The 72,089-nt window shown below is 41.8% G+C and overlaps 1 protein-coding gene across 1 annotated transcript; it reads left to right on the top strand.

Moving 5' to 3' along the window:
• The first annotated feature begins 14,168 nt into the window (after positions 1-14,168).
• Positions 14,169-51,260, top strand: LOC124775568. Its single transcript, XM_047250398.1, has 4 exons — positions 14,169-14,464; positions 41,546-41,737; positions 45,419-45,539; positions 51,009-51,260. Exons 1-4 carry the CDS (start codon positions 14,169-14,171, stop codon positions 51,258-51,260), a joined length of 861 nt encoding a protein of 286 aa, XP_047106354.1.
• The last annotated feature ends 20,829 nt before the right edge of the window (positions 51,261-72,089 follow it).

A 72,089-nucleotide genomic window follows, 5' to 3' on the forward strand; every position in this document is an offset into this window, starting at 1 on the left:
TAATCATACAATAAAGGATCCTTCTTTCTATGTATTCGCAATACATTACATTTGTCTATGTTAAGGGTCAGTTGCCACTCCCTGCACCAAGTGCCTATCCGCTGCAGATCTTCCTGCATTTCGCTACAATTTTCTAATGCTGCAACTTCTCTGTATACTACAGCATCATCCGCGAAAAGCCGCATGGAACTTCCGACACTATCTACTAGGTCATTTATATATATTGTGAAAAGCAATGGTCTCATAACACTCCCCTGTGGCACGTCAGAGGTTACTTTAACGTCTGTAGACGTCTCTCCATTGATAACAACATGCTGTGTTCTGTTTGCTAAAAACTCTTCAATCCAGCCACACAGCTGGTGTGATATTCCGTAGGCTCTTACTTTGTTTATCAGGCGACAGTGCGGAACTGTATCGAACGCCTTCCGGAAGTCAAGAAAAATAGCATCTACCTGGGAGCCTGTATCTAATATTTTCTGGGTCTCATGAACAAATAAAGCGAGTTGGGTCTCACACGATCGCTGTTTCCGGAATCCATGTTGATTCCTACATAGTAGATTCTGGGTTTCCAGAAATGACATGATACGCGAGCAAAAAACATGTTCTAAAATTCTACAAGAGATCGACGTCAGAGATATAGGTCTATAGTTTTGCGCATCTGCTCGACGACCCTTCTTGAAGACTGGGACTACCTGTGCTCTTTTCCAATCATTTGGAACCCTCCGTTCCTCTAGAGACTTGCGGTACACGGCTGTTAGAAGGGGGGCAAGTTCTTTCGCGTACTCTGTGTAGAATCGAATTGGTATCCCATCAGGTCCAGTGGACTTTCCTCTGTTGAGTGATTCCAGTTGCTTTTCTATTCCTTGGACACTTATTTCGATGTCAGCCATTTTTTCGTTTGTGCGAGGATTTAGAGAAGGAACTGCAGTGCGGTCTTCCTCTGTGAAACAGCTTTGGAAAAAGGTGTTTAGTATTTCAGCTTTACGCGTGTCATCCTCTGTTTCAATGCCATCATCATCCCGTAGTGTCTGGATATGCTGTTTCGAGCCACTTACTGATTTAACGTAAGACCAGAACTTCCTAGGATTTTCTGTCAAGTCGGTACATAGAATTTTACTTTCGAATTCAATGAACGCTTCACGCATAGCCCTCCTTACGCTAACTTTGAAATCGTTTAGCTTCTGTTTGTCTGAGAGGTTTTGGCTGCGTTTAAACTTGGAGTGGAGCTCTCTTTGCTTTCGCAGTAGTTTCCTAACTTTGTTGTTGTACCACGGTGGGTTTTTCCCGTCCCTCACAGTTTTACTCGGCACGTACCTGTCTAAAACGCATTTTACGATTGCCTTGAACTTTTTCCATAAACACTCAACATTGTCAGTGTCGGAACAGAAATTTTCGTTTTGATCTGTTAGGTAGTCTGAAATCTGCCTTCTATTACTCTTGCTAAACAGATAAACCTTCCTCCCTTTTTTTATATTCCTATTAACTTCCATATTCAGGGATGCTGCAACGGCCTTATGATCACTGATTCCCTGTTCTGTACATACAGAGTCGAAAAGTTCGGGTCTGTTTGTTATCAGTAGGTCCAAGATGTTATCTCCACGAGTCGGTTCTCTGTTTAATTGCTCGAGGTAATTTTCGGATAGTGCACTCAGTATAATGTCACTCGATGCTCTGTCCCTACCACCCGTCCTAAACATCTGAGTGTCCCAGTCTATATCTGGTAAATTGAAATCTCCACCTAAGACTATAACATGCTGAGAAAATTTATGTGAAATGTATTCCAAATTTTCTCTCTGTTGTTCTGCCACTAATGCTGCTGAGTCGGGAGGTCGGTAAAAGGAGCCAATTATTAACCTAGTTCGGTTGTTTAGTGTAACCTCCACCCATAATAATTCACAGGAACTATCCACTTCTACTTCACTACAGGATAAACTACTACTAACAGCGACGAACACTCCACCACCGGTTGCATGCACTCTATCCTTTCTAAACACCGTCTGTACCTTTGTAAAAATTTCGGCAGATTTTATCTCTGGCTTAAGCCAGCTTTCTGTACCTATAACGATTTCAGCTTCGGTGCTTTCTATCAGCGCTTGAAGTTCCGGTACTTTACCAACGCAGCTTCGACAGTTGACAATTACAATACCGATTGCTGCTTGGTCCCCGCATGTCCTGACTTTGCCCCGCACCCGTTGAGGCTGTTGCCCTTTCTGTACTTGCCCAAGGCCATCTAACCTAAAAAAACCGCCCAGCCCACGCCACACAACCCCTGCTACCCGTGTAGCCGCTTGTTGCGTGTAGTGGACTCCTGACCTATCCAGCGGAACCCGAAACCCCACCACCCTATGGCGCAAGTCGAGGAATCTGCAGCCCACACGGTCGCAGAACCGTCTCAGCCTCTGATTCAGACCCTATCACTATTGCCTATTTATGTGCCACACGCTGTATTTGTTTTTCAAGGATCAGCTGCCAATCCCTGCACTAAGCTTCGATCCTCTGCAGGTCTTCCTGCATTTTGCTACAGTTCTCTGTGACGATGTCGCGCTTATTAAATGAACTCGTGATTAAACGCACTGACACCATCGTTACTTCACTTCCTGAGGATTCTTCCAAACAATCTGTTTTGCCCCTGCCTTAACTGCGATTAGTTTCATGTAGACTTTCTACTTTAGTTTAAATGGCTCCCTATGTATACTCCCAGATATTAAATGGATGTTACCTCTGTTTCACTGATTGTCCTGCAACTGTGCAATCACTATTGCCTATTTATGTGCCACACGCTGTATTTGTTTTTCAAGGATCAGCTGCCAATCCCTGCACTAAGCTTCGATCCTCTGCAGGTCTTCCTGCATTTTGCTACAGTTCTCTGTGACGATGTCGCGCTTATTAAATGAACTCGTGATTAAACGCACTGACACCATCGTTACTTCACTTCCTGAGGATTCTTCCAAACAATCTGTTTTGCCCCTGCCTTAACTGCGATTAGTTTCATGTAGACTTTCTACTTTAGTTTAAATGGCTCCCTATGTATACTCCCAGATATTAAATGGATGTTACCTCTGTTTCACTGATTGTCCTGCAACTGTGCAATCACTATTGCCTATTTATGTGCCACACGCTGTATTTGTTTTTCAAGGATCAGCTGCCAATCCCTGCACTAAGCTTCGATCCTCTGCAGGTCTTCCTGCATTTTGCTACAGTTTTCTACTGTTTCGACCTCTTTGTACGCATATAACAGTGTTATTCGCAAACAACCTCCTGACGCTTCCAACGTTATCAACGAGGTCATTTATGCACCGTTCATCCAAAAAGGTGTGTCAGTTGTGACAGCCGTGGATGGTCTCCCCGACCATTGCAAATCGTGGAGCTCCGCCGAACTGCCTTCTGGTGACCTCACCCTCCATGCCCAGCGACTAATTGTACCTCTCTCGATAGCAGATGCTCCATAGACTTTGCACAACCGTTTGTGAATATTCCTCGCAGTTTTATTTCTCTGCAGCGAGAAATTCAATGGCGGCACGTTGGTTGTAACGTACATCACCTACAGAAGCCATTTTGAAACTGTCCTGCAGCTACGCTATTTGTCGGAAGTGAAGGAAACTTGGCGCGCTCACTCAGTAGACTTCAAATAACACATACGTAACGTTACGCATTCGCAGCATTGTTTTCGGCTGAGAAAAAAATGCGCTGCATTACTCTCTCGACAACCCTCGTACATGCGCTGATAAAAATAAAGTTCTGACCATGAGCCTAGAGCGCATGCCCTATACAATCTCCCATACTGTTTTATAATTAATTCCCTTTCAAAACATTCTAATAACAATGAAGAGGCTGTAATGTGTGAACACTTGTAATATGTGAACACTTTTGAACGACACAATTTATTCCACCTTAAATTCAAGTATCACGCCCCTACTTGTTCTGATTGCACTAACACTACAACTGCAATTAACCATCTATCACGAGCTTATATGAGTTTTCCATTGCTGATTCATTACTGTGTGATCGCATTTTCATTACACAACAAATCCTCCGATACAGAATTTATCCTGAGCTTCAAAATCATTATTTTTAGCAACGATCACTTTGCTTCCACACAAATGCTTTATACTCAGATTACGGCACTAATCTTTTCACAAAATAATTCACTTTTTTGCGGTAAGCGCAGGCACTCGGCAGCTGCCGTGCAAGCATGCAGCTCGACTAACTCACTCCTTTGCGCCATGAGACCTGCAGGCCCCAACTTCTGCCTTCTAAAACTATAGGGCGCCCCCGTCAGCGACATTGCTGCGCTGGATCGAAGAAGCGTAAAGGTCGATTCGATCCTTCAAGTATAGCGTCGATATTGGTACACTTACAAAGTCATTAAAGGCTTGGAGCAAATACTGACAGCTGGCTTCCAAAATTAGTAAATGTAATTTAATACGAGAAAATAGACAAAATTACACGATATTAGGCCGCTGGTGGATCATTTGAAAAGAGGCGAAACTACGACACTACATGCTTCCCGTTAGCAACTGCCCTGTTTGTGTGTTGCTTGGAACGCAGAAGGCGAGCGCCTGTGTGTGCTGCTACGAGCAGTGCACTTTGGCGCGGTACCCGCAGTAGTTCAATGCGTACAGTTTCTTTCGCTATGTTCGCTAGGAAACTAGTTGAGATGTACTTGCATTCACTCACACTAACAATTCCTGTCGGTTTCGAAATCGACTGTCGTTAACAAGGCGTGAGACGCGCCTGCGGTCCTTATTGGTTAGGATCGTTTTACGGCATGTGTTCCTTATCGTGTTACGTGGCTAAGAATGGTACTGCATTGCTTGTAGCCACGTTGCACGGTCCTCGTTGATACACCAACAAATCGGCCACCTTAATGGTGTTGCCCGGGGCATATTCAAATAGGACTGCTCCTTTCTGTCACGTCTATCCATCTTGATGCTCTGATTCCATACAAACGACAACCACACACACACACACACACACACAGGTGCGCGCGCACGCGCGCGCGAGATGTAGCGTCACATGACCACCTAGTAAAGGTTCTCCACCATCTACAGAGCTCCCGAGCGATAAGGGTGCTTTTTTTAAATGGTGACTAATACGAGGGGCGTTCAATAAGCAATGCAACACATTTTTTCTCTGCCAGTTTCTGTCGAAAAAATGCGGAATTCGTTGTGGGATACCGTGGAGTATTTCCGCCCCAACCTCTGTATCTCCATGGAGTTCCCATCGTTGGCGGTGTTATAGGTAACCTTCAAAATGGCGTCTGTAACTGATGTGCGTACCAAGCGGACAGCTGTCATTGAGTTTCCTTTGGCGGGAAACCAGAACATCGCAGATATTCAGAGGCGCTTGCAGCATGTCTACGGAGACCTGGCAGTGAACAAAAGCACAGTGAGTCGTTGGGCGAGGCGTCTGTCATCATCGCAACAAGATCGCACAAACCTGTCCGATTTCCCGAGTGCCGGCCAGCAGCACACAGCAGTAGCTTCTGCAGCGTTGGAATATGCGGACTGTCTCATTCGAGGTGATAGACGGATCACAATCAAACACCTCGCTGCTCAACTGGACATTTCTGTTGGTAGTGCCGCGCGGGGTTAGCCGAGTGGTCTAAGGCGCTGCAGTCATGGACTGTGAGGCTGGTCCCGGCGGAGGTTCGAGTCCTCCCTCGGGCATGGGTGTGTGTGAAGAAAAATTTCAACGCCACACCCTCAGTCGGTAAAGCTATGGTGACGGTCTTCTAGGATTCTGAAGGGGTTTAATGTCCTCGTGGTGCAATTATCAACCCTGAAGTACGAGGGTCACTCCAAAAGAAATGCACACTATTTTTGTAAAAATACAGTTTTCATTCTGCATGTGTGAAAGTTTTACAGTGTGTAGATACATCCTTCCTGCTTCTTTTCAAACTTAGTTCAACCTGCTCCCGTGCGTGGCGCCGTCACAGCATGTCTTCAAGATGGCTGCTAGACTTGACGTTCGTCAGAAGCAACGTGCTGTCATAGAATTCCCGTGCTGTGAAAACGAGACAGTGGGAAACATCCACAAGAGGTTGAAAAAGGTGTATGGAGATGTTGCTGTCGATTGCAGTACAGTTAGTCGGTGCGCAAGCAGGTTACGTGATGAAAGCGGGCACGGCAATATTGAGGACTGTCCTCGCAGCGGCAGGCCTCGTATTGCACACACTCTAGACAATGTGCAGAGAGTTAACGAATTGGTGACTGCTGACAGACGCATCACAGTGAACGAATTGTCACGCTACGTTTGGATAGGGGAAGGAAGTGTTTGCAGAATACTGAAAGTGTTGGCGTTAAAGAAGGTTTGTGCCAGGTGGGTTCCCAGGATGCTGACAGTGGCTCACACAGAAACAAGAAAAACGGTATGCAGCGAACTTTTGGAACAGTACGAGAATGGTGGAGATGAATTTCATGGAAGAATTATGACAGGTGATGAAACATGGCTCCATCATTTTTCACCAGAGACGAAGAGGTAATCAATGGAGTGGCATCATGCAAATTCACCCAAGGAAAAAAAATTCAAAACCACGCCTCCTGCTGGATAAGTTATAGCTACGGTGTTTTTCGTTTCCGAAGGACCCTTGCTTGTGGACATCATGCCAAGTGGAACCACCATAAATTCTGATGCATATGTGACGACACTGAAGAAACTTCAAGCTCGACTGAGCCGTGTTCGAACACATCGGCAAAAGCAGGATGTTTTGCTGTTGCACGACAATGCACAGCCACATGTCAGTCAAAAAACCGTGGAAGCGATCACAAAACTCGCATGGACAACACTGAAACACCCGCCTTACAGTCCTGACCTGGCTCCATGTGACTATCATCTCTTTGGGAAACTGAAAGACTCTCTTCGTGGAACAAGGTTTGAAGATGATGACTCCCTTGTGCACGCTGCCAAACAGTGGCTCCAACAGGTTGGTCCAGAAGTTTACCGTGCGGGTATACAGGCGCTGGTTGCAAGATGGCGTAAGGCAGTTGAGAGGAATGGAAATTATGTGAAGAAATGAAAATATTGTTCCTGAAGGATGTATCTACACAGTGTAAAACTTTCAAACGTGTAAAATAAAAGATGGATTTTAAAAAAATAGTGTGCATTTCTTTTGGAGTTACCCTCGTATATGGTGCTTCGTTGGCTGTTCTTCTTCATCCGCCCTACAGCGTGGATCTCATACCTTCTGACTCCCATCTGTTTGGCCCAATGGAGGATGCAGGGAAGCAGTATGTGGATGATGGGGATGTTATTGATGCCGGCCGCGGTGGCCGAGCGGTTCTAGGCGTTTCAGTCAGGAACCGCGCGACTGCTACGGTCGCAGGTTCGAATCCTGCCTTGGGCATGGATGTGTGTGATGTCCTTAGGTTAGTTAGGTTTAAGTAGTTCTAAGTTCTAGGGGACTGATGACCTCAGATGTTAAGTCCCATAGCTCTCAGAGCCATTTGAACCATCTTTGACGTTACTGATGCAGGAAGACCTTGGCTCCGACGTAGGCCAGTAGAGTGGTACCATGCGGACATACAGGCCCTGCTAGTGAAGTCGCAGTGAACGGAGATTCTCTTGAGGGTTTTCTAGCCGAAAGAGTGGGAATAATATGACGTAGTGGAATCCTGAATAAACCAACCTGCTTTCGGAACAAAATGTGTTGTATCACTCATTGAACGCCCCTCGCATGTTGCCCAGTGGGCTGGGATTGCCGGAATGCTAGAAGGTCTTTGGAGAATAGCTGCTTATTTAACAAATTCAACACTGCTGTCTCTACTCGTTGACTGTGTAGGTGAACTGGCGATTTTCTAGTAAATTTAAAGAGTAATTAGACAATAGTAAGCATCTGAGAGGCATACATCTAGCATCATTTTAAACACCGTATTTTATAGATTAGGTTATACTTGCTTATATATATATATATATATATATATATATATATATATATATATATATATATATTGACATCACTACTGGTGTATTAACATTGCCAAAAATATAAAAAAAACTCCCTCCTGCTCCCCCCCCCCACCCTCCTGGAAATGAGTTTTACATCTGCTAACATAGATTTCAAGTAAAAACTGAAACAAAAATATAACTTCACAAGTACATATTTATTTAATATTTTATGACAAAAAATTATGAAACATAATTTACTTCCAAATAGTAGTATTGAAAAGACAAGAGCCCAGCATTGCAATCTTTGTGGCTTGATAATTACGCTTCCTTTCCTTACCTGTTTAACAGTCTCTTTCTTTCCTCGGTCAGAGCAAACTTCATACAGCGGGATGCGGCGTTTGTTGTGTTGGCTTTTCTGGAAAATGGCATCCAGGATCTGCCTGGCCTGTGGTTGGTGTTGATCCCAGTGATTGAATGATCGACTGTCTCCTCTTGCAGCTACCAAGTGCATTCCATCTTTTTTTATAAATCCCACTAGAGGTATCTTCTACTTGGTGACATTTTTGTACAAAACAAATCCATTCACAGTAGAATTAGGAAAATTTGAAAGAAAACTTCTTTCTACCACCTTACTGTTTTGCTAAGGGATGGGTAGCAGCTGCAACGCTGATTGACGCAGTTTGCACCAGTCTTGTTCACGCTATTCTCTACGAGACTGTTTGCCTTTATTGTTCCTGTAAAACCTCCTTTTGTTCCTCATGATTGTTCTGACAGCTAGTGTCTGATGTTCCTATAACATGTTCAGTAAAGGCACACAAAGTTCGCGTCAAGTTGGAAGGTGGTCCGATTTTCAACCGTTCTGCTCATCCCACTCCAATGGCCACTGGCAGCCAATAATACACTACTGGGGCCATTAAAATTGCTACACCAAGAAGAAATGCAGATGTTAAACGGGTATTCATTGGACAAATATATTATACTAGAACTGACATGTGATTACATTTTCATGCAATTTGGGTGCATAGATACTGAGAAATCAGTACCCAGAACAACCACCTCTAGCCGTAATAACGGCCTTCATACGCCTGGGAATTAAGTCAAACAGATCTTGGATGGCGTGTACAGGTACAGCTGCCCATGCAGCTTCAACACGATACCACAGTTCATCAAGAGTAGTGACTGGCGTATTGCGACGACCCAGTTGCTCGGTCACCATTGACCAGACGTTTTCAACTGATGAGAGATCTGGAGAATGTGCTGGCCAGGGCAGCAGTCTAACATTTTCTGTATCCAGAAAGGCCCGCACAGGACCTGCAACACGCGCTCGTTCATTATCCTGCTGAAATGTAGGGTTTCGAAGGGATCGAATGAAGGATAGAGCCATGGGTCGTAACACATCTGAAATGTAACGTCCACTGTTCAAAGTGCCGTCAATGCGAACAAGAGGTGACCGAGACGTGTAACCAATGGCACCCCATACCATCACGCCGGGTGATACGCCAGTATGGCGGTGACGTATATACGCTTCCAATGTGCGTTCATCGCGATGTCGCCAAACACGGATGCGACCATCATGATGCTGTAAACAGAACCTGGATTCATCCGAAAAAATGAAGTTTTTGCCATTCGTGCACCCAGGTTCGTCGTTGAGTATACCATCGCAGGCGCTCCTGTCCGTGATGCAGCGTCAAGGGTAACCACAGCAATGGTCTCCGAGCTGATAGTCCATGCTGCTGCAAACGTCGTCGAACTGTTCGTGCAGATAGTCGTTGTCTTGCAAACGTCCCCATCTGTTGACTCAGGGATCGAGACGTGGCTGCACGATTCGCTACAGCCGTGCGGATAAGATGCCTGCCATCTCGACTGCTAGTGATACGAGGCCGTTGCGATCCAGCACGGCGTTCCGTATTACCCTCCTGAACCCACCGATTCCATACTCTGCTAACAGTCATTGGATCTCGACCAACGCAAGCAGCAATGTCGCGATACGATAAACCGCAATCGTTACAGGCTGCAATCCGACCTTTATCAAAGTCGGAAACGTTATGGTATGCATTTCTCCTCCTTACACGAGGCATCACAACAACGTTTCACCAGGCAACGCCGGTCAACTGCTGTTTGTGTATGAGAAATCAGTTGGAAACTTTCCTCTTGTCAGCACTGGCGCCAACCTTGTATGAACGCTCTGAAAAGCTAATCATTTGCATATCACAGCATCTTCTTCCTGTCGGTTAAATTTCGCGTCTGTAGCACGTCATCTTCGTGGTGTAGCAATTTTAATGGCCAGTTGCGTATTCATTCTCTTTCCAAGCGGCTAGACAGCAAAAAATCTCGCTCCTACATGCTACACTGTTGCCTTCCTTTGCGACAACTGAATTATGCAACTTCTAGTTTTTTTTCTTTTTTGTTTTTTTTTTTTTTTTTTTTTTTTTTTTTTTTTTTTTTTTTTTTTTTTTTTAGCAGTATAAGTGTGAATGTGTGTCTGTAAATGTTTAAGTGCGATTTAAAAAAAAAAAGCCAGGTGACGGCAATAAATGTGAAGCGCTTCACAAGCGGGCGAGGGGGATTATTTATCGCAATTGTAACTTTTTCAAACATGAATTTGAAAGCAGGTCTCCTACTGTTGACATTTGAAGACACAAGAACGGACTCCAGAAAACATGTGTCGGCAAGAGAACTGTAAAGAGAATTATAAACGAAAGTGTCAGAGCTGCAGGAACCATACAAAAAGATGGTTTCATGTCACCTGGAAAGCATCGAAATCGCAAGGATTGTTTTAACAACGATGTTTTAAAGTGCTCCATGTGAATGATGAATCCCCAACATCACATAAACGTGTCACAATTATGCAGGAGGAGATTAGCTTCAATGGTAAGCGCTTTGTCAATGTAAAGAATTTTAAAATACGTTGGTTCCTTATATGCGTATTAGGAAGAGAGTTTTTAGTTCAAAGAAATGACATAGGTGCAGCACAAACTACATCAGATATAAAGATTCACAATACAAGAGGTGGAGGTAGTTCAACAGTGTATTATTTTGATGAAACATGGGCCAATTAGAATCATTCCAGAAAGATCTGCTGGAAAATGAGTGATGGTACTGGCAGTTTTAAGGTTTTCATAGGAATAGGTTCTCAGATAACTATTCTGCATGCTGATTCTTCTTCTGGTTTTGTTTCTGAGAGTACGAGTAATCTTGTATTCACATGTAAGAAAAACAGCAGTGAATACCATTCAGAAATGAACGCTGTCAGTTTCGTGACGTGATTCACAAATCTTGTCATACCTTGCTTCGAAGTCGGTCATCGCCAGTTATAATTCAACTGTCACAGAGAAAACACCAAGTATAAACACCAGAAAAGCGGCAAGTTTTCCCTGGCTTAAAAAATAAATACATTAAGCACAGTATAAATAAGATTCCTGCTGATCTCCTGTAGCTCGTTAACTTATACAAGTCACATGACAAAACGTACAAACTTGACTTCCTTGCACATGAATGGAGTCACTCAGTTCTGCGTTTTCGCATGTGTTACTGTCAGTGTTGCCCTATGGAATTAATTTTGGCAAAGGATAAGGCTACTTGGTAGAATAAAAGTTCAAGATAACGTCCACTGAATCACTTGTGCATGAGGCAATAGACAACATCCCACCTGTAGCATAGGTACAGTCTGTGCGGCATGCTGAAAAGAATAATTTGACTGGGAGGTGATGATGGATATAAGCCTTGAACCTATCATCGTAAATTTATAATCAAATTGTTCGGAAACAGACTCAAGTAGAAGTGGGGGTGGTATTGCGATGTAGAATTTGGAACAAAGTAATAATATTTCTTACTTTTAAAGACACATGGTTTAAAAAATGGGTTTGTCAACATATCAGTTGCATACATAATAATGCAGACTTCCTAGCCTTTTTGATTAGGACTTGGTATTCTTTGAATTATGCAGACTATAAAGTTCAACTTATTTCCCAAGGAGAAGTTAAGCTTCTCCCATCATGTTGTATGCTCTAATAACATGGGAGAATGCAGCTGGAGAAATTCGTCAAAAGTCCGATATTTCCACATGTAAACCCCTGTCATTTTCAAGGCACGAACTGGATAATGACCTAAAATGACAGTAACTGTTACTGGCCGAGATATTGGTGGTTTTCGATTTTATCGATCATCGTTCCCTGGAGTTATTTGCAGATGATGGTTAATTGCTTGCTTGTTCAATGAATTATAAAGGGAGTCTCTCACTGTAATGTCGAACATGTTAGTTTACTATCATAATGCTTGGCAACAGCGAAAAATAGTCTTTTCATTAGTCTTTCCCACCACTAATTGTTTTTTACGCTCAGTGATTACACTTAACTACAGTCAAACGCATCGATACACACACCTTATACACATTTTTAAAAATTCTATTGAGTAAAAGCAGTTGTCAAGCAAATATAAATATTTCGGTTTGTGCTTGAAGTTAATTTTATTGTGTATTAAATTTTTACTTATAACACACTTCAAATCGCAATAAATGATAATTATGACAAACAGTTTCAGTGATCTTGTCGTTAGTCAATTATCATTTAAAGAAAAATTGTACTTCACATCTTCACAAAGCTGTGTCAGGTGTTCTCGCCTCCCAACATCACGCAGAGTAAATCTGTGAAAAAGTGGACGCAACGTCGTTTCTCTCATGACGACTGATCGAAATTGGTTTTAATATTTGTTATTCCCCTCATAGATTTCAACGTATAATACGATATACCGTAGGCAGCAATGCAGTTCGGCAAGGTGGATTTCGTTTGCCCGCTCTCTGCTGCCGTGCATGCGCAGTTCTTATCTCTCCACTGCTCCGCCTCTATGCACGGAAGCCCCCCCGTCTTATGTGACGCGAGCTAAAGTAACATTTCAGTGAAAGGGAAAGCCGTCCATATGGCCAACAAAAGCGCGCCTGTTTGGCATACGGGCATAGTGCTGAATGTATAAAAAAAATGTGCCTGTGATTTAAGCAAATTATTCTCGCTTACGTCTCATATTTTTTATCAACCCAAGACCTTTTTGAACGTCTGTCATGGTTGCTGTTGTTGTGGTCTTCAGTCCAGAGACTGGTTTGATGCAGCTCTCCATGCTACTCTATCCTGTGCAAGGTTCTTCATCTCCTAGTACCTACTGCAACCTACATCCTTCTGAATCTGCTTAGGGTATTCCTCTCTTGGTCTCCCTCTACGATTTGTACCCTCCAATACTAAATTGGTGATCCCTTGATGCCTCAGAATATGCCCTACCAACCGATCCCTTCTTCTAGTCAAGTTGTGCCACAAACTAATCTTCTCCCAAATTCTATTCAATACCTCCTCATTAGTTATGTGATCTACCCATCTAATCTTCAGCATTCTTCTGTAGCACCACATTTCAAATGCTTCTATTTTCTTCCTGTCTAAACTATTTACCGGCCACGTTTCACTTCCATACAACGCTACACTTTATACAAATACTTTGAGAAAGGACTTCCTGACACTTAAATCTATACTCGATGTTAACAAATTTATCTTCTTCAGAAACGCTTTCCTTGCCATTGCCAGTCTACATTTTATATCCTCTCTACTTCGTCCATCATCAGTTATTTTGCTCCCCAAATAGCAAAACTCATTTACTACTTTAAGCGTCTCATTTCCTAAGCTAATTCCCGCAGTATCACCCGATTTAATTCGACTACATTCCACTATCCTCGTTTTGCTTTTGTTGATGTTCATCTTATATTCTCCTTTCAAGACACGGTCCATTCCCTTCAGCTGCTCTTCCAGGTCCTTTGCTGTCTCTGACAGAATTACAGTCATCGGCGAACCTCAAAGTGATTATTTCTTCTCCATGGATTTTAATTCCAACTCCGAATTTTTCTTTTGTTTCCTTTACCGCTTGCTCAATATACAGATTGAATAACATCGGGGATAGGCTACAACCCTGTCTCACTCCCTTCCCAACCACTACTTCCCTTTCATGTCCCTCGACTCTTATAACTGCCATCTGGTTTCTGTACAAATTGTAAATAGCCTTTCGCTTCCTGTATTTTACCCCTGCCACCTTTAGAATTTGAAAGAGAGTATTCCAGTCAACATTGTCAAAAGCTTTCTCTAAGTCTACAAATTCTAGAAACGTAGTTTTGCCTTTCCTTAATCTATTTTCTAAGTCGTAGGGTCAGTGTTGCCTCACGTGTTCCAACATGTATGTGTCATGGTAGTGCAGTAAAAAGGAGGAGGAGCCAGTTACGGACGAAGCATGTGTTCTGCTGCAGGTGAAGCATGAAGTTCTGGACGGTGACGTGCGTGCTGGCGGCGCTGGCGGCGGCGTGCAGCATTAGCGCCGCCAGCGCACCCCCGCGGCGGCCCTCGCTGGCCGTCAGCAACGCCGTCCTGCGCTCTCTGGCCCGCTTGCCCAGGGCCGAGGCGGTGCGTCGTTTCCGCAACCTCGTGCTTGGACACCAGCGCAACGCTATCGATGACGCCATCATCCAGCTGCTCGAAGAGCTCAGGTCCATCATCCCCGAGCCCGTATCCATTTCTCACGTCGACGTCGATCTCCAGTCGTCTATCTTGGAGTAAGTGCAGTTTACAGTTTTGTGTGTTCTGTGGATCACATAAGCACCAACTTGTCACGATGTGAAATGTGTCAGTAGGTTTACGGGTAAAAAACATTTTCTCTGTCGAAATACGACTACGTACTGGCCATTCACGTAACTGGATTTTTTTTAAAAATCTTGTCTACAACAAAATTTGCTAAATGCACCCACACCATATACACACACTGAAGTGACAAAAGTCATGGGATACCTCCTAATATCCTGTCGCACTTCCTTTTGCATGGCATAGTGCAGAAACTCGACATGGCATGTACCAGGTGTGCCGGTATGAAATGAGCGTTAAGATACAAATGTGTCGATAGGGAACATTTGTTGTGAACGAGCGTTAATTTTTTTTTTTTGTTTGGTTGGTATGTCATCTGTCAAAGATATTTAGTATACATCAAGTCATGGAACAAACAACATAATATGTTTTCATCGTGTTAACAATGTCGAATTTTGTACCAGAAAATGATGATTTGTGGAAAGCAGAATTTTTTGTTTTAATTTGAAAAAAAGTGCTGCAGAGTCGCGTCGAATGCTTGTCGAGGTATATGGTGATCATGCTCTATCAGAAGCAACATGCAAAAGATGGTTTCAACGGTTCAGAAATAATGATTTTGATGTAAGAAATGAAGAACCTAGAAGACCGCCAAAAAGTTCGAAGACGCCGAATTGCAAGCAATACTGGATGAAGATTATACTTTGAGTCAGATGCAAATGGCAGCAATGCTAAATGTTGCACAACAAACAATTTCTGACCGTTTGAAAGTTATGGGAAAGATCCAAAAGTGTGGAAAATGGGTGCTACATGAAATGAATGAAAGACAGATGGAAAACCGAAAAACCATTTCTCAAATTTAGCTTCACAGACATGAAAAGAAATCAATTTTGCATCGAATTGTTACTGGCGATGAAAAATGGATTTATTTTAAGAATCCTAAACAAGAAAAATCATGGATTAATCCAGGACAACCATCAACATCGACTGCAAAACCAGATCGATTCGGCAAGAAGACAATGCGGTGCTTGGTGGGATCAGAAACGTGTAGTGTATCATTAGCTTCTAAAACCTGGTGAAACTGTGAATACTAATCGCTACAGATAACAAATGATCAATTTGAACTACGTATTGATCGAAAAAAGACCAGAATGGGCCAGAAGACATGGCAAAGTAATTTTTTTACACGACAATGCACCTGCACACAAATCAAAACTGGTTCAGGATACAATCAAAACACTTGGCTGGGAGCTGCTACCCCACCCGCCGTATTCACCAGACTTGGCCCCTTCCGACTACCATCTGTTTTCATCAATGGGACACGCATTGGCTGGGAACACTTCGATTCCTACGAAGAAGCCGACAATTGGGTGTCTGATTGGTTTGCTTCAAAAGACGAACATTTCGATTGGCGTGCTGTCCACAAATTGCCAGAAAGGTGGTCAAAATGTATAGAAAGCAATGGTCAGTACTTTGAATAAAATGTTTTTACTTTTCAATTTAAAATTAGTGTTTCATTTTCACAAAAAACGCTCATTTCATACCGGTACACCTGGTACTTAATAGATCAAAGACCCCTGGAGAAATATTGAGCTTTGCTGTCTCTAGAGCTGTCCATAAATGCAGAGGTGTTGCTGTTGCAGGATTTTGTGCACGAAATGATCTCTCGATTATGTCCCGTAAATATTTGATGGGATTCATGACGGGCGATCTGAGTGGCAAAATCATCTGCTCGAACTGTCCAGAATGTTCTTCAAACCAATCACAAACGTGTGGCCCGCTGACATGGCGCATTGTCATCCATGAAAATTCCATTGTTGTTTGGGAACATGAAGTCCATAAATGGTTGAAAATGGTCTCCAGGTAGACAAATATTGACTGTAAATGACTATTTCCAGTCAATGATCGGTTCGTTTGGACCAGGGGACGCAGTCTATTCCCTAAAAACAGGGCCCACACCATTAAGAGCCACAACCAGCTTACACAGTGCCTTGTTTACAACTTTGTTCCATGGCTTTGTGGAGTCTGTGCCACACTCAGAACATACCATCAGTTCTTAGCAAGTGAAATCGGGACTCATTTGACCAGGCTGTCGTCTAGGTTCCAACCGACATGGTCACGAGCGTAGGAGAGACCTGCAGGCGCTGTCATGCTATTAGCAAAGGCTATCATGTCGGTCGTCTGCTGCTATAGCCCATTAACGCCAAAATTTGCCGCACTGCTGTAACGGATACGGTCATCGTACGTCCCACATTGATTTCTGCGGTTATTTCACGCAGTGCTGTTGTCTGTTAGCACTGACAACTCTACGCATACGCCACTGCTCTCAGTCGTTAAGTAAATGGCTCTGAGCACTATGGGACTTAGCATCTGTGGTCATCAGTCCCCTAGAACTTAGAACTACTTAAACCTAACTAACCTAAGGACATCACAAACATCCATGCCCGAGGCAGGATTCGAACCTGCGACCGTAGCAGTCCCGCGGTTCCGGACTGAGCGCCTAGAACCGCTAGACCACCGCGGCCGGCCGTTAAGTGAAAGCCGTTAACTAATGCGTTGTCCGTGGTGAGAGGTAATCCCTGAAATTTCGTATTATCGGCACACACTTGACACAATGGATCTCGGAATACTGAATTCCCTAACGATTTCCGAAATGGACTGCCCCATGCGTCTAGCTCCAACTAACATTCTGCGTTGAAAGTTCCCGTTGTGCGACCATAATCACGTCCAAAACCTTTTCAGATGAATCATGTGAGTGCAAATGTTTTCTCCACTAAGGTACTGCCCTTTTACACCTTGTGTACACAATGCTACAGCCATCTGTATATGTGCATATCACTATCCCTTGACTTTTATTACGTCAGTGTAATATCAACTCAGGAATTCCTATATGGGGTAGGAGTTGTCAAGTACAAATGATTTTATTTTGTACAACTTCGTAACTCACAATGGAGGTCGCCAAACGTCTGTATTGCTGCATACTTTGCTACTTCCTGAGCAAGAGTAAGAATAAGATTAAATATAGTGGAGAATATTTTTGTTCCTAGTGTTATACTAATGAATATTACTATTATATTGAAATTCGCAGCAAACATCATAAGAGAGCAAATGCACCGAGAAGCTATAGTTGATATGCCCATATTTTTAAATGGCTGCCTACATGACGTTCGCAAATGATCACCTGATATTATCCTTACAGCAAGTTTATTAACAATGAATAATTTGTATGTCAATGGAATTGCACCAGCAACTGAATGGAAGTGTGCAAAATAACCCAATTTTCTAATTCCTTCATCATCAAAATCAACAATTACAAGTGCAGAACATTTTGGTGAACTCAAGCATTTGAGAAGATCTAGACTATGGGATTTCCAATTAAAGTTGGGATCCCTTCCCTTTTCCCAGGCTGTATTGTCACTGATGACTATACACTGGCTGACAAAAATACTGAAACACCCAGGAGGGGAGGAAGGAACGAGACGAAACTTCATACGCTGAGATCGTATGTGACGTTATTTCAGTGATTACAATATCGAGTCAAATTGACAAAGAACTTGGCAAGACAAGCCCACTTATCCGTATGATGTTGCACCCACTCTCATTGCTGATTCAGTTGGGATACATGCATTGTGACGGAGTTGATATCAGAAATGGTCCCACACGTGTTCTGTCAGGACAGCTCTGAGGATCTTGCTGGCCCTGGGAGTACCTCAACATCATGCAGGCAATTCCTACAGACATGTGTCATGTGAGGACGAGCATTGTCACGTTGGAAAATAGCAACACGAAACAGTCACCTGAGAGGTAACAATTGAAGACACACGATGTTCGTGACGTACCACTGAGCCATCCGAATTCCCTCAGACACTACGATGACCTAAAGTCGTAAGTAACGGCCCCACACGCTATGATGCCAAGAGTAAAAATGTTGTGCCTCTCAAAAACATTAGAAGAATGGCGCCACACCCTGAGTCTCCGCCATACTCGCCAACAATGGCCATAGAGGTAGTGTAGAACCGTAATTCATTGATGAACACAATGCGATGTCATTCATCAGCAGACCTTGCTCCCTAGTTGCAGCACCACTCCAAATGCAGTCTACGTGTGAGACCGTAATACCCTAGTCCGTCTGCTACTAGTCTTTGACAGATGTTGTGAGATAACACAAAAGGTTGCAGAGCATCCATTACTTGTTCTTGGATGGCAGGGCAGTTGTGGAGGGATTACATAGTGCTTGGCGCGCATAGGAAGTAATCGACCAGAAAGTTGACAACGATTATGCCTGCCCTCACGTTCTTATTCAGTTGAACATTGGGCTACTAACACATCCAAATGTCCCACAAATCTGGATATTATACGATTCAACTAGCCAGCCAGATGGAAACCCACAATGAGGCCCATTTCAAACTCTGTAAGGTGCTGATAACGCCATCTCACATGAGTAGATGGCATCTCCATGTCATTTACAGTTATCACTCCCCGTAGATACCCTACGAGGCTCGGGAATAACATTACACACGAGCAACGTTAATGCATTCTGGTAGTCATTCTACCTGTCGCAAAGAACTGCAACTCTAATCATTTACATATCCACTAGCGGCGTGTATATGGACGAAGTTACACTCAAATCCGACCTTTCTTCCAGGTGCTTCACTTTTTTGTCAAGCGGGTTTTTTTCCATGTCAAATGATAGGCCATTTACCGAGAACCAATAAATAATAATTCAAAATTTTTCATTTACTGCTTAAAGCTCTATTTGGCTTCATTATGAGCTTGCATCCTTGAAACCCACCTGGAATAAAATTAACTTTTCCACTGCATTAGAACGCATTTTGAAAACATCGATCATGCAGAACCCAGCGGAATTCTTCACACACACACGCACACACACACACACACACACACACACACACACACACACATACATACACACACAATGTACATTCAGTGTTTCTACACTTTCAAAAAGAATGAAAGTAGCACACAAATGCCTGCTACAGAACTTACATTTGCGCGTCATAAGTAATCACGTTCGCTACTGGACTTCGAACTTTTTGCTGAAGGGAACATAACGTGATATTTTTATGTAGTCTTTCAGATACACGAGTTCACAGTACGCAGTGAGATGCGTGATAGTCGTTAGTGCTGTTGTTTATTAATGAGGGTAGCGTTAGCTGCAATCTTACTTCCCACAGGCGACACGATCGTCTAGAATAAAAATTACCAATCAAAATTGTAGTCATCAACTCTCGGAGAGACCTTGATAAAATATCCGATTGGTGCCAAGATTGGCAGCTAGCTCTTGTCATAGAAAAATGTAAAGTTGGGAACTTAACAAAATGTGAAACTGTAGTTGCCTCGTAGCAGACGATTAAGGAGTTTGTTGCAGTCAACCTTCTCACAAAAATATCTGGAAGAAACGAAATGTGTAGTGGTCGCATAATATCAGCTGTCGGTAAAGCATATGGCTGTACCTGGAAGCAGCCACAGTTTGCCTGCAAAAAGACGTCGGTTGCAGACCACTTCGATGGATTATAATAGAACACCGAAGCAACCTACATCTCGTTTGTCTAGCAGGAGAAACCGAGCTTAAGCTTGTACAAAGATGACAGTACGAATGAATATAATTTCTTTGAATCGCCAGAGAGTGTAACAAACAGACTCCAGATGACAATGGAGCATGTTTTTCGATTTCATACATGTTAGAATGTGACCATACTTCATCGGAATAACGACACTTGAGGATAACTGCTAAGTCACAACTGAATTGTAAATAAAAGTACAATACAATTGAGAACTAGATAATCTGATTGAAATAAAAATGCTGAAATTCCTATCTGTCCATAGTCCATATATAACATAGACCGCATATGTACCCATCTCTGTCACGTGACTCTGGGCAGAAAGCTGAGTTCCTGCCATTACGCCCTGTGTAAAGTGGAGCTGACAGTTACAGTTTCCCTCATTTATAGCTGAAATCAATCATTGGTTTTGACAATTCGACGAACTGTAGTACGACTTTTACGTATGTAGTACAGTTAACCCAATTTCTCTGAAATTCCTCATACTAAGAAGTGGTTATCATTTTTACGTGTGGTCAAGTCGAGACGTACTGACAGTTCTTTTAAAAAGCGACAGAATGACTGTTCTTTTGTGAATACTTCTTTTTTGCGCGGTGAATTCTTGTAGTTCACCACTTCCACAGGTGGTGGTGGTGGTGGTGGTTAGTGTTTAACGTCCCGTCGACAACGAGGTCATTAGAGACGGAGCGCAAGCTCGGTTTAGGGAAGGATTGGGAAGGAAATCGGCCGTGCCCTTTCAAAGGAACCACCTCGGCATTCGCCTGAAACGATTTAGGGAAATCACGGAAAACCTAAATCAGGATGGCCGGAGACGGGATTGAACCGTCGTCCTCCCGAATGCGACTTCCACAGGAGTGGAAGACAAAATAACAATTTCGAACGCAGCATTACTTTTCTAACGACTCCACAATAATATGAGTGAAATGATTCAGTAACCTCTGTAAGAAAGGAAATTCGTTTATGTACATAATGTCAGGTAGTTACACAAAATAAGCACATATGCTTTCTGACTTTTGCTTAATCCAGTACAGATACCGAAATGATATCAAGATAGGAAGCGTAATACATTACAAAACGTTGATTATACTGGTGTAGTGAGTTAGATATTAACGATATGTCATCTCACAAGCTTAGCCACTCATCAAGTTTTACATCCAAGGACCAACATCTTTCCTAATTTTCAACTTACGGAAATATCTCTGCAAGCATTTTAAAGTAATTCACTTACACAACTGAGATTTTCGTCACTTTACGTAATCTGTAGGGTAAAAAACAAGACTTATCTGAGCATATGTGAAGGTCTTTACTTCTGCATCTAGTAAAAATCACAACATTTGATCTGTAACATGGAAAAAATGTCATAAATTGTGCACTATAAATGAGTAATGACATACTCTGATTCGTGTCCCGAGTCACGTGAGTTAGATATTGGTTTCAGTAAAATGACGTCATGCGCAGTCTTCGTTATCTATGGTCTGTGCATCTGTCAGACATTTGAAGAAACAACCGAGCGACCGCTGTGGTCGCAAATTCAAATCCTGCCTCGGGCATGGATGTGTGTGATGTCCTTGGGTTAGTTAGGTTTAAGTAGTTCTAAGTCCCAGGGGACTGATGACCTCAGATGTTAAGTCCCATAGTGCTCAGAGCCATTGGAACCAAACAACCGAGCGAATAGGCGTAATGGTCAGCATACTGGACTCTAATTCAGGAGGACGACTGTTGGAATCTACGTCCGGCCATCCTGATTTAGGTTTTCCCTGATTTGCCTAAATCGCTCCAGGCAAATGCCGAGATAGTATCTTTGAAAAGGCACGGTTGATTTCCTTCCCCACCCTTGAAACATTCCGAGCGTGTGCTCCGTCTCTAATGACTTCGTTGTCGATGGGACGTTAATCCCTAATCTTTCTTCCTTGAAGAAGAAAGACTAATATCGCGTGGTACCCGTTTCATAATATTACAAGAATATTTTCTTGCTTACTACATATAATTCAAGTAGATATCACGAAGATAACGTAACGTAACATAACATAACAGGTGCCAAAGGTCCATAAGTAATTATTGATACCATCTAAATTGGGGAAAAAAACCTTGATTTGTTGTTCATTAAGAATATCCACATTACAATTATTTCTTGACTGTAGACCAAGATGTAGAAACAGAAGTAACATAGTTAATTGTGGATTTCTCCTAATTTGCTTCTCTTTGCATTCAAATGCTGGTGCAGTGAGCCTGGTTTAGATTTTTCAGCTGTTTAGCTAAATCACTTCACAAGCTGCGACATTGTCGCGAATAAAACAGTGACCCATATTTAGAATACATTTCCTTTTAATTTATGTCTATGGTCACAAACTTTTCGTTTACACATTACTGGTTTCGGTCTATAATGACCATCTTCAGATCTGTGTTTTAGGACACTGGTTTTATAAAACGCAGATCTGAATATGGTCATTATAGACCGAAACTGGTGATCTGTGAACAAAACGTTTGTGACCATAGACGTAAATTAAAGGTTAGATTAGATTAGATTAATACTAGTTCCATGGATCATGAATACGATATTTCGTAATGATGTGGAATGAGTCAAATTTTCCAATACATGACATAATTAAGTTAATTTAACAACATACTTAAGTTAATATAACAACTTTTTTTATTTTTTGTGTTTTTTATTTTTTTAATAATTTTTTTTTCTTAATTTATATCTAAAAATTCCTCTATGGAGTAGAAGGAGTTGTCATTCATAAATTCTTTTAATTTCTTCTTAAATACTTGTTGGTTATCTACCAGACTTTGATACTATTTGGTAAGTGACCAAAGACTTTAGTGGCAGTATAATTCACCCCTTTCTGTGCCAAAGTTAGATTTAATCTTGAATAGTGAAGATCATCCTTTCTCCTAGTATTGTAGTTATGAACACTGCTATTACTTTTGAATTGGGTTTGGTTGTTAATAACAAATTTCATAAGAGAGTATATATACTGAGAAGATCATCAATATGTTTCTTCCAATTTAATCTCTCATCAATGGACACACCTAAAAATTTGGAATATTCTACCTTAGCTATATGCTTCTGATTAAGGTCTATATTTATTAATGGTGTCATACCATTCACTGTACGGAACTGTATGTACTGTGTCTTATCAAAATTCAGTGAGAGTCCGTTTACAAGGAACCACTTAGTAATTTTCTGAAAGACAGTATTGACAATTTCATCAGTTAATTCTTGTTTGTCAGGTGTGATTACTATACTTGTATCATCAGCAAAGAGAACTAACTTTGCCTCTTCATGAATATAGAATGGCAAGTCATTAATATATATTAAGAACAACAAAGGACCCAAGACTGACCCTTGTGGAACCCCATTCTTGATAGTTCCCCAGATTGAGGAATGTGCTGATATTTGCATATTATGAGAACTGCTTATTTCAACTTTCTGCACTCGTCCAGTTAGGCACAAATTGAACTATTTGTGCACTGTCCCACTCATGCCACAATATTTCAGCTTGTCTAGCAGAATTTCATGGTTTACACAATCAAAAGCCTTTGAGAGATCACAAAAAATCCCAATGGGTGGTGTTCGGTTATTCAGATCATTCAAAATTTGATTGGTGAAAGCATATATGGCATTTTCTGTTGAAAAACCTTTCTGGAAACCAAACTGACATTTTGTTAGTACTTCATTTTTACAGATATGTGAAACTACTCTTGAATACATTACTTTCTCAAAAATTTTGGATAAAGCTGTTAGAAGGGAGATTGGACGGTAATTGTTGACATCAGATCTATCCCCCTTTTTATGCAAAGGTATAACAATAGCATATTTCAGTCTATCAGGGAAAATGCCCTGTTCCAGAGAGCTATTACACAGGTGGCTGAGAATCTTACTTATCTATTGAGAACAAGCTTTTAGTATTTTGCTGCAAATTTAAATCACTTCACTCAATTCTTTCACCTCTCGTTGAAAACCATGCTGGACTTAAATTTATCTGCTGTGTGTTAACATCATTTGTGACTGCATTTTTCTGCAGTATATTTTTGTTTGTAACTTTTACACTAGTAATGCCACTCTGGCCTAGATAGTCATTACACTCACACCTTGCATAGCAGTGATAAGAGCATAAGTTGTTGTAACTAATCAGTCAAGCTCCAGAACTTTATAAAGGAAGTACATGAATTTTTTAATAAAAATATCTACACTGCTTGTTTTATTTCTTTATTTACAATGAAGTTTCTGGTACTGCCAACATCATATCCGCTGAGTTTAAATTTTACCGCCATGTAATATCTTTGGTGTATATGAATGTCGCTAACTGCAATTATCACACTAATTGACAGTATTTCTGTGTCACTCTTCGTACAGCGTTTTGCGAATAAAGTTGTTCGGTATTTATGTGTATTGCCTGTATTGTCAAACCACATCCCAACAGGTTATGCGCCCACAATATGCGAACGGCAAAACGACTTTCTTCGATTAGACAAAAACTTAAATTCATGAGCTTAAAAGAGCGGGAATTATTTAGTTCGTTTTCACGATGAATATGGCGCATGTGACTGCTGCATACGGAGTTCGACTAGAAGCGCTTTCAGGGGATAATTACGACATATTGAGAATACAGTTCGAAGCACTACTCATCGAAAACGACACTTTGGATACGTATCTAGAGACATATTGCAACCTGCAATGTCTGCTGAAGGTAAAGTGCTCGCTGCTGTAGAAGCTGCATACAGTGCGTGGCCAGTGGTTAGAGTTGCACTCTACCAGAACTACGGTTCGATAGTTTTGGTGCACTACATAAATGACGCAATAAATAGTAGGGTTACCAGTAGTAGTGGTAGCACCGGTAGGTAAAGAAACATAAATGAATGTGTAAGACAGAAACTGAGACCCTGCGATTTCTCTCTCCCTCTCTTTTTTCTGTGTGGTTGTTTGTTTTGTACATAATTAGAACACCAAATCTTTCAGTGTTAGCCCACTGTGTATTTTATATCCTTGCATAAAATAATTGTGTTTTATAGGTTATAAAAATTAGTTGACAGAGTAACTTCTGCCCTTTTATGTAATTGTAGCAATTACTTTTGATGCAAGTGCAGTCAGTAGTAGAGCAAAGAGAGCGACACCCAACTCTGCATTGTTTCCAAATTTATTCAAGATGGCGGATCCAAGATGGCGGCGATAGAAGTGGCAATGTCACAATGACGGCATGGCAGGAAGTTCAAATTTTGGTGGGAAAATAACACATTTGGTCTACCTCCATTACCTTAACTCCCTCCCCTCCCCCATCCACCCTCCCCTCACCAAGAAAATCGCGGGAAGTTCAAATTTTGGTGGGAAAAATGTCACTTGGGTTACCTCCACTAACCTAAGAAAAGGGCGATAATACTTTGGTTATTTGGGATACCTCCACAAACCAAAGTCATCCGAACACTGCCTATTCCTTGGAACTGGCGGGAAAAGAGCTCATCCTGTGCTGGGCTGCTGGACAGAATGAACTAAGTATTTCTTTTGCATGCAGTGTTTATTTAACAATTTGAGTTGTCATAGGCAGTAGCTCCATCCAGTGCGTTCACCATGGGGTCCAGCATCAAACTGACCTCATACACAGTACTGCCACCAGAGGGCTCTGTCGCCCCGTGGCGATCTGGGACAAAATGGCGAGAAAAGGACTCAGCCTGTGTCCTACTACTGGAGAGAGGAAAGAGTGTACTTTATTTATTTTCAGTGGGAAGTTGGAACAATTTATTTAGGGATGGTTTCAAGTAGTTTATTTATTTTTTGTGCTGATACAAAACACTCGCCCTGATGTGCATGGGGTCGCACTCGTAGTCTACAGATCTGCAAACTGCTCGTAAATTACCGAAATAATTCAGTACACTGCTGAACAGATACGCAAACAACTCGTAAATTGTCAAAATAATGCACATAAATTGCTCTGCAAACACACGCACTAATTATAAGCTGTCAAAATAATGCATTGCGCAGCCTACAGACCTGCAATCTGCTAGTAAGTCACTGAAATAATGCATTACACTGATGTATACACACGAAAACAACTTGTAAATTGTCAAAATAATGCATGTATAACGCTCTGCAAACACGCTCACTAATTGTAAACTGTCGAAATAATGCATTACACAGCCTACAGACATGATCACAAAATAATGCCGTACACTGATGCACAGACAAGTTCACTATGCATAAAATTGGCAAAATAACGCTTATATAATGCCCTGCAAACACGTTCACTACACTGAAACAGCTGGTATAATGCAGCGCACAAACACTCATTGCATGTAAAAGCGCTTTCGGAATGTCATTAAGAAATTCTACTGCGACGTATCAGCAAACTGTTCCCTACTGAGTTCCAAGGAGAAATAATAACTGGATGCATTCTTCCTAACGATCCTGACGCAACAGCCCAACCCACATGCGAGACGCCTCCGGCCGTGCACATGTTTACACACCCACCACGGCTCACTTGGCTTTCATAGCTGTGGGTCCAGCGCCGAGTGAGATGTTTGCATAGCAACTCACTCTCTCAGGCGCAGCTAAAAGGTTGTCAGTGTTATACTGAAGTCTTATGTCTATGTAAATAAGAGCCAAAAGTCCCTCTCGGAAATAGTAATGTGTCGCAGAAATAGTTAATGGATGCTTTTGTTGTTATAGGAGCTTTTGTGGTGTCTCAGCTTATCTGCATGGAAATCCTTGCCCTAACAGGACCTGTTTACGGAAATAGTCCAAAATAACACTGAACGCATTCTTCCTGATGGTCCTAACGAGTAATACCATGCAACCTTTCCTGGAAATCGCCGGCCCCTGTGGCCATGCGGTTCTAGGCGCTTCAGTGCGGAACCGCGCGACTGCTACGGTCGCAGGTTCGAATCCTGCCTCGGGCATGGATGTGTGTGATGTCCTTAGGTTACTTAGGTTTAAGTAGTTCTAAGTTCTAGGGGACTGATGACCTCAGATGTTAAGTCCCATAGTGCTCAGAGCCATTTTTTTTTCCTGGAAATCGTGACGTCCTGCTTTCAACATATGTCTCAGAAACGGTGAAAGCTCTCACCACCAAAAGTCTTCATCATGCATGTGCACGCTAGTGAAAACACCATTAATCATAAAAGCATTCTTGTTGTTTGGACAGAGAGCACTGTCTAAGCACAGACGGGAAAATCAGAACAATTACGCAAACACCAGTCGAAGCACTCTGCTGCAGAAGAGAAAAATGGCTGGAATTTTCTATGTCCTACAGCTGTTGGTCTGGAGATGTCCTAATGCCACAATAGTGGATGAGGGACAGCATCCCACCAGAGATGGATGATCTGCTTCAACTTGTCTTTGAAAATTTGAACAAAAAAGAAGACATCACATTAATCTCAGAACTTTCCATAGACACCTTGCTCCTATATTGTTCGAACCAGTTCATAGAGGTTCCTATGACCCAGCACAAACGATGTCTTGTGAATCAATGGAGTATTCTGATTGGCTCTTACTGAAGATGAGACTTTCAGTGGCAAAACTATTTTGTACAGATCGCCATATTGCACTGACAGTTAAACCTTGTGAAAGATGTCTACAGATCATGAAATACAGGGAGACACTTCCTCAATTACACTGCTCTGCCACTGGCGACAGAAGCTTGAATATTTCAGTATGAGACTGATCTCCATCCCGGCTGTATATCACAACATACTGTGTCGATGTACTAAACACGCAATTCATATCCTGCACCATACAAAATCATCACTTCTGCATCCTGCATATAGCTAGCGACCACCAGACACTCATACGTATACTACAAAGAGAGATAAGATAAGTACATGGATCGTATATAGTCGTCGCAGCACCAGATATTTCCTGCAAGATCGGTAGGTCACCCACCGCAGCCGACGGTCACAAGTCATATGCCCCGCACACACACTGCTCTGATGCGTGACCAGAGCCGGCCGAAGTGGCCGTGCGGTTAAAGGCGCTGCAGTCTGGAACCGCAAGACCGCTACGGTCGCAGGTTCGAATCCTGCCTCGGGCATGGATGTTTGTGATGTCCTTAGGTTAGTTAGGTTTAACTAGTTCTAAGTTCTACCCCTAGACCTCAGCAGTTGAGTCCAATAGTGCTCAGAGCCATTTGAACCATTTTTTTTTTTTGCGTGACCAGAGCAGCCTCAGTAGATTGAGGCCACCCTCCGAACTGTTGTATAAAGGCTGGGTCGGTTTCCCTCAGCACAAAGGCGTTACTGTTTCTGACCCTGATCTACTTTGCTTTCTTGCTTTCTACGCCCATCTCCAAATTCCAGAATTACAAGAACACATGTATTTTCACATGGTCTGCCAGAATATCATACCATGTGCGTGATACTTCTCGAAATCAAGCACATAGCAATATGCTACTGGTCACTTGCACAGTATACTTCCAACGATGTAGACTGGAAATTATTTCTCTAGAAACCCTAAACTTTAGCGAGGTGCAGCGTGCTGTAAACCACTGGGTAACTAGAAACTTATCCCATCTGCGAAGATCTTTACATGAAAACTCGAAAGAATAGAGGAAACTGATATTTCCATTCACGAATACTGATATCGGTGATGTAACAGATTCCAAATCATTCCTATAATTCACAAAATCAACTAATGTGCTTCTCTTGTCTAGAGAACCAGCAAACATGACATTACACCCGTTTTCCACCTGCTAGATGCATACACCACAAGTGATGATGGTCTCTCAACGAAATGAAGGTGGGAAATGTGCATAAGCAGTCAACTGGACAATTTACATGGGAAGGAATAATGGTCCTGCGCAAACACACATCCATACTGAATGTTCTCAAATTTCCACGGGGAATACATGCTATCACGAACGTTGCCCAACACATAGTGAGTACTGTTTCACTATCCAGCCTTCTAGAGGGTGATAGGGTTAAATCAGCTACATTCCTGTACCCCAACCGGTCTTTCCATTCGGATGGCTCCTACCGTTGGCTGGAAACATGAATCATTCCGCCACAGTCTACCGCCATCAAGAGCTCCTCACACACCACACAGAATCGTCCTAGGAAACCAGCCACATATATTTTATAACTGTACTTACAATTAAATATTATGATCGCAGTCTCTATTGGACTACATTCAACAATCAGTGAAGTATCGGAAATACCCCCTGCTGACGGCAGTGGCTCTGTAAATAGAAATATATGTATCATTCCTATCACTTGACATACTTTTCCAAGTAAAAAAAATTCTTTCATTCCCTTTGCGGCTATCACAGTATTCCACGTCAAATCCATACCTTCCTTATGACTGGTCATAGTCTTTTCTTTTCACATGATGGCGCGCGCACATACACACACACACACACACACACACACACACACACACACACACACACACACACACACACGCTTTATAAGACTGATGCTCAAGGTGCACCTATCACTCAACACCAATAACTGATTGCAAGGCGATACGAAACAATACTGACTGAAAATCAGCGATGGGTGGACGTGCCTCATAAGTTTTTCTTGTGAGTGGTACCATAGTGTCTTAGAAAGAGAAATATAATCGTCTTATAAGCCGCCAGATGTTAAAAACTACTATGTTACTGTCACAAGCGGTCTTGGTTCTACAAATGCTCACAAGTATCACTAACGATATCCATGACAATAACTATGCAAGCCTTATAAATCGAGGTATGGCACTATGTCTGAATGAAGTGGTTTCTCCAGACAAATACCGCAACACTGAATATAGACGGTGATCACCAGAGTGTATATTAACAGACCAACAGTGCGGTTACACATCGCTGATGGTGTAAGCTCGTAACAAAATAATCGAATTTAGAAAGTGATTTGGCTAAGGAACGCGGTATGAAGTTGGTATTTACAACTCCCTCACGCCACTGCTAGATATTTCTCCAGTATTTGCAACACATTCGGTCTCCACATCAGGGGATCTGCAATATATCCACTGGGTTGTAGGTGTTGGTTGATTGAGAATCATCACATACAGTAGACGGTGTGCTGATTGAGGTTGTAAGAAATGTGCACTAGCTTTTTCAGATCTCTAGTGCTACACTTTCTTGTAGAAATGCTGTCTGCGACCTGGAATCAAGTCTTCCATTCAACCACATACCTGCGTTGGATCCTATGGAGACGTCTTTTAATGATTACAGCCACTAGTGGATCAGTTTCTGGCACTATCATGTCTCGATACGAGTCACCTTTTTCGAACCTATCTGCTACAGTAAAATTTTAGATAGTCCCTATGCATCTTGCAACTGCCCCTCAGACTCTGCGCTGCCATCCCTGCAGTTTTGCGCACGTGATCATTTCAGTTTAAGCCGGAACTGAGTAGAAGTCGGGGAAAGCTATATCTACCACATTCTGCGGTCCATGTAGAAACAGGCTAAGTTGAGTTTGATGGAAATGGGAACATGTTGTCGTAGGTCTGCCAACTGTGCACGATGTGTAAGTTAGGCGCCAAATGAAGCCCGCTCCTGGAGCACAAGGTAGTGTAAAGACAGGATAAACAATTATGGTGGTGTTTCTTATCGGGAAAACCAGGAAGCCTCAATATCATACAGGTACTGCAGTGCGAAACAGATTCACATCCCTCAGGGTACATTCACGTCCATCACCCCAACATGCTATCATCGTTATTCTGTACCATCCAACAGAGAAAAATTACGAACTATAAAAGCTCCGCTAACTTCATCCAATAGAGAACTCGATAAGGTTTTTACCGCACCTCTCTCTCTCTCTCTCTCTCTTCCGATATATCGGAATCAAACACTGTCTGCGTGGCAGCATCGAGCACATGCAGCAATGCTATTAAATATACAGGTATCGATCCATTGGAGCAGTCAGCCAGTGATCGAAGTCGCTTGCACAGACCGGTGTAAAGTGTCAACGCCCGTACGCTAGGAGGAGGATGACCATATCCCACAGACTATACTGTCAGTCGCAAGAGAGGCTGCCTGTGTCGTTGTTTGAAACATTGTTTTTTTTCCTGCTGTAACACGCTTTGTGCACTGCCATACATTTTGTTTTACCACCATGAGATTAAAACGTTCTGATCCATTGCCCCTCGCAGAAAACTAGACGTCACACGGTGTAAATCACCTTGTTGCTGCTATCACAACACACACACACACACACACACACACACACACACACACAATATGATTTTAACTAAAAGACAGTCACAACATACGGAAACTGGAGAGTTTTAAGGCGTTGTGGAGGGTTTCCAAACTGCTCTCCGAAGGTGATTGACGACCTCTACATTTAAACTCATTTGTCACAGTGATGGGATAGCTGATGACTCTGTGATCCGCTTCGTTTAATTCCTCATATTGCAGTCATGTACGTAATCGCTGTTTCGGTGCTAGCCATTCGCAGAAGGCGTTGCCCCTCCACCAAGACTCTTTCTCCACCTCAAACAAGCGATGTCAGTCAATCATTATGTGGTAATCAACAGCGTACCAGTGGATGGATGGGATGGAAAAGACACCGTCGATGTACTGTAATAATAAGCATCACAGTTGATAGTGCGAACAATTTTAGCAATTTTACAGTAATTTCGACTCCGATCAATGATGCGACAGCATGCTTCCCAGTTTCAGTATCATTGCTAAACTGTCCCTTCTCTTACTTTGCGAGTACCACTGCGAATGTAGATAGATGACTGTGCAGTACGTCCATTCATTGTTAATTATCGAACATATGTATCATCATAGTACAGCAGAGAGCGATCAACATATTTCTAACACGTCGAGCATAGTGCGTAATGTACGATCTTTCTTTATGTGGATGGGAGTCACAGGGCATTCTGGGATTCTTAGGATAGTGTCTGAAAGATCCCCTCGCACTGTCTTGGACCAACACGCCCTGCAGCACCGTTACTGATTTAACCTGCAGCTGGCCAGAAGTAGACCATTACATTCCATGTCTCGTGATTAATAGGGATCTTGCAGAGTCCGTACCCATCCAGGTGCACAAGGTCTCTGCAGATGCGCGGACGTCGAGGGGTATCGGTGTATAGTAGTAGATTTGAAAGTATTGTCGTGTAATAGGACACCATTAAGAAGAACAAGAAATGAGTGGTTTTTATGCACGATGGAGCTCCAGATGGATGGAGTTCGAAGCATTTTACGTAAATCACCTACGCTGTATACTAAGTTTTATGTATACTGTTTACACTGCATCTGTAAGTATATTTTTAAGGTCTTGCCAAAGAACTTGATCTTTAAGTGTATACACATACCTATCCCAGTATATTACACATATTAAATTCCTACTAAATTACAATGAACCATGAAATTTTAAAGATATTTGGTGATACGAACGTAATTCATCGGCAGTCAGTGTTAAGGCCAATCGTTTCAAAAGTAAAGCATACAAAATTTTTGAAAAGAGACTCAAACGTTCTGTGTAATGATTTGTCTAAAAGTATGAAATAAAAATATATTAGGGACGTTTGGTGCACCTCATTTTCTGTTCATAATTTCGAGCACCATTCAAAGGCACGTAGAACGTTTCTCTGATCTACTTATTTCCTTTACACAAATCATTTCGACTGATTTCTTTCATTTTTATTTTCAAGTTTTATTCAGAAAGAATGATCTTACGGACTCCTCGTTTGCCTTCCTAACGTACTTGATACGAAGGAAGCCTTTTTGACATTTAAATACCGCACCAATGTATCTTTTTGTGTGCAAAAGCCGCGCGGGATTCGCCGGCGGTCTAGGCGCTGGAGTCATCGACTGTGCGGCTGATCCCAGCGGAGGTTCGAGTCCTCCCTCGGGCATGGGTGTGTGTGTTTGTCCTTAGGATAATTTAGGTTAAGTAGTGTGTGAGCTTAGGGACTGATGACCTTAGCAGTTAAGTCCCATAAGATTTCACATACATTTGAACATTTTTTTGTGTGCAAAATAGCTAGGCCTCGAACAGATGAAATTTTTGACACTTCATTTACATAGCTTGGCAGCAGCTTTTCGTGAAATATTTCAATGTTTCCTCAACTCATTAATTAAGTTTTCGTTAATTACCCTGATTACTTTTATGCAGTTAAATATTTTCTGAAAAACTAGACCTCACGCTGGTCACTTTGATACCTCGTATATCTGTTTCTCTCCCTTTGTTTAGCTACGAAAATTCGGAAAAACCTCATGGTGTAATTTATAGGGAATCTTGTTTTCGCTCTGCTCACGCGTTTACAAAAACGTATCGAGTGTTAATCATACGATAAAATAATCCTTTCTGCGTGCTGTCATTTACAAAAATCGTCGTTTCGTTATCTTAAACCGTTTATGAGATACGACGATTTGTACGACTACTTGATTCGAAGCGCAGGAAAGCTTCGGACGCTCCGCGAGCGACCCGTCCGTGGATATAACAATCAATATCTCAAGAATGAAAGATATCATTCCGGTCTCAACTTTAAATACAATTTAGATATATTGGTTACATTCCATACGCAATAATGTATGGCCTTAACGTAACCATACGGAAAGTCTACGCAATGTGATTTTACCTCTGCAAATTCTTCAAATTTAGTGCAGTCGTGTACTCAATTTAGTGCGGCACAGTCACTATGACGAATAACGAAAACAAAAATCAGACCTTTATCGTTTAAAGACAGTAAGCTATAAGATGCAGAAGAGCCAAATTTTTTCTCCGAACAGTTTTTTTTTACTTTATTTTTCTTTTCTTTTTTTCTTTTTTTAAATCGGATGATAAGTATTTCATAGTTGCCGTCGCGCCCACTCCACTGCTTCGCGAGAAGACACGTACGTGGCTGTCGCTCTCTTTCGCGCGTGCTGCAGCAGCGACAAGATTCAAACACGTTTGAATTCAAATGTCGCCAGTTGCAGCGGGAACAGGCAACGACACCACGTAGGACACTTCGGTAATTGTACGAGCGGTTGTATTTTGTCGCCTGAAGCTGTCCGTCGCTTCTGTCGCTTACGCAGTACGCGGCCTAACATAACGGTCACGACATTTTGCCTCGATTTTGTTGCCTCTTGCGTCAGCATCGCGCCAAGCGGCCAATAAGTAAAACTGTTGAATTCGGCACGATCGTGAAGGCGAAAGAGAATAGTTCCTGTTTATTTTGATTTTTAAAAATGTGAGCGTAGCGTAGCGCAATAAATTGCAACAACAACAAGAAGGATATATTACATTTGTCTTTTTTTTTAGGTTTCCTAAGGAACCTGGAAGGTATACACTATCATGTTACGAAATTGTATGGTCAGGATTCGCTTGCGCGCGGCCCCTCCCGCCGGAGGTTCGAGTCCTCCCTCGGGCATGGGTGTGTGTGTTGTTCTTAGCGTTAAGTTAGTTTAAGTAGTGTGTAAGTCTAGCGACCGATGACCTCAGCAGTTTGGTCCCTTAGGAATTCACCCACTTTCGTAAATTTTTGATTCGCTTGCAAACTACATGTATAACGATGATTGACGTTTCGCTGAAGAGCGGCGCCTATGGTGCTGCCAACCCGCCCCTTATGGGATACTGAAATACAATAAGGGAAAAAAATCGATTTAGGAGCAGAAAATTGCTAGTGATTACCAGACAATAAGATCTTATGAAAAAGACCCAGTTTATCTTGATAATAATGTTAAGTTTTGTTCGCTACACGTCGAACAAAGCCAGTTCATGAATGCAGACAATAACAAACTCGTCTGGAATGCAGTAACCACACTGACATCCCAAATAAGCCACCTGAGATGACGATGAAGAGGAAACTGCCATAAAGGTTCGACAGTCTGTCTAAAGCTGTAAAACACTCCTATGGCACAGAAGCAGCTAGTTCAATTTTCCATATATCAGTGCCAGATTAATCTTAATAGTCAACACAGACCTGCTTTGACGATGAAGTGGTAGAATTAAGTGCAGTTATTCGTGGCTAGAAAAAGCGTGTGGTGTATCGGAATGTGCAGATCGCTAGACTTCGTGCAAAACTATTATGGGACAAGGAATGCCTATCAATTTAAGTACAGAGAGCAACAGGTACTGTATCAGAAGTATCAAGTGAAGAAGGACAAACAAATTTTGAAGACTATAGGAAGCCGGTATATAAAAAAGGACACCATTAAGCCAGATTAGCATGCCATCTGCGAGATGGAAAGACTAAAATAAGCTGTTTGCGCTCAATTTATTATATTACAGCACTCAGGCATACAGATTTTGTCAGAATATTTTATGTTTCCCTCACTGTATACATTAAAGAGGTATGTGGAAGGCATACAAATAAAATGTGGGATAAGTGACAATGTGTTCCACCTTTTAAAGCAGAAGGTACAGCATTTCTCCGATACTGATAAACTAGTGCAAATGTCATTGGAAGAAAAGTCTCTAATGGAAAATTTAACATGTGACAGCACTTCGAACAGTGTTATTGGCTTTGAGGACTTGGGGATTACACTCACAGTTTATTTCTCCTACTATCTGGCAGTTGCTTGACCCACTTTGAATAATATAAAGATGAAGATCGTACTTGTGGCAACAGGCGACAATGACTAAAAAACGGAACGACAAATGGTGCGTCGATCCCTTTTGCACGTACTTCTTACTGTTAATAATCCATTGATATCAACATGGTAAGCAGCAATTCTATCCAACGTCACAAGTGTTTCTTCACGAACTTGGCACTGGATTCATGACTTTTATCCCTGATTGCGCTAATTTTAGAATCATTTTTAGAAACATCTATGTCTTCTGATATTACACGAACTCTTGGAGGCAAAAAAATAATCCAAATATTTCGTATATGACGTAGGAAAGACATGCAACATTATGCTTACGACGCATCTGAGGTTCTTCTTTCTCACCGCTTCGAGCGCTAGTGTCGCTCCAGCGACTAATATGTTACAGACTCAGACGTCGCCACGCGCGGGCGGTTTGCTTAGCAACCTCATGCAATATTACAAATGCCACCATGTTGAGTAGTAGGTCAATGGAAAATGAATTATCTTTAGCAGCAGTCGCAGTTGATTTCTGTGCTTCCACAAATACTTGCAAAAGACTAAATTAAAAGAATGGGGATGGTAATTTATCAAACTTGTTTTGAAACCATTTTCCTGAAAGTAGAATATTATTTATGGAATATATTACGTTCTTCACGGAAAGCAAGTGGATCGAGTACATTCTTCTAGTGTGTTAATACAATTAATTTTTCATTTGTTAGTCCTCAATTAATTATTTTTCATTTATTAGTCGTTAGATTAGATTAGTACTTGTTCCATAGATAATGAATACGGCACTTCGTAATGATGTGGAACGTGTCAGGTTAATAAAAGGTGTCTATACAAGGTATTACATTAGACAAAATATTACATGACACTCAATATTTTTAATTTTTTTAGTTTCAAGTATTTACACAATGTTTTTTCGAATCTCGATGTGACTATAGAAGTGTTGTGAATAGCAGTACTACACATAATTCTTTCCATAAATTATATGAGAAAATTATCACTATAGCTGCATAATATATTTGCCATTGTGCGAGGTGGCGCAGTGGTTAGCTCACTGGACTCATTCGGAAGGACAGAAATTCAAACCCGCTGCCGGCCATCCAGATTTAGGTATTCCGTGAATTCCCTAAATCGCTTCAAGCAAATGCCAGGATGGTTGGTTCCTTTGAAAGGGCATGGCCAATTTCCTTCCGCATTCTTTTCTAATCCGAGCTCTATTTCTAATAACCTCATTGTCGACGGGTCGTTAAACACTAATCTCCTCAACTTCTTAATGTATTTGTCCTGAACATTTAAATTAAAATGTTAATTAATATTATGGTACGTCACCCTGTTTAGCAGTTAGACTTTAATCATGCCTGTAATTGTTTCATAAATCACTCAAATTCATCAGCTAGAGCCCAGCAGATACTGACTATCTCTATGAACTTCCAATCAGTTCTGCTTCTACAGCACAACCTTCAAAACGTTGATCACTGCAAAACTGGAGGGTTTATTTTGTATTACTGCTTAATATAAATGGCAGCTCCAGTCTCAGATTCGCTTCTTGGGGTAGTTCATGGCCCCTGAATAACCATAAATTCTAACGTAAAGTTCTTGCTCAACGCAGGCAAAGTAAAACGAAACAAAACTGGACAACTACACTTAATAATTAGATGAGTAGCAGCCATAATGCAACACATTGCTGCTAACCAGCCAGGCAGCCTTATTGCAAGCATGAATCACATGCGAACCATTAGATTTCCTGGGAGTAACAAGCAATTAGTGATCGATCGCTGTGATTGGGCCATACATGTGCGATCTACGAAGCGATGAGTCACCCATGCAATGGATTGCAGCGATTCATTACTCTTGTGTGGGGCCCTTAAAGTTTGACATGTTTTTTGTCAAATTTGCTCTTATCTAGCCAGGGATCTGTCAAACAAGCCCTTACCAAAAATGTTCTTCGATTTAACCACACTTTTGAACCAGATACCATTACTGTATGCTGTATTTTGGCACTAGTGGAAATGGTTATATATGCAGATTGTGGAAGTAGGGTACTAAGGTGTGCTAGAAACAATACTGAATAATGTCTAACATGATCATACATTAATCATTTAATACACTGAGCAAATTTACAGAGCTTTCACACAATAACAACGTCAAGAATGCATTGATTGTCTCTGCTTTTTCTCCTCCAAAGATCCTCTCCCTGGGATGTCAGGGGAGTTTCGACCTCTTGATGTTCTCACAGAGCCCCTGTGGGGTGTACGGAGCACTGTGTGCTGCATTGACAGCAAGTGATGGGCGAGATCATCAGACCAACCATGCCATGGCTCGCACATGAGCAAGACATTGTCAGACTGTTTCTCATTGAGGCGTTTGTTGGATGGCTGCTGTACAGTGGTTGTGAGCTCATTTCAGGCCTCCAGCGTGTGTAGGTATTTGTTGTCTGTCACAGACGGGGGAGGATCATGCTTGAGAACGATGTACGTATGTTATTGCACAAGATGTTGAGGCAGCCCTCTGAAGTGACTGTAATGTGGTTAGTGGCGATGGCCTGTGCAGGTGATGGAGACAGTAGTTCCTTGAGCAGCTGAGGAGGTGATGTTGGTGCCAGGGGAGAGGTTGTTGGCATCAGCTTAATCTGTTTGCCCGTGTTGGAACTGGGTGGTCCAATGTCTATCTTTGAGGGTCGTAGTATGGTCGTCCTGCAGAACAAACACAGGTCTGAGTCTCATAAATGACATTGTTGTTGGTATGTCATGTACTATTACACTGAATGTTTGTTCACCATGGGAGAGCATTTTGCAAGGTCCTGTTTATGGTGGCTGGATGTATGGTGTCATCACATATCATTATGAATTCACACTGGCAAAGGTCCTTATGAACGAAGACTTTTGGCTGCATGTTTGGTGATGGCGGCAGCATGAACATGTTCTGAATATGTGTATGAACTCAGTCCACTAATGTCAGCAGGGCAGTGTGCACTGTGGAACTTAGGCTGCACAAAGTCCACAGAAAGTGATAGGGTTTTGCCATGGTAAGATATGGTGCACATGTGACAGAGGCCACACAGGCAACACTGGGCTGTGAAGAGCGACAACTCGAACTGTCAGCCCTGGTCCATGGTGATCTGCTCTGGGATTCTGAAGCACTTGATCCACATTTCTATAAACATGCGCACTGTCATTTCCGCTGTACGAGCACATACTGGAAGCTCTCCAATCAAGGAAGATGTCCTACAGTGTCGATAAGTATTTGTTTGAAATGTGCTTCAGTTTCGGACAGTGTATTAGTTGTGGCAGAGCATGTCAGCCAGTTTTGCTTCATTGATAGGCTAGGCAGCCCTGTGCGGTCTTGCTTAACCCCATGCCACACAAACCTGTCCATTACCAGGTGTAGTGTTTTCTGACTCCTGGGTGGCTCAAGTTGTGTACTCTGTTGAACACTTCCCATTGCATGCTGAGCGGCTCAATGGGGCGTATTCTCCCTGGGGACACATCGCACAGCAGTGGTCACTCAGTATTCAATAATGTTTGGCGTTCAATCCGAAGACTGGTCATCCAATCTGTCATTGGGCTGCTCTGTGGTCATAAGTTCATGGTCATATTGTAACGAAATTGCACCAAGAGGTAATCTGCGATTCCGTTGACCATCCCTTGAACGTAGCAGATGTCAGTAGTGTTCTGCAAAATGAGGTCGAGGTGGAGGAAATGGTACCAGCTAACTTCTTGAGGTGAGTTCTTGATTGTGTCCACAGGTGTCTTATGTTGGGTGTAAACCATAACATTGTGACCTTCTTCCTCTCAACAAGAATGTTTGATCACAGTGTAGACCACAAATAGGTCACAATCTAGGACAGACCACATAGACTGGGGAGGCGTGAGCTGCTTGGAGAAGAATCTAAGCAGCTGTGGTAAGTCATCAACAATTTGCTGCAGTACAATCCCCACAGTGGTGTTGCTAGTGTCTGTGTAAGGATGATTCATACAGCTGGGTCAGGATCAGCAAGGGTGACAACATTAACTAGCGATCTTTTTTGAGGTCTGGAATGCTTCTTGCTTGCTTGCCGTCCATTCGACCATTTTCTTGCTGTGTTTGTTCTTTCCAGCCAGCACATCTCTCAGTGGTGGCTGTGAAGCAGCCACATTTGGTAAGTTGTGGCAATAAAGTTTAGTGTGCCAAGGAAATGACACAAGTAATGGTACATCTCCAGTAGAGGCAAGTTCTGGACCATAAGTACGCACTCTGCTGTGGGGTGGACGCCACCCAGGATGTGGCTCAGGAATATGGCCTCAAGTTGTTTAAATTGGGATTTAGCTTCATGGAGGGCAGCTAAGACCATCTCTAAATGAACAGAGTGGTCTGTGATGTTACATAGCTGCTAAAGGTGTGTAGCAGTGGGAGAGGCAGAATAAGAGCTCCTTGATGAATTGCTGCCATGTTTACAGTGCAAAGCTGTATGGCACATGCAGGTACTCAAATAGACCAAATGGGGTAATGATGACAGTTTTCAGTGTTGCCTGGGCGCATTAGAATCTACAGATATACCGATTTACAGTAGATGACACTGAAAACTATGGTGCCCATGAGTGTATGAGTCAAGTCTTGAATGTTAGGAATTGGGTAACTGTCATGGATTGTCTTGGAATTAAGAACCCTTTAATCAAGATAGAGTCTCATGGTACAGTCTTTTTTCAGGACAAGTGTGATGCTAAAGGCCCATGAACTGTCCGATGGTAGCACAATTCCCACTTGGAGTAGTTCATCAACAGTGTTCTTAATCATCTGCAGATCTGCTGGACAGAAGCCCACAAAAACGATCACATTTGTTTGTCAAATTTACTCTTATCTAGCCATTGACCTGTCAAACAAGCACGTACCAACAAACTTTGTCAATTTAACCTCACTTTTGAAGCAGACACTATTTGTGTATACCGCATTTTGATACTTGTGGGAATGGCTACAAATGCAGCTAAAGCATTTCTATCATTGACTTTGGCACTGTGTTTACTGGTCCAGGGAATGGTTTCAAATGAGAGAGAAATAAACACATGCAATCCTGTTAAAGGAATTGTTACATTCGAAACCTGATTATGATTACATCAACCTTCTACGAATTGACAGTGAAACAGACAAACAGAACAAGTTATTAGAAACTTATTCACCCTCACATTAAAAAAGAAGATAAGTAGTGGACATTTGTTTTCTACCTGCCCCCTCCCCCCAATGACAGTTCATTAAAATACCACAAGATGGGAACATAATTTATAGCCTACATCTGCCTCTGAAACAGTCATTCTCAAAGTGGGCTTTGTTTGCTGCGCTGGTTCAAAATTCCATTGAAGAATCAGAGATCTTTGACTTATTTTTATTTTATAGCACTCTTCGTTGTACGTTGTGTGCAGAATATTGATTCCTTCTTAATCTCCTACTGCATAATAAATGGCTAGAAAAGATGTGTCACTTCTACCAGTCTGGTAACTGCCAGTGTTCTTTTATTTTTATCCTTGATTGTATTTTCCATAGTTGTAGAAAACTCACGATACAGTGAGATAAATTGTCATGAAACTATTTTTCAATAAACATATGTGGTGAAATGTCAACACAAACAACCTCTGCCACCTTCTCAAACTTTTCCCCATTCAAAATTTCTGTCAGATGTGCTCTATGTTTTGACAGAAATGTCAAACAGCACCATACATGGTCAAATATTTTGCAAACAAAACAAAATTTGACAAACTGTTTGATCGAATACCTCTGTATTATAAAGCTGTTCAGTTTCAATAAAATTTTTTGCAACTGAACATTGTTTTATATGTCCCAAGTTTTGACATGATTATGGCAGTAGCCAAAATGTCATTACAAGTAAATATACATATTATCTAGAAAGCCTTATTTACAAAGAACTCCACAATAATTGTTATACTCATTCATTTTGCATATTAATGAGCATATGGTTGACTTAATTATGTCTGGCACTGGTAATGACTTATTGCTGTAACGTGAATGGCTTTTCTTTTTTTTCCAGACTGACAGGTGCTTTCGATAACGTGACAATAAATGGTCTCACGTCGTACGTCATCAACAGTGTAAACAATGACCTGGACAACCTGCAGGCCAACTTTTCAGTAGGTATCCCAGAGATCAACTTCACAGGACAGTACAATCTTGAAGGGTCAGCTGGAAGCATCGTTGGCCTCTACGGTGAAGGGCCTTTCACGTAAGTTCACCATCTTAGCATGCTACTGTGCTCTTTGTTTAGAGTAATGTACAGCAGGTGTAGATTAAGGCATATATTTGGAGCAATTTCACTCTGTTTTTAAAAATGAGGTTGAACAGAATACTGTGCATCTGAAACAGTCACTCTCAAAGTGGGCTTTGTTTGCTGAGCTGGTTCAAATGTTTTATTACAACTTGCATCATGAATCTCTTCTGAAGATTCTGTGTACACCATGTCCATTCTCTTATCAACAGTCTATTACCATGTTAGCTAAAACATAATTGTGAACAACGTGTAATGAAAAACATATGCACTCACAGCTAACAGGTTTCAATCCATATTAGCGGTTAACATTGTACTGTACTGGTTTATTAATGCAGCTTTATGCTTTCTTTTCATTTTATGCAAACATAATGTTATACCCATGGTTAGCCATAATGTACTACATGTTACTGCCACAGCGTACTTCTATATGTTAAACTGGCATTTTGTCAACCACAGAACAAGTAAATAGGGAAATACAGGTATGACAAAAGGCTGAAAGTGATTTTTGAGGGTGGTAGACGCCCTGCAACCAGACTTCATGGCTGACTGTTGAAGCATAGGCTTATCCTATAACCACATTAAGTCTTCACACTGCAAATAAAGTATTAATACTTGAAATGGGCTTTAGTTCTCTTTATCGAACACACCACACTATCACTATTTGCGAAGGGGTCATTTATCTGCACTTACAATACAAGAACATGGACAAGTTAGTTACTAAGGAGTACAGGCTGTCTACCTGCCAGGAAAAAAATTTGCCTGCTCTTTAAATAAACACGTGATTTCTGTACTGACAATGGGAATTAGTGCATAGACCAACAGATGTTTTTTTATTAATTTCTGCATGCTAATTACTAATATATCACATGGCACTGTTCCTAACAAGTGGAGTGTTCCAATTCCTACTGAAGGTAATTAGCAGCCTGCCTTCCTAAATGTCATTCATTAATTGCTAGTGGCTTATGATGGGTCATCGTACAAGGGGCATTCAATAAGTAATGCAACAAATTTTTTCCTTCACCAGCTTCAGTTGAAAAAATGAGGAATTTGCGTGGGATATCACAGAATATTCCCACTTCAGCCCCTGTAGTTTTATGAAGTTCCAATAGATCGTGGCACAATATGTAGCCTTCAAAGTGGCATCTGTAATGGAGGTGCATTCCAGGCAGAGACCTGTCATTGAGTGTCTTTTTGCAGAAAATCAGAGCAAGTCAGGTGAGGCATCTGTCACCATTGCAACAAGGTTGTGCAGAACTGTCGGATCTCCTGCATGTCAGCCAGTTGCATACAGCTGTGATTCTTGCAACATTGGAACGTGTGGACACTCTCATTCAAGGGGATTGACAGATCACAATCAAACATCTTGCTGCTCTGTTGGACATCTCTGTTGGTAGTGCTGACACACTCGTCTACCAGTTGGGATACTCAAGGGCGTGTGCCAGCTGAGTTTCTAGCTGCCTTACAGAACAACATAGAGCAGTGAAAGACCATTTGTGCAGAACTGTTTGCATGTCACAAAGCTGATTGTGGCAAATTTTTATCGAACATCATCACAGGCACTGAAACATAGATTTATCACTTCAAATTGGAAACAAAATGGTGATCCATGGAGTGGCACCATACCACCTGTCCTCAAAATAAAACGTTCGAAGCTACAGCCTCAGCCTGTTAAGTCATGCCAATGTTCGGACCCTCTCAGCCTGTAAAGTCATGGCAATGGTCCTCAGGGACTCTGAAGGGGTTACTCTGTTTGATGTCCTTCATCAGGATGCAATGGTCAAAAGTGAAGTGTATTTACAAGAGTTGCCCAAGAAGTAATGCACCACATTTTTTTCTCAGCCAAAAACAATGCTACGAATGCAACACATTACATATGTATTATTTGAAGTCTCCTGAATGAGCACGCCAAGTTTCCGTCACTTCCGACAGATAGCGTAGCTGTAGGACAGTTTCAAAATGGCATCTGTAGGTGATGTACATTACAAGCAGTGTGCTGTTATTGAATTTCTCATTGCAGAGAAAGAAACCGTGAGGAATATTCACAAATGCTTGTGCAAAGTCTATGGAGCATCTACTATCAACAGAAATACAGTTAGTCATCGGGCACAGAGGGTGAGCTCATCAGAAGGCAGTTCGGTGGAGCTTCACGATTTGCAGCAGTTGGGAGACTATCCTAGAGGAATTATCAAAAACTCATTGGACTGTTCTTCCTTGTCCACTCAACAACACAGATATTACACCTTCCAACTTCAATTTCTTTAGCTCATGAAGGATGCACTTTGTGAGAAACAGTACATGGTTGATGGGAAGGTTATTGATGCAGAAAACCATTGGCTTTGACACTGACCATGTGGGCATACAGCCTCTCCCAGTAAGGTGGCATAAGGCCATCACATGGAATAGAAATTATGTTGAAAAATAAGATTTTGTAGCCAAAGGAGTGGGGAGTAATGTGGTGTAATGGAATCCTGAACAAAACCAAACTGCTTGCAGAAAAAAAGTGTTGCATTACTTATTGAATGCAACTTGTACAACACATTTTCAGTCACGACTTTTCTTGGGCTTATACGGGCCTCAGAAATCAGTTAAAGCCCTGTGTCAAAGTATGTTTGCTATGTAAGTGTCCTAGGGACTGAGCTCACTTGGGATCTTTCCTCTTCTGATACTCTTATAGAAGTAATGATTCTATGCAGTAAGCTTTTTCAGCTGTCTGACATTTCAAAGATGACAATGGTCAGCATTGCCAAAGGCTAGATAGTATTCTTTAACTGCTGTTCTTATGTGACACCCTACTTTTTTGTCTTTCTGAAATCTTTTTGAAATACTTTCACATTGTCACTTACTAAAAAAAAAAAACATGTTTACAAAGTATTGTACCAAATATAGTTTGGATGAAAAACTTTCTTACAGACAGAACTCAACAGGTCTTCCTTAATAAGGACACACATGAAAGGAGTGTGGCATCATGTGTATCACAAAGCAAGTCTGATAGGACTGCTGCCATAACCAAAATCCATAGTGAATATGCACAGCATTTTTAGAGATGGATCAGGAATGTCTGTGGACTGTCCATTGGGCAGTTAGTGCAGAACTGTATTGAGTTCAGTTTGCTACCCCAATTAACATTGTATCGAAAAATGCATGGCACATGAAGACTGTTGGTCACATCAAATCTGGACACAGTTCCTCATTTTTCACATATTCTGCCCAGTACAGAACATGTTTTAAGTTATGTAGATGGCAACTTCACACAACTGCAGCTTGACATCCACTGCAAAATGGGTACTTGTTATGCGATCTTTTCTACCTCAAGATTTCCACTGTACCCCATATTTGCCTTTGCTTTTAGATCATCTTCTATGGGGAACCCCATATTTGCCTTCGCTTTTAGATCATCTTCTATGGGGAAACAGTCAGTGGAGATGTAAACCACAGTAGTACCAGTGATCAGATAATCAGACGTATCCCTCACTTGCAAAACAGGTATTAAAAATAAATGTTGAACAAGGAAAATCCAGATCCTTTTAAAAAACCTGCACATTGTGTTTTTGTAATATGTAACAGTTGTATATCCACTGTTCTGTCAATTTCTACTAAGTTAACACTGTTTCAATATCACCTGACCAATATTTTCAGATTGCTGGTGCAGGATTTCCAGACATCTGGCACGGTGCACATTGGCACTGCAGATGGTTCCAGCAACTCTGCTGTATCAATCACGGCAATGGAAGTACGCTTCTCTGTTGCAGTCTTCCGGGTAAGTTCTGAAGAACATCAACTACTTTTCTACAGCAGAGAAGACTGCTACATTATGACTGCTCCTGTAATTCATGTAGTTCAATGGTTGCAGTTTCTCACATGCCCACATCTGTAAAAACGTATACTGAATCATAACACCTCTGTGATGGCATTGGTGAACTTGTCATTTAGCGCCATAAGACACTAATCACTAACCATCTCTGAGATGATAAACACAAAGGGTCGAGCAGGTGGTGGAGCAGTCATAGATTCAGCTTTTAGGTATTAAGCATGAGAGGGTAACAGGTGGAAGATGTCAAAGTTGATTATGACTCAGTTTCCAAGGTATCTTATGCTGATTTTTTTCTCTAATTCACCTTAAGACTGAAATGTCCCTCTTCTTTGGAGGGTCAAAGAAGAAGCTCACAGCCATGATCCACATGAGCCAAATGACACGTGTGATTCTGCTCTTGACATAATAATTACGCCACAATCACTAAAGCAAACATTTATTAGATGCTCATGGGTTTTCCTACCCTATCATTACACCCATTAAATTGTTTTAATTAGGTTCACAAGCCTTGTTTTTACTAATTCAACCAATAATTTGAGTTCTGTTGGTACCAGCCCTCAGAAATCCCCCTTGTGATCATTGGACGGAGAGGTCAGAGATTGTTGTCATCAGTGCTTAACCACCTATTGGTGATCCTTCAGTTCACATGATAGTATGTAAAAGGACAATAGTCTACATTACTTTTCATAGAAACAACTCGGATTATTCTCTCTCCCCAGATAAACTTATTCCCAAGGTACACTTATCGCAATAACAATGTTCCTGACCAAGTGCCTATGTGACATGTGCCTCTCACAAGAAACCTCTTAGGTGCGAGGTCACAAGTTCAAATTTTTCCTCTTCAAATCTTGGTTGATAATAGTTAAAAACAATTTCCTTACTGAACTATGGAATAGGTTTGTTTATCTCATCTACAAATTTTTGGCCCAATTCCGCAGTTTGCTGTGCATCATCAAGTTAATGCTTTAAAATTTTGTTATCTTACATCTTCCAATTCTTTAGCACTGTTTGAAGTTATGCAACCATCCACTGCCAGCACTGAAAGCATCATAATCTATGTCATACACAATTTACTGTGCATAATGTAGTAGGTCACTGTCATGCACATTCTGTAAATTGTATTGAGCATCCTTGAAACGTGCAAACACCAGTTTTTATAACAAGTGTGCATTGTCCTCCATTCAATATCTGTAGATTTTCTTATGCACTACACAGTCGTATTAATGTGGACTTATTCAAAATTTGTTCATAACGATTTTTTTACTATGCTGCAGATGACTTTCCACATATATAATTATGTTTAGTACCTGCTTCTTTGACAACAATGTCCTTTACTTCATTTCAGTGGTGACACAGTTTGTGGCTTCCTGTTCAACAAGGATGATGGACTACATGGCTTGACACCTGTTTCAATATCACTTTAACTTGTTAAGCACACATCATCATTACTGTACTCCTCATGTACATTTTCCGCACAGTTGAATATGTACGACACCACACATTCTCCACTGACTCCTCTTGCAAAAATGTTAATATTTCACCTTAGACTTCTTTTTCACTCTGCAAAATTCCTTGAGTTCCATTCTGAAGAAAAGTCAACTTTGGCAAATGTTGCTGTAGATACAATGCAATGTTTGCTTTGTTTATTGTTGCCATTGCTCCGCTTTGTATCAACACTAGTAGCACTGTGGCATTGTTGCGAGTTACTCATTGAATAAGCAGTTCAACTATGCTCCATAGCGTCATGCTGTGCTCACCATTTGATACCTCCAGTCCCACCCCCTGTTGCTATGAGTTGCCAATATTGTGGCTGCACAGCGGACATCATTTGGAGTGTTGAATGCTGTAAACATCATTAGCTTGTTTGCAACCTCACACTCCAGGGGTTCCTTGCCAAATTTGAAACTTCCTCTTTTCAAGCATCTGTCTCACTACATATACTGTCATGAATAAAGCTACTGGAACTGTACTGTTTATAAGTAATATTGAGTTTATTACAACTCTGATACATCAAAATGCACCCTACATCAATCTAAAAACTAACTTCATTACATCAGCACACACACTACTTGTACTTTCAGGCAAGTTAGCAAGGTCCCCACACAGCTGCTCTAAACAAAAGCATACTGATTCATGTAACACAAGTTTACTCAAAATGAATACTTCATGACACTATTTGTGACAGGTGGGGTGCAGCCCAACTCATACATACTCACATGATGATGTCACTCTAGAAACTGCCTACTGATGTGGCGCCCCCACACCATCTTTGCTCATCCATCCAGCAGAGACAGGTAAAGGTAAGATTTGACATTTAGCAGCAGTATTGATAACTGTTCCCTTACAGGACTGATGATACCTTTACCTTTCATCAAGTTAGTTTCTTCCATCAGACTCCCACAGCTAAAAGTGCTCATATAAGTCTACCACCAGACGTTTCTTGCAGTTATGCTAAAATATCAACACTCTTCTGATGTCTGTTCCACATTAGCTGCCCACAACAACAAATGAAACCACTAATTTCTGAGCAACCGCACACTTTTGTCTCTGAATTCATGACTCCAGAACAAATTCCAACAACTAGAATGCGTTACCTTTGGAGACCTGCAAGTCTGATTCACATACTTCCTTAAGCTCATGGGCTGGCTGATCACGTGACGTGACAGTAGCACTCTTAGCGCATAAAATCGTAACTGTGGCATCCGTGACATTAATGTTTTTAGGACAACACCCTGACATGAATGGCACCTCTTTCCCAACACACCATGCCAACAAATTATGCCTCAAAACTCATGTTTTTGAGAGTACTTTCATTTTATGCTCACCCACCTTCAGATGTTCATATTTATTTACTTTTTGTTCCTTTAATTACGACATTTTACAATAGGTCTCTTAAAAAGTTCCATTGCAAAATTATGCAATGTTGTTGGCACAGAAAAGATGTTCATGACATCTGCAGGTGGGGTGCCAAGCATCATGAAACCTAATTGTTGAAAAATGAACACCTATAAAACAACCGGTTGCAGGTAATTCATTACAAATTATCTTCAGTCTCAACAGCTGCAATGTCTAACATGTCCACAATGGACATGAATTATTTACTAACATTAATACAAGAAAGAATATCAAAACAAAATATGGCAATGAGATAGGTCATCCCAATTAACAAACAATTAGCAGTAACATTGTGATTTCTGACCACAGGCAGGTCACCGGAAGTTTTGACATTTAGTGTGTTAATATCCATAAACACTATTGAAAAACATTTTTTAAATACTTATCCAAAAATGCTTTTGATGATTGTTCTCACAGATGTGGGTCTTTCTGTAACACTAAAAAAATTATGCCATCATCTCTTTGCCCATTTTAAAAAGTTTAAAAGTCTAAACTGCTTGAACTTATATTTGCTGCAGCTTATGGAAACCAAACTGGAAAAATTCAAAGAACAGAATGGAAAGACCTGAAAATGCATCCCAGGCAAAGTAAAAAGCAAGTGCCTTGCTTTCCCACACATTTTTCCAAGGTCTGAACTGAAATCAAATCATGGGCTGGATCCAGCCTGAAGGCCACTGGTTGCACACCAATGGTTTAAAATGAAGCTGTTTAGTCAATAAGCACTGCAATTACAGTGTGATTAGCTTTTGCCTCCAAAGTGAACTTTCCTATCAATGCTGCTGCTACTTATGCTAGTTAGAAATGTCTGTGTTGTGTTGCAGGTGTGGATCCATGGATGGGAGGGGGGTCAAGACTCTGCCCCCTTCCCAAACAAAAAATTTTTTAGCTAACTTTTGGAGAATGCAGCACCTAAAGAACTAAGAATCTCAAAAATGACAAGGAATTCTAAAAAATTACAAGCTTCATTTAATACAAGGTACTTTTCAGTTGATTTCCTAAGGGTTAGCCTACATGAATTGGTTTGTGACCCCTCTGGGAGTAGGAAATATTCCAGCCAGGAAAATTTCACAAACTAATCTCCAGCATTTATATGGGATCAACAGATAACTTGCAGTCCTGTACATGTGACTCTAGTGTATATCATGATGCTACAATTAGTTTCAGCATAAACAATCATCTCCCTCTGCTCCACCCTAAAGAAAGAGCAAATAGAACAGTTAATAAATAATATGACAAAAAATGTCCTTAACCATGTACATGAAAGTGTTTTACACAGTACTCCATCAAAATTGCAACACTTGGTAGGATAACCAACAACAAAATTTTATTTCTCATGTACATACAGTATAGTGCTGTGCTAAGAACAAACAGCTTAATTTTGTAAGTGATTTGGGAGTATACAGAAGTCAGCTGAGCAAGGATCACAAATAGAAGTATTTCATTCCATGCTGCTTCAACTCTATCCCAGAGTTCATCAATCATATAGGCAGGCGGGTCAGTCTCTCGGCAATCTGTGATGAGATGTTTGCTGTGGGTGAGTGATCTGGACAATGTGTTGGTCAGGCCAACAAATGAACACCCTTTGTACTGAAGCCTGTCACAACATCAAAAGCAACATCCAGTCTGCATAATCTTGTTGAAGGATAATGTCATGGAGGCTTAAAAATTGGGCATAGCCAGCAGGCTCAACACATCAGAAATGTAACAGCTGCTGTCCATATTACTGGATGTGCAAACCACAGGTGATTGTTGTGCACTCAGTGATACCCCCCACAATCATCACGAGCAGACCTCATATCACTATGATGAATGCAGTCTGGCAACGTTTGATGTTCTCAGAGCCTCTGCACAAGGATATGTTGTATGGGATGCTCTATGCAGAACCTGGACTTGTCAGAAAAGACAGTGTGGTACCATTCCTGTGTCTAGTATCATCGCTGGGTGCACTTCTGTTGATGTGCCTCTCTCTGACTTATCTTGCTGTACATTAAGCCCTTATCCTGACAGAAGGTACATGATATGGTCATACAATCTTACATGGCTGATTGAGCAATGTTACCATTCTCTCATTGATCGGTGCCCCTGAAACCTTTCATAGGGTTAAGTACAGCCTTCCTGAACCCATCATATGATGGCTGTGAGACCCCAAGCAATGCGAGTAGTAATGTTGCAGAACAATAAACTAAACTACAGTCTTGATGAGCCACAATCCTAGCACCATCAGACTCATTAGCATGCTGGCAGATGTTTTTCCTTCTTACATCTGGAATTACACAATCTTCTCACAAACAACTTTTAAATGTAATACCTGGATGAGAAACCTGCTCCATAATCTTTCCTTACAAGTAGAATATAGATGGCATTGCTCTCACTTACTTTGTGCAGTTACACTGAAATGCTAATGATTTGCATATACAAGTATGTAGCATACTTCATGCCAGTTTGACATGCTTCGTTTCTCAGTGTACACACAGTAAGCAGAGGGAAGAACATGTCTTATGCGTGTATTTTGGTATGCAGGTGAATTTTGAAAACCTGAATGGTGGCGGTTTGGTGGGTGATCTGCTCAACGAGCTCATCAGCGACCTGGCACCGGAGTTCATCGCACTGAACCAGGAGCAGCTGGGCGATCTGGTGGAGCAGATCGTGCGTGACCTGGTCAACCCCTACCTGGGCACGTGCACGCTGCAGGAGCTGCTCGACTTCCTGGGCTACGAGGGCCGCAGAACACCCAGGGCCGACTCCACCTGCATCCTCTACCAGCTACCCTAGTCACTTCCATTTTTATTGTACATATGCTAAGAAAGAATAAACATTTCATTTACCAAATCAATCAACTTTTCTTCTTTTTTTGTTCATTTGATTCTCTTAGTTGCTAACTAATAGAGACTCAAAACACCGAAGCTACTACATCCACAAGGGATAGTCAGAAAGGTTCATTATCACCTTGAAAAAGTTGTGCAACAACTGTGAAACTTGATGCTGCTATTAGTACTTCTCTATACTCACCTTTCAATGTTACATATTTTTCTCAATGACAGCTGACTTGCCAGATACCTTGGTTATAGAAGCAATATTTTGATTATTCAGGAAACCTTGAAAATTACCTTCTCACCATTTTGGAAATGCATGCCATGCAGTGGTTTTTTCGCCCAAGTAAATAGGAAGAAGTTAGTACCCAAGAAAAGAAAAAGAGTTAGTGGGTTACAGGCCAAGAGAACTGAGTGGGAGTCAAAATTTGGTAACATGTATGACTGCCTCCAGTGCAGAACGAACTGGAGTGTTGTCACGGAATAAATACAGCCCCTTGGACAGCTTCCCTCGATACTTCATATTGACTTTATCCAGTAACCTCATCAGGAGATTTCAGTATTATGCTCCTCTCATGGTTTCCCCCTTACCAGCATAATTTATTAGCACCACACCATGACAGTAACAAAAAAAGTTGTCAGATGACAGTTGAGCCTCCAATGACGAATTCACATCCGCGTTCCTTTGTCTTGGGGCCATTGTGGTACACACAGCACTTGTTCATGGTATATAGGTGATTCAAGAATCAATCCGTATTGATCTGATACATCTACAACATTTCTTCTGCGACCTGGCAGGTTTTTGGGAAGGATGTGAGCTGTCACTCAAAATTTCATGCAAAATGTTGAGAACAGATCCATCGTTGGTTTACATTTTTCCACTATTACCTCGCTAACACAATTTTCATATTTTCCACTATTGTCTCAACAGTGATACGCCAGTCTTAGAGCAACCGGGCTTCCACTTCTCTTATGATTTGTGGTTCTTCATGGAGAGGTGGTCTACTCGTTTTTTGAGCACAATGGAAGTGTCTGCATCACTGATCCACTGTGTTATATGATTTATAGTGCCTAGTTGCCACACACTTCCACCATCTCAGCATGGATTGTTGTAGAAGTTTCCCCTTCAAATGCAGAAAACATATTACTGTACAATATTCCACTTCATCAATGGGCTGCTCCAATTTGTTCAAGCTCCCCTGATTGTGTGGTGTGGCACTATAGCCCACAGATTTCATTTTGTACCATGACTGCAGTGATGTATCTGTAATCAAACAAAAATACATTAATTAATTTCAGTTTTTTAGGTGATAATTAAACCTTTATGACTACTCCTCATACACTGCTTTCCAGAGAAAAATAACAAACGTTGCAATAATTTGGGAAACTAAAGCAATTAACACAAAAGTTAAGCACAATGCTGGTGCAGTAGTGCTGCACAAAAATATTGTATGCAAACCAGGAGCACAACAATCTGCTTACTTTCAACGTACTGTAAAGAAAAGCCATTTTAAGACAGAACAAGACCCATAGCACTGATGAAATTCAGGGCCCATATTCAATAGTACATACTCATATTTTGTTTTAAGTGTTATTTTAATAGATATAATGTGTGAACATGATGTCTAATAACATTTTATTTCACTAATTTAAGCACTAACAGATTCTATGCCCTTTAATTTTTGACACAATCATCTAACCAAAATAAGAAATATACCTGTGAACTAATGACCTTCATTAGCTCCATTCACGTTACACAGAGGTGATAAAAGTCATGGGATCCTCCTAATACTGTGACTCATTTTCCCAGCACAGTGCAGCAGCTCACCATGGCAGGGACTCAACTAGTCTTTGGAAGTCTTGATGTCCCTATAGCTCTCCATAACTGCAAATGTGTTGCGGTGCAGGATTTAGTGCACAAACTGACCTCTCAGTATGTCCCACAAATGTTCAACGGGATTCATGTTGGGTGACCTGGATGGTCAAATCATTCCCCTGAATCATCTAGAATGTTCTTCAAACCAGTTGCAAATAACTGTGGCCCAGTGATGTCCTGTATTATCATCCATAAAAATTCCATCATTGTTTGGGAATAAATGGCTGAAATCAGTGGAAATAAAATGGAATAAATGGCTGAAAATGGTCTCCAAGTAGCCAAACATGATCATTTCCAGTCAATGGCTCTTTATTTATGTCCCATATCAGTAAGCAAATCGTGCGACTGTGCAATAATGTGTCATGACTGTCAGGTTGTCTAAACAGTCGCTGTCTCTGTTTGATGCCAGGTCACTCCCAATCAGTTCTGCTCATAAACCACAGTGTGGGTTACATAGGCATTTATTCCTGAATTACACTCAACACGGCCAGAAAGAATACAAAAAATGCTTATTCATAAGAAAAGTAATACAGAGAGAGACGTCTACATTCATCTATAGATTTAGTCATTTTTTTTAGACTATACAAGCACAGAAGAACATTTATAAAAGGGAAAAGAAAAGAATATGTTGGATACCCATCTGTGCAAACTGTCATGTGTCTCAGCACTCTTATAAAAAGGAATTAGCCATCCCTTCCACACAATATTACGAGGCGCATTCAATAACTAATGCAATATATTTTTTTGTCAGCCAATTGTGGGTGAAAGAAATGTGAATTTGTTGTGGGTCATAGAGGAATATTCCTGCTTCAACCCCTTTAGTTTCATGAATTTCCAGTTGGTGATGGCACTGTACGTAACCTTCAAAATGGCATCTGTAATGGAGATGCATTCCAAGCAGAGCTCTGTTGTTGAGATCCTTTTAGTGGGAACCAGAGCATCGTAGATATTCATAGGTCATTGCAGAATATCTATGAAGACCTGTCACTGCACTGGAACATGGTGAGTTGTTGGGCAAGGTGTCTGTCATCAGCGCAATAAGGTCACACAAACCTGAGTGATCTCCTACATGCCTGCCAGCTGCACATAGCTGTGACAACTGCATTACTGGAACATGCAAGTACTCTCATTCAAGGTGATTGACAGATCACAATCAAACATCTCACTGTTCATGGATGAGGCCACAACACACAAGTATGCGCACCCAAGAGGAGCTCACAAAACTTCACTGAGCTGTTCTTAGTCGTCCACCTTACAGCCTGGATCTCACACCTTCTGACTTCCATCCGTTTGGCCCAATGAAGGATGTACTCCACAGGAAGCAGTATGTAGATGGTGGGGAGGTTATTTATGCAGCAAGACATTGGCTCTGACATCAACCAGTAGAAAGGTACCACGAGGGCCTACAGACTCTCCCAGTAAGGTGGCGTAAGGCTGTCATATTGAATGGAGATTTTCTTGAAAAACAAGGTTTCTTAGCCAAAAGAGTGGGGAATAATATGGTGTATTGGAATCCTGAACAAAAAAAGATGCTAACAGAAAGAATAAATATTTGGCATCACTTATTGAATGCCCCTCTTATATTCTGCTGCTACTCCCCCAGAATGCTTTCCGGAAATTAATGTTTAACACTTTTAAGACATGTTGAACATGGCCACAAGTCATTTTTAAGACAACTGATACAATGTGGAAGATTATGATGATGACTGACAGTTAAACATGAAAGCATGCATGAAAACTTCACTGAAATGTGTTTAAACACACTAGAGAAACATACTATAAAAGTACACCTTTTCTTAACTTATGGTAGGAAGATTATTGTTTAACATATCACCAATGATGAGACCATTAATGACAGAATAAAGCAGGGGTTGAGGAAGGATGGGGAAGAAAATTGGCTGTGAACTTTTAAAGGAACTACCCTGACATTTGTCTTACATGATTTAGGGAAAGTCAGACAGAGGTGGTCGGACTGTCAAATGTTCCTTCTCCTGAAGTTCACAGAACATGAAGACAGTTTGTGGTCACAGCTTCGGCACTAAGAAAGATCAGCCAAGGATTATACTGCACAACAATGGCACATATTTTCAGCTACACATTTGAATAACTAGGACTACTGCAATCACAATGCATTTACCATCTCCCTTTCTGGAACCATCGTATAGTCAGGTGAGAGAATGAATAGCAGTGACCCCACCCCCTACAAACAACTACACTGGAGTGCAAATCAGTTTAACGGCATTCTCTTCATGGATGGTCCTCAGTTTAGTTTGCGAGGTAACTCTAGACTTTTTTTTATTTGATGAGCAGTGTAACTGTGACATTCATTAAAATGTATAAAATGGTTGCCTTTGGACCAGGTAGTGTCCATGAGAGAGATGGAACTTCTTAAAGTGGGTGCACACCTGTCCATGGCTTTTCTTCTGGCTGTGGTGCACAGCTCTGTACAGATGACATTCTCATTTCTTCTATATGTCCTTACACTGATGGAATGAGCAATGACTTCATCCTAAAGGGGAATGACTGTTGACCACAAGGCGTCTGTGTCATCTGACATGTTTCAACAGTTACTGTTCAGCACACTGACTGACCAGCTGCATCTCTTGCTCTAAATCCCTAGAGTATCTACACCTACAACTACATTTACATCCATACATTGTAGACCACTGTGAAGTGCTCATCACAGGGTACTTTTCATTGTATCACATTCCATCCATATATGAAATGTAATATGTTCAATCTTGTGCTCAGTCTAGTCTTGTGATTTCTAAGTTTTTTCTGCATGATTGATATATCATTTACTTTTGAGTGTTGAACTAATTTGTTGATTCCATTTTTGAGCGCAATATTTCTAAGACTGACCCAGTCATCTTTTTCAGGTGCTGCAAGCTGGTTGTTATGTGTGCTTGCTGCCTGATCTCCAGTACTCAAGTAGGAGTTCAGGCAATGAATGCACATAATATTACACCTTGCAACACCTGCAGAGGATGGCAGGGTCAGTCTTCAAAGGATCGTACATAAAAATAGATCAACAGCTCAAGTGAGCACCCAAAAGCACACCATTAATCTATGCTTGCCTTTGCAGCTACATTGCACGTGATACACAAGAGGCTGCAGAATTGTCCTATATCCTTCATTTAATACTGGTTCTTGAAACTTTGTGGGAGAGTACTTGGGAAGTTCTCAGTAGTCACAGGCTGCCTTCCTCGATTCTTGCCCTGTTGAGACCACTTTTATAAAACAGTGTTTATGTACAATAAAGCTTATAAACATCATTATTAACAGCACCCAACATCAGTGTATGTGCCCTATTTTCAAGCCTTTGGTGAGACAGGGTTGGTCTGAGGTGTCTCTCATCAGGTCTCCAGGCTTGATTTTAAGCCTTGTCAGAGTGTTATCAAATCATTGGAAAGTAAGTAGGACATAAGACCTACATTATATTCCATAGTATGGTTTAGTGACATACAGTTTCTTACATATTGTACCACATAACATGCTGGCACATTGGACAAAAAATTATCACCCCAGGAGACATCACACTAATACTGTGTAATACAGCATTGATAATGGTTTACCAAATTATGAGGATATTGGTTCCTATGTTTCACCTGTTATTAAAAATAGTCCCAAATATTGTCCATGAGATGAGATTAGGTAATTTAGTGCATCATTCAAGGTGTGATAAGAAGTCTGAGAGTTCGTCAAACCAGGAACGTATACATGCATCCCTGTGAGCACTACTGCTGTGTGATAGCCCTTTTTCAAAATCAATTGCACAATTGATCACTCCACAGATGGAATGACACAACTTATTTAAAAACAGAAACAAATGATTCTTTAGCAGGGATCTTCTCTTCCTCATTTTTCTTCTGCCTTAGCCTCTGGCATACATGCACACAGTATTTTCTCATGTTTGCACGTTTTATGACAATATGTGCTTTAAACTTGGAAATGTTCTTGTTTGAAAGAAGTTATCATTTCTCCCTTGTCCTAACCCACATTTCTCTGTGTCAGAATTTGTCAGACAAGACAACATGGAAGTTTGGTAAGAAGATGCAACTGATTGGCTGCAACTGTAGCAGCCTATATGCAAATTTGCATGACCACTCATAGAATCTGCCTTCATAATTTATGAAGTCTGATTACAGTTTCTTGAACACATTTTTATACACATCACCATTGGTGACACAAATATTTATTACCAATACATAGTCTACCTTCACCCCATTAATGACTGACCAGGAAAACCAGCTACATCAATCATTTCATTTTCTTTGACAAAACATCTTGTCGTCCTAGACAATAATAATAATAATAACAATCCTGCTCTCATTAATCCCACTGTAAAACCATTATTATTATTATTATTATTATTATTATTATTATTATTGCTGTCATCTTGGGAGCCAGGATGTCCACAGCATACTCATCATATAAAGATGTAGAAGAAAGGACAACACTTGGTCACTAAGAAAGTTAAAATAAACATTCATGGTTGCCTGAATGACTGGGTGCTAGTCATGGCACATCATAAAACTGGCTCTGGCTTAAAGCAAAACCTCCACATACTGCAGGTTAAATGCCACATTGGGGTTTTGGTGTATTCGATGTCCTGCATCACTTGGAATAAGGTAGAATCGTAGCCCCTCAAACGACATTACACACACCCAGTTGGCTAATGGCCATTTTCTGTGTTGTTTGTCCCACTGCAAGAGTGCTGCTTTATATGCCACAGTGAGATACATGAACCCAAATGTCCATTGCTTACAGTTACTTTCACAATGTTTGCTTGGAAACTGGTTGAGATGGACCTGCATTCACTGACAGCAGCAATTTTGTATCAGGTTTGAAACTGACTGTTACTTGTGATGAAGCAAGCTGGGATCTCTTTACTTCTTCTCTTGTTTTGCCATCTGCCTCCTTAAATTCATTTTATTTTCATTTTTGCCTAATTACCATTAACATGCATGAGTATAATCTGCATTTCCATAAAATAGGAAGGTTGGCCCTTATTCTTCAGGAAGATAACACCAGGTCTAATTTTGTGCTTAGTTTTTTATATGTAATTAATTTCCTAATTTATTTTGACTATTCCTAGTACACGTTTTTGTTATAGGGTGAAATCAGTAATTGTTCTGTGACTTAGATTCTATTGTTGACTTATATATAAATTCTGTACTAATTGTAATCATTTGGAAGAAGAACTACTAGGATTCTTAAAGTATTTATTTGGCTCTATTTCAAAACATATTAGCAAAGCTAACACATAATTAATTCCAAAATAATTACCAGGTCTGTCAAAAGTATTTCATTATTTAAACAAATAATTCGGCCTAATCTTTGTAGTAGAAGCATCTATTAAAAAGAAGGAAGTTTTTGATGTATTCAGTTAATTGAATGAGTTATGTTTAAATTTCTGCACTTTAAACATCCAACATGTATAGTTTCATTGCCTATTATTGTGAGGATATATATAAAGGACTTATATTTGATCCCAAGACAGTCAGTCCATGGCCGATTTTCACACGTGAAATGTGTATTGGCTAGATTAACAATGATGCATTAACTTAACCATGGAATAAGTGTAACACAAATAGACTGTGTGTTAGAACAGTTAATGACAATGTCTGTTTAATTTATTTGAAAAATAGTGTCACATGTACCATATTATTCTGCAGGAGCTGTGTGGTTAGGTTTTTACTGCTCATTTACCAGTGGTGAACTGGCCATATAATTGTGTAATATTGGGGGATTGTGAACAGTGAAAGTAAAGAACTGTGAAACACAATTGTGCAACCACTGGCTACATCATTTACAGTATTCAGAGCTGAACTTCTACCCTCTATTTTTCAGCCAGTATAACTATGCAGTACATCGACTCTGAGAACTATCAACGAAGAAATAAACAGGCAAACGCACACGCTGGTAAGACTTGACACTTATCACCAATATCTATAGGTTAGGATCATTCTACGACCACTGTTCTTGTGTCGTGTTATGTGGCTGCAAGTGCTACACCATTCCTTGCGTACACATCTTTCAGTACATGTTGATACACCAGCAAATGAAGCAACCTCATTAACATAGCCGCCATGAGCTGTCCAAACATGAGAGCTCATTTCTGCCATTCTGTCACTTTTCCAGGTCGACCCATTATAATGAATGGATTCTGTACAACTGCCTGGCACACACACACCATTTCACTGCCATGACTGAAGTCATTGGGTGTAAGTTCTATTTGAACAAAAGCACTCCAAAGTGACCAGTGTACCCTTGAAGAGGGAAATTAATATTTCGTCCAGTGAACTTATATTAACATAACAGAGCTATACAGGTAACAGATCATTTAGGTCATAAAATGACTTTCCTAGCTTTCTTTGTCGGCTAATACATCAAATTGTCCTTCTCCATAGCTAAGCAAACAGCACACCAGGCTGCTGTGTGGAGCATCCAGATTCGCTTCGTGGTTCTACTGGGGATTTTTCCTTGGTAGGAGGATCGGAATGAGGTGAAGTTAATCTTGTGAGGACAAATGAGGATCAATTGGAAGCAGTGGCTCCAAGATGACAATGGCTGGGAAAGCAGAGTGCTGATACTATGCCCCTCCATAAGGCATCCAAATGGTGCATAAGGCAGAGGATGTCACAGGCAGTTATCATCATCTAAATCCAATAAATCACACAATGTATTCTGTGAAGCCAAAAAATGCTTTAGGAAGTTTCTATAGCTGTCATTCATTACCAGTGTTGAAGACTGGATAGTGAATTTGACTGCAGCAACAGCGTTAACACTGTAACTCTCCTCCTCAATGTCGAAGAAAAGTGGCATTTAATTTTGCTATAATTGCAGTTTACTGAAATAGCGTGAGTTTCTTGAAATATATTCATGTTCAAGCTGGCTCTGAGAACTGAGTTTCTTGCTGTGGAGTGGTGCACGTATTCATGCTACCCTTTGCCTGATGGTGCTGCTTTTCTTGTTTCTCACCATGTGGCAGCTGTTGTATGCAAACATCTTAGACTACTATTTTAATATACTGAGCTTTTATTTGAAAGTGGTGCAAGTCCATTTTTAAATAAAAAGAGAGATCACATAAAACAGTTTCACACTAATCACAAATTATGTGGTATCTCACTTGTTATGACTACTCTCTCATTGAAGGCTCACACCAAATTTTATTCACAGCTGTTTGTTGTGCCTGGCTGACAGGTTATACACCACACATTAGTGTTTTGATGGTAGCATAATTTGTAAAGTTGAGTGTGAGCCACCAATGGTAAATGACACCTGCTGGGAAGGTCTAGTGTGAGCCACTGATGATACATGTCAGTGTGAACATCTCAAAGTTATTTAAGAGAAGTAGATGAAAGAGATTTAGGACCTAACTTAAAGGATTGATGCTCTCAATGATTGTTGTTTTGTTGTTACTTCAAGTTTTTGCTGAGAAGTCCTGTATTTTAATTGTTTTGCACACAACAGGTGCCTTTTTAAATAAATTTCAACAGCCAAATTCAGTAATTCTTCCATTTATTCATAAATTTTTGCACCACCACACCACCCAGACCATTCAACTACTCCATAACAGCTAAGTTCAACTCAGTACTACATGTGCTCTCTGCTTGGTCTTGCACCAGATCTTATACAGACACATGACAATTGCTAACTGCTTTCATATTGTTACAATTTTAATTTACAGTGAGGAAATTTTCTTTTATAAAGCTTTAAATGTGTCAATTTATTCTGCAGAAACAAATTTGAAACACGTATTTTTGTTAAACACAAAACATTCCTGCACGAAGTTTTGTAAAACATTTAATTTCAATAACCAATTTACAGACAAGTAAATTTCAGAATATACATCAAGTATTTCAGTTCCCATCAATTACAAGGTTTCCAATGCTAAAGTTGTATTATTTTATACAAAGAACTGTCTTTAAAACTGTTCTGGAAGTTGTTAACATACTAAATGTTCACCTTTTGAACACTGCTTATGTCATTTCAGTGTATGGGAGCAGGATACGAATAGCGGTATACAGAATAAACTGTCCTCAGTAATATCTGCACATACATATATTTCGACAATTATCATACACATGCACACAGTACAAGGTATAAGAACAGACTGAATTAACATGGCGGCTCAGATGAGCGACTGGGTCTCAAAGATATGACCTCTCGACGCCACACAGCCGCCCCCACCTCGCAGTACAGAGCGCATGTGAGCCTTGAGGGAAGACCGTGTGGGCATCGATGCTGATGGTGGTTGTACGAACTAGTAGATGCATGACCGAGACCTCCACCCCCAACTGGGACAGGGAGCGGAGGCGGAGCGATGGGAGGCAGGTCCACCTCAAAAAGTCATTGAGCCAGTGAGGACGGACGATGTGGTGGACAGGCCAAGAGCAGGCGGGTTGAACGGCAGATGGCAGGGTGTAAGTGTGGCAAGCCTGGATGCTAATCAAGCATCCGGTGATATGAAGGCACGAATTGTCATCGGGTCGCACTCACGAGGGACGGTGAGGCTTTGCACAACACTGACATTTACCTGGTCGTTGGGTGGCGGGACCGCAGTGTCTGTGAGTAGAATGAGAACTCGGTCATTGAGAGTGACAATTGAAATGTCACCATGCAGTGTGGGATTATGTAGCAGAGCAGGGTGACTAAGGGAGAAGGTGTCTCTGTAGTCAATGAGGTAGCAGCGAAACCTGCACACAGGGTGGAGGGTGATGTGTCTGAGAAACCCAGGAAAGGCGACGGGTAAACAAAACGGCGTGGTGGCCTGAGGAGAAACATTGTCAGACTCCATGGCGAGAGTGAGACTGGTGGGAAAGTCATTAGGAGAATCAGACTGAGCCAACAGAGGGACGTTGGGGTCCACAAATGCCGGTTTGAGTCGGTGTAACAAAACAATTTGTGGACTGTCTTTGACGATGATGTCGAAAGTTGTATCGCCCCGCCTGAGGACTTTAAAGGGCCGAGATAAGGTAGTTGCAGAGCAAATCATCTCTCAGCATTACATGGGAGCAAGTGTTGAGAGCGGTTGGCACGTGTCCGGCGGTGAGTGGCTGACAGGTGGGTGCAGGTGTGCATTTTTGAAGTGGGTGCACATGCGACTTATGAAATCCAGGGATGGAGGGAAGTCTTCAGGAACTTGAGGCTGAATTAGTTCCCCTGATAGGATGGGGTTCTCCCTGAAAACGAATTCTGAGATGGTTCCCTGTAAGTCAGGCTTGAAAGTTGAACGGAGGCCAAGCAGTACCCATGGAAGTATGGAAGTGCTTCAGACCAGAGGCAGTTGTGGCACCTGAGCGCCATTTTTAGAGTGCGGTGCCACCATTCTACTAACCTGTTGCTTTTTGGGTGGTAGGCTGTGGTGTGAATTTTCTTTATGCCGCAGACGTTACATAAAATGGTGAACAGGAAAGACTCAAACTGCCGACCCTGGTCGGTGGTGATGGTGGTCGGACAACTGAACCTAGTTATCCATAAGGAGACAAGACCCTTGGCCACAATCTCGGCAGTGATGTTATGCAAGGGGACTGCCTCTACCCAGTGGGATGTGCAGGCAATTGTGGATAAAATGTATCTGTGGCCCTCCGACAATGGAAGAGGACCGATAAGATCGATATGTACATGACGATATCGTCCTGGAGGGGTGTTGAACTTGCCCAGTGGTGGGATGGTGTGGTGGCCAATCTTGTTGCGTTGGCAGGGGATGCAGATGCATGCCCAGGCCTGACAGTCCTGTTCTATATTTTTCCAATGGAACGCTCGGAGAGCTGTGTAGTGCCACGGATGCCAGGATGAGCAAGGTTATGCAGAGGCCTGCTGGCGAAGGGGGGGGGGGGGGGGGGGGGGGAGTAACGGGCATAAGGTACCGGTAGAAGGTAGAAGAGTTGCTCCCACACCTCGTTCACAATGCCAGGGAATTTAGCTTTAGTAAACACAAGGGATGTTTGAGGATCCATGAGGGGAGCTTGAGATTCCTCATTGGAAACTTGTAGGGTGGCCATGTTGGGTAAGTCAATGATGTGTGAAATAGTATTGATCCACCAAAAAAATCTGCGGCGATGTTGTCCGTGCCGTTGTGAATTGGGAGACTAGATCAAAGTGACGGAAACGCCGAGGGGGGGTGGGTCCTGGGGGGGGGCTCCAGAAAGCATCTGCTGGTGGTGTGTGATCCGTGGGGATGAAGAAGGAGTGACCCTCCACTTCAGGGCAGAAGTGTTTGACAGCCTCGTAGACTGCAAGGAGTTCTCTACCGAAAGCAGAGTATTTCTTCTGAGCTGTTGATAGTTTTTAGAGAAGAAATGAAAAGGGGAAACCGTGTCTGCCTTGTGTTGGTTGCTGTAGTACCGCTCCCACTGTGATGTCACTGGCATCCTTAGTGATGAACAACTCGGCCGAGGGGTCAGAGTGGGTGAGTGTCACGGCGTGAGCTAAAGAAGTTTTTAATGCATTGAAAGCCTCCAGCATAGGTACAGTCCAGCGAATAGGTTTGAGTCCTGAAGTCTGTTTACCCGACAGTGAGTCTGTCAGTGGGGCCTGCACAGCGGTGGCAGAAGGCAGGTGATGACGGTAGTAATTTATTGTGCCCAGGAAATGTCAGAGTTCCTTGTAAGTAGCCGGGGGTGGCAGTGAAGTGATGGTGTGGATGTGAGATTTGGGGCGGCTGTATTCCATCGGTGGATACGGCATAACCCAAGAAAGTGACAGAAGGCAGACGCGACTGGAATTATTCGTTGTTGACTTCGACGCCATTGGAGTTCAGGGTCTGGACGACCATAGGTAAATGATTTTCATGTTCCTCAGCTGGCTTGCTGAAAATGAGTATGTCATCCAGATATGCGAAGCAAAACTCGAACTGTTGTAAGACGGAGTCAATGAAATGCTGCCACGTTTGTGCCAGTTGTATTGGAACAAACCAAGTGGCGTGATAATAGCTGTTTTAGGGATGTCATCCGGCGCTACGGGAATCTGGTGGTAGGCATGTTTACAATCAATAACACTGAAGATTGCAGCGCCCGATAACATATGGGTGAAATCATTTATGTCAGGCACAGGGTAATTGTCCACGGCAGTACAAGTGTTTAAACGTCTGTAGTCACCACAAATTCAGAAAGAACCGACAGGCTTGAGGACGAGGCGGATCGGTCAAGACCAATTGCTGTCTGACGGTTGCAGGATACCTGCCTCCAAATGCTTGTTAATTTGCTGCCAGGCAGCACGCAACTTAATAGGGTTCAGTCGTCTAACCTTGTGCCTAATAGGAGGGCCAGCAGTGGTCACTATCTTGTGTGCCATTCCATCAGTGACAGAAAAACTGAGAACTGCACACGAGACTGATCAATGTCCTGACGCGAAATTTTTGGATGGGTAGGGTGTGATGAAGCATAGCCTTTAGTGCAAGTCGGAAAAGGCAGGACAAAAGTCACATGTCTAGTATGTGTGCATGGCATGCGCTTGTTTGGAGAGGACGGCTGCGCACGCAGTGCGGAGAGGGTCGGAATGCGCGGCGACTGCCTGCTGCCAAACTTGCACTTGGTACCCGGCGCGGGTGAGAGCGGTGTTGGCATTGCGCGTCGAACAGCCATCACCGTGTCAGGTGGCTGGCCCGCGAGAGAGGGGAAATGTTTATCAACATGATGGGTGGGCTGCCCACGGTGTGGGCATCGTCGTATCACATGCGTGATTGTTATTAGAAGCACTGTATGACACAAATGGCAGTGAATGTGGCAAGCATGTTGGGGATGAGGAGTCTACCGGATGTGAATCGTCACACGCAACTAATGTTTTTAGACTAACCTGATGAGTGTCCAAGTTGGTGTCTGCTAGAGAAACACGATTGGGTGGCGGGACTGTGGACTGCAGTTTCAGCAGCGAGGTACGAGCCGCAATGAGCTCATTTTGTGTGCTATTTGTTGTTTCAGCTCGTCATTTTCCCCGCGGAGTTGTGCCACCAAGTCGTATTCTGACAATAGGTTAGTGACGCAGGTCACAATGTCACCTGCGAGGGCGGAGCACTCGCGTACCAACTCCATGGAAAACACAGAAAAGGAGATACGTGCATCGTAACCTTGACAGAGCCTGAGGTTTGTAACGCTGATGCATTGACAGCTCATAGAAGTGACTTCATTGGTGACGGGAGGGGAGGGGGGGGGGGAGCCATTGATGTAGGTATGATAGACAAGACAGCACCAGTGTCGAATAGGAGAATGAGCCGTGACAAAATGTCAGTCACGTACAAACGACCACTTGGCTGGGTGGATGAGTGAATGGAGTGCAATATATGAGGACATCTGTGAGGTTCCCCCCAGGACTCGGGGTCTCTTAGGTCCTGCAGTCAGCGTTTGGGTGCTGGCGAGGTAATTGGCACTTATTGGCATTATCACCAAAAATCTTGTGGTACCAGCAGTATGGATGAGCCGGATGTGGTTGTGGTGGTGACTGTGGCAGTGGAGGAGGCTTGTCCTTGTTGATTTGTTCTGGAATGTATACTGGCACGTATGGTGGAGAGAGCGAACGGATACTGCCAGGTGATGTAGAAGACACGGAGGTGGAGCGAGCCCTGCCTCTGCCAGCAGACGGTCGGTACGCAAGAGCAGTTGTACCAACTAGCAATGAGTGGTGAGCTGGTTGGTGTTGTCGTAGCAATGAATACAATTGATCTGTGATGCGGAGACGAGAGCTGATTGACTTGAAGGGGTGCAGTCCCCCAGGTGTTCCTCGTACAAGATCTTGATGATTAATTCTTGTGGTGAGCAGGTGAGTTGTTCCATGATCATTTTCTTCACGAACTCTTACTTCGGTGGAGGTGGTGGCGAGAGGAGTAGATCACAAATTAAGTCCAAGTGATCATCGAGGTGCGTGATGAGACACAGGAATTTAGAGGTGTCGTCGGACACGTGATGCAACTCGAAAATATGCTTGACAAGCACAAACTATAATACAGGGTGGTCTTCGTATAAAGGTGGCAGCTTCAGCAGATGGCCTGAGGGAGGGGATGAAGGCGGCTTTGGTGTCCCTTGGAAAACCGGCTAGTCCTCGGCAGGAGAGGCCATACAACAGGCCGGCACAATAGGAGTGGGTGTGTTACTGGCAAGAACGTCCGTAGCAACGGCAGGTTGCATTGTCCTTGACATGTCGCTAAAACACGACGCGGCTGGCACGGTCAGTACCGTGGGAACGATTGGTTGCATGATACATGTAGGTGTCCTGTAAACTGGACCGTAGGTTACAGGTACTGATTTCAATTTGCCCACCTTGGAAATAATGCAGAAGGTCGGAGCTGCAGAGACAGTCAGAGCTGTGGGAGAGGCGAGCAGCTGAGCAGTTGGAACTGGGGCCCCATGTGAGTGTGGGGTAACTAGTGTGACAAAAGTGTGAGTTCTCCACGCACATTGATAACACGCGCCATGGGGTCAGACTATAAATTACCAGTGGTGTGGTAAGATGCCCCTGGAAGGCGAAATGCTGAAAGATGTACTCGAACCCATGTGGTCAAAAAGTTGAGCAACAAGTCTGGGGGGTGAGCAAGGAGAATTTTGCACTCGAAAATGTCCATCATTGGACTGAAAATGAGGGAAAACCAGAACAGGTCACGACTGATAGTGGCCGGGTGCGTTTTGCACAAATGGCGGCGTGCAGACGGCACGACAGTAACTGTTGTTGCAGCCCGTTGAGAATCAAAGTATGTGTGTGAATTATACATTTGAACATTATGCGATTGATTGGTAGGTACACAGTTCTGAATATTATCCACTTCACACTTCACGCATTGGCGGGCACAGTCCAGCAACACGAAACCTGAGTCCATTATTTGAGTTAACGGTGTAGCACTCGACTGTTGTAGAACAACAAAGTTTGAGGTTAATGTGGTTGGAGATCATGAATCACTATGGAGTAATGGAGAGCCGGCCATTGACGAAAGATTGAAGGGGCCTGGCAGTCATAGTTGGGCTTCCAAATCTTTGAACAAAGCGTTGGGTGAGGCTGCCATGGTGGTGTGTGCATAACCTGTTGATTTACAACACCCGGCGCGGAAAATATATATATATATATATATATATATATATATATATATATAGACACACACACACACACACACACACACACACACACACACACACACACACACACACACACACACACACACACACACACACACTGACAGTTATCACACACGTGCACACAGTACAAGGTATAAGAACAGACTGAATTAACATGGCGGCTTAGATGAGCGACCTGAGTCCTGAAGATTAATGTTGTCTATGGTCGATATGACCTATCGATGCAACAAGTGCTTTTTAGTAACTTCTGTTGAAACATTCTATGTACTTTATACAAAATTTGCATTGCATGAATAGATCTTTATCTTCCCGTACTTAAAATTATTCAGGTGACTGAATGGAAATTTGCATTGCATGAATAGCTCTTTATCTTCCCGTACTTAAAATTATTCAGGTGACTGAATGGAAATATGTATGCACAATGTTTCAGCTTGTACAAAATCATAATTTTTCCTACGATATAAGATGATGAACTTTCCTGCTGCATGTCATGAATTGCAAGTGTTGTTAAACAGTGATTAATATATGTAACAGACTCAAATATTATTGTAAATATACAATAACATAATAAAAATTGCAATATGAGGTGTACTCTAATCAAAACATGACTCGCCTACTCTTATAGGAAAATTTCAGACTTTTATGATACTACACATCTCACAGGCAACTTGACAACATTATGTCAAAAATGTAATAGAGCAAGTTGCCACAAATCGGCATTTTTCCACTTTTTTTGTTGCTTGATGCAGCTTAATAATGTGTAAGGTAGACGAAATAGGAATGAAGGGAGGTTATGCTTCATAATTGAGTACCTGGTGTTATATCATTCTGACAGGGAATATGGTATTCTTCTCCTCATAAATTGTTAGGCAATTAAATTTGCCTGTCTTATATTCACACTTTTTAAAGAAAAGTTTATAAATGTCACACATATCAACAAAGTGGGAAAACATAGGTTGCAACTTAATGTGTCATCTTTACAGTAATTAAAGATGACTCCTTGCAGTGTGTAGTCTTAACCTCCCACAAATCATCATTAAATTTCTCTTAGTCTCTTCATTATTTTCAAAAGCATCAAGAGGCATAAGATACACAAAAGAAAAACTTTTCACTTATCTCCATTTTCTCTTCTTGTTGGCTCCAAGTCTCGCATCTAGGGGTACATTCTTGTGGCTGAAATTTCGATTTAACATTGTGGGTTCCTGATAACCAAATAACTGATGAAGATTTGCTTGTATATTTCCTGAATTTTATCCTTTGTCACATTATTAAATATCCCACCGTTTTTACAATTTCCCCTTAATATTCCAAATTACACTGTTGGTGTCAATCACATAAATACATCTGTCTCCATCACAGGCATGTCCACTACCACTTACATTCTGCGGTACTCACAATATTCCAAAGAGTTTACAAAGCAAAAGAGTTTACAAACTTTCTTGACAAAAGAAGAAGCTTCGCTAAAATATATCATTATTTTGTAAATTAATAACAGGAATTTGAAGTATACCAGAAATTTCAGAATTTCAAACATTTTTAAAAGAAGAGTACTTTTAACTGTATGTACATAGTACTACAAAATTAAGTTCTTTTTATATATTTTAGCCTTAAATATAATACATTGTATACAAAATCATATGAAATTCTCTTACTGAAATAGCCGAGAATGTTCTCCTGTACCAGATTCGGGATTAATCCTGGTATTGGCTACTTCTATATATAAAAAAAAGGTTATGTTAGAAAAGGGTGTCCCTTTACAAGTGGTAATTAAAGATGACTCCTTCCAGCAGTATGGGTCAAAAGTGGTAGAACTGCTAGGTGGTATTATGACAAAGTGAAAGGCATCTGAACCATAAAATACAGAAACAACATCAAAGCATCATTAAATCATTGCCTAAAATGAACTTAATAACTAAGAAACTTATGATCTCATGTTTAGGCACTTGAATTAAGGGTATATCCAGTGAGAGGGGGGGGGGGAGGTGAGAGGGCAGACCCCCACCCCCTGGCCTGCCCCCATCCCTAGAATAAGAATCTTCACCATTCAAACTGGCAATCAGCCTGCCAGACAGGTAGACAAATTCACTATCAGTTGAAGGATGCTACAACATCTAGTTGCTGCTCTGTTCTCTCAACCCGTGCTGCCTCTCCCCCCCCCCCCCCCCCCCCCTCTCCAAGCCTTGGGTAATCTTCTGATTTGAATAATGGCCTGGCTGCCTTTTCATGATTTTGCAAATGTCTGCCAGTGGCAGAAAAGAGAGCACACTCTATAACAACCTACTACAGTCATTTGGCCTCTAACAATACTCTACACAAAACATTAAATACAGTAATCCTACCATCCTATTTATGTAAGAACAGTTTTTATCTAGCAAAAGAGGCTATTTCTGTGACAAGCTGAAAATTTTCTCCATTACCAAGCACACTACACAGAGTATACTGCACATGAGAATTAAGATAATTTAAAACTTAATGCACTGATCAGGCAGAACATTATGACCACCGACCTACTATTGATATAAACCTGTCCAGGTGATTGCAGTGTCACCTGGCAAGGAATGATTGCTACTCAGACACATACACAGTGCCTGCAGTATCAGTGAGCGTGCTGTCCATGTGTAGAATGGGGAAGGTGCACATTCTATCTGAGTTTAATTGTGGTCAGATTGTGATGACCTGGAGGCTTGGCACAAGCATTTCGGGAACTGCACAACATGTCAGATATTCAAAGAGTGCTGCAGTGAGTGTCTTCAACACTTGGCAAAATCAAGGAGAAACCATGTCCAGATGTCGTGGAGCCCTCATTACAGATGTCGGATTTCATAGGCTGGGCATATTGGTAAAACAGGATAGACAGTCAACTGCGACAGAACTAACATCAGACTTTAATGCTGGGCTGTGTACAAATGTGTCTGAACACATGCTGTACTGAACACTCTGAACGATGGGCCTCCACAGCCGATGATCCATGCATGTGCCAATGTTAACATGACATTGAAAACTATGACTGAAATGGGCACATAACCATCAGAACTGGACGTTGGTGCAGTGGCAGAGCACTGCATGGCCTGAAGAATCCCAATACCTTCTTCATCGTGCTGATGGGCTGGCATTAATCTGTTGACTTCCAGGGGATAGTTGCTTGACACCTGTATTGTGGGATGGAGACAAGCTGGTGGTGACTGCACTATGCTCTGGGGAACATCCATGTGGTCATTCATGGTTCCAGTGGAGCTTGTGCTAGGCACAGTGACTGCCAAGGAGTATTGTACACTGGTTGCCGGCCATGTACACCCCTTCATGATGATATTTCCTGACAGCAGTGGCAGTTTTCAGTGCAATAATGTGCTATGTCACAAGGACAGGAGTGTAATGGAGTGATTGAAGGAACACAGTGGTGAGTTACAATTGGTGCGCTGACTCCCCAACTCACAAGATCTGAAACCGATCGAACACATCTGGAATGTGGTTGAACGTGATGTCAGAGCTCATCATCTCCCTTCCTGGAATTTATGGGAATTAGGTGACATGTGTGCACATGTGGGGCCAACTCCTTCCAGTGAACTACCAAGGCCTCATTACTTCGATGCCATGATGCTTCGCTACTGTTATCCATGCCAAAGGTGGATATACTGGCTGTTAGGTAGGTGGTCACAATGTTCTGGCTGATCAATGTATAACATTATGCATCTGCATAAGGACAGGGTTTAGATGCAGATATGGTCCAAGGGTATACTTTCCAATCCCTTGCTCTTTATTACACATACTGTATATATAACTCAACATTTTGAAAGAAAATATTAATATACAACGAACATTCTATCAATAACTATCTGAAATAAATTTGTTATCAACATACTATGGGAACTGAACTTGCAGGCGCACAAAACAAATACAAGGGTTGGAACTTAAATAGTGACAACTATTTATTCACAACCAATACAAAAGAGTTACATGTTTGCACCTGTTACTGTCCTTCAAAGTAGTCACCAGCATTGTGTAGAGCCCATGGCCAGTGATGTGGAAGGCATAGTATACTGTTAGCAGAGCCTGTTCTGTTGATGGTGCAAATGGAGCGATCTACTGCCTGTCGAATCTCTTGAACAGTTCTAAAGCGAATGTCATGAAGTGGTTCCTTCATCTTTGGAATCAAATCAAAGTCACAAGGGCTTAAGTCCGGGGAGTATGGTGGATGGTACAGTATTTCCCGTACTTCCCAGTCCCATCGACTGAACAGAACAGCTACAGCTTGCGCTGTATGTGCCTGCGCATTGTCATGCAAAATGATGGGTGGTTGCGCAGAGTGTCACTGCTTCTTTTGCAAAGCTGGTCGCAGCTGATGCTCCAAAAACGAACAGTAATACCATGCAGTGATGGTCTGCTGTGTAGGAATGTAATGCATTAGGATAACACCATCACAATTGTACACAAGAATCACCATAACTTTCACCATACTGAGGCTCTGATGCACTTTCGACTTACGCGGCAATCCATAATGACGCCATTTGTTGGATAGGCGTTTCAGTTTTGGCTCGTACAATGTGGTCCATGTCTCATCCAGTATTATGATACGGCTTAAGAAAGCCTCTCCTATTCCAAGTGCATCTGAGCAGCGTCATAATGCATCCATTTCTGGATTTCCGTCAAGTCATGCAGAACCCATCGTGATGGAATATTTTGCATGCCTGGGTATTCCTTCAGGATGCAAAGCACTGTTGTATGTGCTAATCTAGTTTTGTGCATGAGCTCACGAATCATATGGTGTCAATCACCGTCCATTAATGCTGCAACAGCACGCTCTTCTCCTTCAGAGACGCTAGGATGACCTGCCTGATGCATGTCTGCCACA

The sequence above is a fragment of the Schistocerca piceifrons genome, chromosome 2 (assembly GCF_021461385.2).
Source record: "Schistocerca piceifrons isolate TAMUIC-IGC-003096 chromosome 2, iqSchPice1.1, whole genome shotgun sequence".
Taxonomy (NCBI): domain Eukaryota; kingdom Metazoa; phylum Arthropoda; class Insecta; order Orthoptera; family Acrididae; genus Schistocerca; species Schistocerca piceifrons.

Excerpts from the sequence above, each read along its gene's own strand:
- LOC124775568 (XM_047250398.1), top strand. The coding sequence starts at position 14,169 with ATGAAGTTCTGGACGGTGACGTGCGTGCTGGCGGCGCTGGCGGCGGCG. Across the intron at positions 14,465-41,545 it reads CTCCAGTCGTCTATCTTGGA|ACTGACAGGTGCTTTCGATA; the intron begins GTAAGTGCAGTT and ends TTTTTTTTCCAG. Across the intron at positions 45,540-51,008 it reads TCTCTGTTGCAGTCTTCCGG|GTGAATTTTGAAAACCTGAA; the intron begins GTAAGTTCTGAA and ends TTTGGTATGCAG.